This window comes from Elgaria multicarinata, chromosome 1 (assembly GCF_023053635.1).
Source record: "Elgaria multicarinata webbii isolate HBS135686 ecotype San Diego chromosome 1, rElgMul1.1.pri, whole genome shotgun sequence".
NCBI lineage: Eukaryota > Metazoa > Chordata > Lepidosauria > Squamata > Anguidae > Elgaria > Elgaria multicarinata.
The window spans coordinates 89,715,627-89,787,715 of NC_086171.1; the positions used below are offsets into that span (position 1 = coordinate 89,715,627).

The following is a 72,089-nucleotide window of genomic DNA, read 5'->3' on the forward strand; positions in this document are numbered from 1 at the left end:
ACTCCCTCAAACAATCCACAACACTGGATTCACACAATATGGCAAACCACAGCCAGCAGAAGAGCCCGCAGGTGCCATACAAAAATGATGGGATGCCCATTCTTTCACCTTTAAATATCAGCTATTAATGTTGCATACATCTCTGCTCCTGAATTTTTCATCCTTTCAGATGCCCTTTCAGAAACAGAAAGACAGACAAATTGTTTCCCTTACAATTATATTTCCAGGAACGTGACATTTTATCTGAAACTTGATATAGTTCTTACTATTTCACATCCCTACTCTCCTTTAAGTTCCAGTCAGTATATAATCATGAAGGAGTCAAGGAGTTGATCTGGAAAGCAAAGGAAAATGCATTCATCTTCATTGTGTTTTTACACTGCTTAATGCTTTCATTTCTCTTACAAGCACCAGAAGCAATGATTTAGTTTTAATAAGTAAATGTATTAGAAATGGAAAAGGCTTCAAAAATATTGTGCAGTTTAGATCTTTGGAATATGCATAAAAAAAGGTATAAACATTTCTGGAACTCCTATTTACAAATAGTAAAATGACTGTAGAAAATGGCAAGACAATGAAAGAAGATGTTTATATGATGATGATGATGATGATGATAATAATAATATATTTCTTACCCGCCTCTCCAATTAGATCGAGGTGGAGAACAACAGCAAGCATAAAATACATAAAATACTGATTAAAAACATAGTATACATACACTATTAAAAAAAACATACTAAAAGCATACTAAAAGTATCCTAAAATTCTACTGGATAAGCCTGCCAGAAGAGATCAGTCTTGATAGCTTTTTTGAATGCTAAAAGACTGTCAAGCTGACGAGTCTCCTCCGGCAGGCTATTTCACAGCCTGGGAGCAGCAGAAGAGAAGGTCCTCTGGGTAACAGTTGTCAGCTTAGTCTTTGCTGACTGAAGTAGATTCTTACCAGAGGACCTGAGTATGCAGGGTGGATTGTACGGGAGAAGAAGATCCCGCAGGTAACCTGGACCCAAACCATGGAGGGCTTTAAAGGTGATAACCAACACTTTGTACTTCACCCGGAAACTAATTGGCAGCCAGTGAAGAGATTTTAAGACTGGTGTAATGTAATCACCCCTAGTGTACTAGTGACCAACCTGGCTGCCGTATTTTGAACTAGTTGAAGTTTCTGGACTAGGCACAAAGGTAGCCCTATGTAGAGCACATTGAAGAAGTCGAGCCTCGAAGTTACCAGCGCATGCACGACCATGTTTAGGTCTTCTAACTCTAGGAAGGGGCGCAGCTGGCGTATCAGCCGAAGCTGATAGTAGGCACTTCTGGCCATCGCGTCTATCTGGGCTGTCATTTGGAGCGACGGATCCAGAAGCACCCCCAAGCTGCGAACACAGTATTTCAGGGGGAGTGTAACCCCATCCAGAACTGGTTGACACACCTCCAAACCCAGGCTGCGGCCTTTGACAGTGAGCACCTCCGTCTTGTCTGGATTCAGCTTCAGTTTGTTTTTCCTCATCCAGCCCCTTACCGCTTCCAAGCATTCATTCAGAGGAGACACGCTATCCTTAGTTGACGCTGTCAACTTTTCATTCTATTAGAATCTGAAAGAGGAAATGCCAATGAATTGCTCCAGTCATGTTAGCATTACATGGATCTGGGAGAGAACTCCATTGCAGGTGTCAGTAGAAGTGTTTGGATGAACCTGCACTTCAGTTAGTATGAAAAATCCCCTTTTGATTAGTTGATTTAGTAATAATTTAATATCTCTTGTTTTACACAAGGTGATACTACACAAAATGCACATTGCAATTAGCCCATAATGAAGCGGATGAACCCTTTGGAAACAGTTCAAAGAGCCCAGGGCGGAGAGCTGAAGAGGGATACCTTTTAATGGTAGTAAAGCAAGAAACTACTCCAGCAGAACCTAGAAATGACCCCTCCTTATGAGAAATTTATGGGCTATATAATATCCTGCCAACATGAACTGACAAGCGGCCTTCCAGTCATCCAAACCCATAGAGCTGTGATGCTTATCGTGCTGCTTTTCCTAAAATTCAGTCAACAGCCTTGGTGAATAATGTGCAGTGATGTCACTGGAGCATGTAGAAACACTTTGCATTTTGCCCAGTGTCATCCCTCTTGACCTTCCTTTAGACTGCAGGGAAGCATAATGAATCACCAGCAAGCACGCTTCACTCTGTTACGTCAAATTGTTTTGCTGCCGGGGTGGTTTATTTGGACTGCATGCTGCTCCTAAACATGCTTCCTTGGAAGAAAGTCCCACTGAGTTTAAAAAGGCTAACAGTGGAATCCTTTACATGTCTACTCAAGAGTAAGCCCCAGTGCATTCAGGAGAGCTTACTTCTAGGGTATCATTAGTGTACTGATGGCACCTCACTTGCTTTCACACAGCACTTTCATATAAATGCTACAGTGTATAGGAGACAAAAACAGAGCCCTGGAGAACATCACAGGACAAGTGTCTTGGGGCAGAACAATAGTCTCCCAGCACCAGCAGCAGCAGCTATTTTGACCCAATATCCAGCTAGGATAAGAACCACTTAATCACAGTGCTCCTAATCCCCATTTCAGCCAGATGTTCCAGAAGGATACTTTTGTCAATGGATTGAAAGACACTAGGAGGTTCAGGAGAATTAACAGGGTTGCATTCCCTATGTCCTTCTCTATGACTAAACTGTGAGAGTGTGTGTTTTCTTAACAAAAATAAACACCCCATGCATTTTAAAGTATGCATTCCACCCCACCCCACCCCAAAAAAAGCATTTTCCAAATGCAATCACAAGATTGGAAATGTGCACGTTTATTTTTCCTGAAAAAAGCTCTCCTATTCACATTCATATCCAATGTTGCGAACTGGGCAAACTAATCACAGCAAAAATTTTGTATATCCCTAATCCAAAATTCCTCATCCAAAAGGGAATATTGGCAACTGGCTGGTTGTTGGAGCAGTCGTCTGGGTCCAGGATGGCTTCTGTAGGAGCAGTCTCACGACTGCCTCCTTCAAGGTGGCTGGGACGACTATGGGTTTACTTGGGCCTCATCTACACCAAGCAGGATATTGCAGTATGAAAGTGGTATATAAAAGGCAGGAGCCACACTACTGCTTCATAGCGGTACTGAAGTGCACTGGCAACTGTTGGGGCCCATTGACACAGACCAGATACCACTTTCACAGTGTTATATCCTGCTTGGTGTAGATGGGGCCTTGGTTTGAGCTATTTGTTTCTACTTAAGTTCTTTGAGAACCTTTAGCTGCTTGTTTAGCCCTTAGAGCAGATAAAAATACTTCTAAACAAAGTGTACTCCTAAGATTGTTTGATGGGTTGCAATACTAACAATAATTATAGTACAGGAAGTTATGAATCTGTTGTTTTATTGATATAAATATAAAATCTTTCTTACAGCACAAGTATTTAAAAGCAATTAAGGTTATATTTTTAAAGCACTGTGGCTGTTATAAAAGAGAGTATTGCTGAATACATTTTGCTTGGCAAGACTTCTTTATAGAGTTGTTTGAGAGTATTATAAGCAAAGAGCTTCAATATGAAAAAAGATATTCAACCCCTGAATCAGACCACATTTATATAGTTTTAAAATATTACTTCACTGCCAATATGTTAATACTAAATGCTGTTTTATAAATGTATGCCCATAATCTTAACGTCTGAAATAAACTTTTATGTCCAAAGCACACAAACAAACTTAAACATACACTTTTAAAGTTAGATACAATTCATTTTGATAATATTTTTGGCAAAATTATTTTTCATTCAAAGTTTCTTATTAAACCAACGTACACCGATTTTTTTTAGACAATGATAGATTTAATGTTGATACTTTACAAAATATGTTTTGCTCATTAATTGATAAGCAAAAAATTTAAGTTCACTCTGACCTTGAATAAAACCGTTTGTTGTATTTTTATTTCTTACATAATCCTTTTTATCTTTGGTGATGACTTATCATTCAGCATCCGTTTTTTTTTGGGGGGGGGGTATTACCCAGACTGCTTTGCCAATTACATTTTGATAACAATTACTTAAAGCTCATTGTGAACTCACTTCATATCTTTTCTTTTGGTACCAGTTACCTTGTTATTTATATAATTCTGTGGATTCCTAATTACTTCTATGCAACATGCTTAATTGCCTGGATCTTGCAGATTCAGATAGCGTTTGCTTTTTTGCGAGGAAAAGAAAGTCACTTTCTTCAGTTATCATTTTGAGCATATTAAAAACTGTGTCACCTGCCTTTCCTGGCAAGTTCATAACAGGACCATGCCTTTTCTCGTCATCTTCTGAACGTATGGCACCCTGAGATCCTAGTGATATAGGGCGGGATACAAATGTTTTAAATAAACAAATAATAAATACTTGGGATGCCTGTGCCATCACGGCACCCTTGATGTCAATCCTTTTCAAGGCCAAGTGCAAAAGCTGTTGGTTGTGGCAATAAGCCACAAAATCCCAGCTGATCAGAGGGAAGACTACTGAGGAACAACCATTCTTGTCCTTTGACTGGTAAGTGCCATGCAGCCTAAATGCACATACCGCAAACCTGTGGAGCTGGGCCACAATTCCAGAGGCTGCTCATTCTTTTCAGATGTCCTTTTACACCCTTGGTTTTCTTCAGGGCCACGTCAGATGTTTTGTTCTGGTATGCATTTGTACGCATGAGAGCCGTATCCATACGTAACGTGCAAGCAAATGTCATCTACAGTAGCTTCCATGATCTGCAATGTTCCAGAAAGTACATCTGGGTTTATGGCATTTGCTACAGTTGATATCTAAGTATGACAGACTCACAGGATATAATGCAGACACAGTAATGATGAAACCAATATAATATGGTTTCTTCTTCTTTAAGAAGCTGCCTGGTATTGATTCAAATCATTGATCCAGCTAGCCCTGTTCTGTAAGCGGTGAATGTAAAACATTCTGTCCAATAGAGATTTTTACCAGATCTGCTCGAATACATCACATAGGGCTCGTCTATACGACTTCTTTACCCCAACCTAAATGCGCATATTCGCGTTTTAGGTTACATGATGCAACCGTCCATTTGTCTCAGCGCTGGGTTTTAGCTGCAATAATGCGCATATTGGCATTTGTGATTTACCGCGACTTTTAGATCGAATCCAAATTTGCACCACGTTATGGCTGTGTATCTTTGGGGGAGTTATGTCGGATTTTGACATGTGGGCGGAGCTTCGAGGGTAGGATAACGTGATTGGCCCATTTCCCGATTTTGCACCAATCTGCTGCCTCCTTCGTTTGCGCCGATTTTAGTTTGAAGTCTCTCTGCGGAGCTCTGCAGAGAAAGCTTCTTAAAACAAATTCATTCCTATATATATATATATAATTTCTGTTCCGCCAATATGCGAAGCTCTCTGGGTGGTACACACAAAAAAAGAGAGGGAAACGGGCAGCCAGACAAGGAGACGTGTTCTGCTGTCTCCTTCCTTTCCCTCTGTAGCCTCGTGTGTCCACACACTCCTCCCAGTTCATGGAGGCTGTTTCTTTGAATTTCCTTATGAGGAGCAATGGGAACAAAGCAGGAAACAGGCAGCCAGCCTCCTTCCTTTCCCTCTGTAGCCTCGTCCCCCCACCCAGCTCCCTCTCGGCTTGTGTGTTATATTAGTCTGCGGAGCTCCACAGATAAGATTTATAGCTTCGTCGGCTTCTACTCTTTATTATCGCATATGGGATAATGCAATAATGCCCTTGTGTGCATTAATAACTCACTATAAAAAATAATTCTGGAAATAAATCGCTGTTGCTGCTGCAGTGTGACAATCTTTACCTACATTCGAATCAACGAAAAATCAGGTTTTTATTTAATGAGGAGCTATCGCACTCTCGTATAGATGAGGGCATGGAGGACAATTGTGTTTGCTTACCATCGTGTCTCCGCCCGCGCATTTGTCCCTCATTACTTCCTCTTTTCAAAGAGGAAGTAAATAACATGCACGTGGCCCATTCAGTGGCCCATTTTATTCACGCTGCTTCTCCTGCACACAGCAGGAGATAGCAGCAACTTCTTTCTTTAAAAATAAGTTGGACTTACTGGGGTGTTTTTTGCTAGCGTGAAGAAGGCTAGAAGGGGTGGGAGACACGTGAGAGGCAGACGACATCATGAGAGAGACCTGCAAAAACCTGTGAGTGCCCAGTAATGAGCATGCAATAAAATGCTCATCAGATGGCGCTCTACAGCTAAAGTTATGGTCCATTTTAAAAATTATCTAAAGCAGCATTAGGTCAGATCTACACCTTGTGCCATATCAATACAATTCCATCATGGTGATGCAATCATAGAATCATAGAATAGCAGAGTTGGAAGGGGCCTACAAGGCCATCGAGTCCAACCCCCTGCTCAATGCAGGAATCCACCCTAAAGCATCCCTGACAGATGGCTGTCCTGCTGCCTCTTGAAGGCCTCTAGTGTGGGAGAGCCCACAACCTCCTTAGGTCACTGATTCCATTGTCGTACTGCTCTAACAGTCAGGAAGTTTTTCCTGATGTCCATCTGGAATCTGGCTTGAGCCCGTTATTCCGTGTCCTGCACTCTGGGAGGATCGAGAAGAGATCCCACTTTTGCATTTATGCCTTGTAGAAAGCACACAATGACATCTGTGGCTGTTATTTTGGATAATATGGAATAAAAAGCAGGAAAGAATGCTAGAAAAGTGGCATAAGGAATATGTAACGTGCCCCAACAGTTATCAGTGCACTTCACTACCAATAAAAAGCACTAGTGTGGATCTAGCCTTGGTGGACAGACTTCAGACTTGTGGTTCTACTTTGTTTTTTTGCTAGAGTCTTAAGATCCACCTAGTGCAAAAGGCATACACTTGGAATTAAAGAATCCTGAGCCCAAGAATTTGAGTACCAGAATTGGTTGCAATCCTTCTGCACAAAGATCCATTCCCAGTTATCCCAAATTCTTCATTTCAGCAGTATAATTGGCAGGGAGAGTTACCCTATTTCTTCGATTCTAAGACACACTTCCCCCCCCCCATATAAAAATCTCTGAAAATGGGGTGCATCTTAGAATCGCAGGTGTCTTAGGGTTTTTTTTTCCTGTTGGTGGTACTGAAATTAGTGTGCATCTTACAATCGATGGCGTCGAAGAAATACGGTATTTTGTTGCTGCTATTGTTAAACAAATGGGAGAAATCCTTCCTAATCTACTGCAAATCACCAGCAGAACCAGATCTACCTTCTGCCCACCCCTATTCTAAAGGGCAGGCCTTACTGCCTACCTCTCAATGTGGGTGCTTCCCAGTACATGATTCCAAGGGATAGCTTGGAAGGCTTTGTGCACCATTCCATCTTTCCCTCATTAACGGATGCTTTTCTGGTAAGAAAAACAAAACAGAAACAGCACTGAAAAACACAGGAAAGTTTCAAATGGAAGACCACGATGCTTGATGTGGAACCCCCTGCCCCCATAACATTCTGTGGATGGGGCAGTGCAGTTGGCAGTAAAAGACTCAACTGGAAGCACCCACCCACCCAGGTAAGAGGGGCTTCTGTTGGGGATGAACCAAAGATTTCTCTCTCTCACGCTTGTAAGCCGATGGATCTCTCTGATTTTCCTGGCAATGCCCCCACATGTGACTTAAATATTTTTCTCATGTGTCATGCTTTTTGGCCTCTTGCCCCCACCCCGGCCAAAATAATTGACATATTATATATAGTGTTTGCATTTCATTGAAGTTCTTTTTGTGTATATATTGCAAGCCTCAAGGAGGGAAGTATACACAACAAATAATAAAACAATGATGTTATCCACACTGGAACTTGCGGAATTTATTCTATAGTCTTTTATTTCTGTCCAGGGGATGTGGGGAGAGGCAGGGACTTTCTGTCTGCCTTCTGAATTTCTGCCTCCTGCCTCCTAGGTAATGCAGGTGTTGGCTGCGATTCCTGCCAAGGTGAATAACCTCAGAGTCCATGAAATCCTAGTTTGGGCCCACCTGTAGCTTTGGAATGCACTTCCTTCAGTTTTGAGTAGAGATGCCACATTGATAGGAACAGCAGAAATGTCCTTTTGACCACAATATAGTATCTGAGATTCGACACTGCCAATCTGGCAGTAATTACTGCATACCTTTCGGAGTATGCTAGATGTGACAGAAGGGTCTTGGCAAGTCACCTGTGAGTTGGAACCTCCTACTCATGATCAATGTTGGATGCTCAGCAATTGGCCCTTTCTGTTGGAATGAACATTCATGCCAGTAATAGCCTCGTTGGTAACTTAGCTCAGATAAAAAAAAAGAGGCCTTTTGCATAGTCCACAGTCAGCCAGGGAGATCTTTGTTGATGGAAGAGCTGGAGCCAAACATTATGACCTAATTCCTTCAAACGGCTGGTTGGTTTTACGACTGATAACAATGTTTAAAATTACTCTTGCTAGAGTAAGGGTAATGAAACTCAAGGCTTTGGGCTACCAGCCAACCACTACTAAAGGTAGCAGTGAGCGTCTAGTGAAGAGATCTGGGTTTCACTCTTGGATCATCACCAAGATCAAGACTGTCATGGAAAGACTGTCGAATTAGATGGTTTCTTTAGTGGATCCTACAGTCATGTCATCTGCTTAGATAACCTGTAGGGTCTGAACTCTAGAGCACTTCTTTTAGGTACCAGAAACAATGCTCTGAGCTACAAAGGTTGTCTCTGCTAGCTCCCCGGGAGATCCAATGGATAGCTCAGATACCTGTTCTTTGGGAAATGAAAGAGTTGGCTCTCCTGCATTCACATTCCAAGAACAAACAGCTGAGCATGGAACATTCCAGGAGGGCCTTATTTCCAGTACATCAACTGCAGTGCATCCAGACCTAGCACAGTGACAGAAGCAACGTCCCAAGTATGTGTACAGAAGCTATGCTTTGGTAAAGAGGCCTGGCTCTTCTTAACACTCTTTAGGCACACACACACACACACACACACACACAGAGAGAGAGAGAGAGAGAGAGAGAGGTTATGAAAAGATGCAGCAGATTTTGCTAATCTGAAATACATTGACGCTGGGGGGCATTAATTTGTTAGCCACTGTCAGTTAATTTTAAATTATGCTCACCACAGCTCTATAGCCTGTGGAGAACATGGCCTGAGAAATGCTAGAAATGTGCCATGTTCTTCACATTTTTGTACATTTTCTCTTGCAGTTGAGTTCAGATGTATTCTGGCATTATATAGAGTTCTTTCTACTTATTTTCATAGTGCACTATCAACCTATACACATTTTATATCAGTTTAAATTATCATGGTTTCATAGCTTCCCCCAAAGCATCCTGGCAACTGGGGACTGCTGTGAGTGCAGAGATTTTTTGTTAGAGACCTCTAAACCCTACCTCCCTTTCAGTACTACAGGTCCCAGAGTTCCATGGGGAAAGTGAATGTCTATTAAACCAGTTTACAGTTATGGTGTAGATAGCCCCATAATTCTAGGATCCTTCCTTCCTCTATTTCACTGTGATATAACACCACCAATATAAATTTCTCTGAATATCAGTAAGAGATGCCCTACCTCCAAAAGAGGGAAACTCCCTAGCAATAAACCCACCTTTTCTGTACATTTCTGGAGGTTTTGTCCAATGACCAGGAATGAACAATACACTACTTATCTCTGCAAACCTTTGGGGAATAGGCTTAAAGCTTGCTCTGGTTTAGCAAGAGGTTTTAATAGAAATAACTGCATAATCAATAAACAAACACATTAATCAGAGGTTAAATATACAAAAGCAGCTACACCTTACAGACAAAACAGATGTGATATGGGAGGCCCATGACTGGATCTGCCAACTTTCCTTTTTTACTTTTTTTTTCTTTTGGTGGGGAGGGGCTCTTTTTATTGCAGCAATAGTACTAAGGAAAGTTTTTTCCTTAGTACTATTCTTCTGTGCCCTGCACTGGATGTAAATAGCCTCCTCAAAGCCCTCCAGGAAAAAAAGGCAGGAATGGTATATATATAATATGCCTGGGTGTTGTTGTTTTTTTCTGTGGTGGAGCTCATAACTTTAGATTCAGGAAAAGGTACAGGGGTACGTGTTTTTAAAATTCTCACTTCCGATGCTGGTTCTCCATTTGAAATCGGACTTTTCCTCCCTTGCAGCTCCATTAAAGTAAAAAATAAATAAATCTTTTTTTAAATTGGGCAATCTAATCACAGTTCTTCTGCATCACATCTGTTTTGCGCCTTAGAAACTTGAAGTTTGAATCCACACGCGTTTACGCAGAAGTCAGTACCACTGTGCTCTGCTGAGCTTATTCGCAATCCATTTTCATCTAGGGTAACCACTGTCTGACCTGTGCACATTTGGGGGAGTAATTCCCACTGAGAGAGCTGGTGTACCAGAGTGGCTAAGAGACTGCTCTGAATTAGAACCAAGCAGGCTGATTCAATGCTTGTGGGATCTCGTTATTTTATTTTTAACCAGAACTCGGAGGTCCAGAATCAGAGAAGTGCAAAATGGTGGCTGAGGAGGGCAGAGACAAATGAAAAATTGTGACTCAAGGGGTGGAGACACCTGCACCCCACCTCAGATCCCTTATGACCAACAACTATTTATTTGTGGATCCTCAGAGATTGAAGGTCTGATATACTATCTACGGGTGTGTCCTTTATATGCATTACCATGTTCAAAATCTCATGGAACATTGTATCTGGTTTGCAATCCAAAGCTGCCTTTAGAAATTCATGCTACCTGTTCTCTAACCAAAACAGTCAAGAGACCCAACAGGTTATGCTTTTTGCCTCAGCTGCTTAAAGAAAAAAAACTTGCTAAAGCCATAATGGCCATATGACTCTTTGGCATAAATATGGGCATGTTCAGACAACATGCTAAGCCATGATTAGGCCGCTAACCCTTTTGCAGCAAATGGTTAGTGAGCGTGTTTAAACCATGGTTATGTAGCCACCGTGGTTGGGAATGGTTCATATGACATGCCGAACCATAATATTTAGATCAAAATGCTTAATCACTGTGACTTAGAGTGTCATCTGAACAAGATCTTTGACTCATAGAATCATAGAATCATAGAATAGCAGAGTTGGAAGGGACCTACGAGGCCATCTAGTCCAACCCCCTGCTCAATGCAGGAATCCACCCTAAAGCATCCCCGACAGAGGGTTGTCCAGCTGCCTCTTGAAGGCCTCTAGTGTGGGAGAGCCCACAACCTCCCTAGGTAACTGATTCCATTGTCGTACTGCTCTAACAGTCAGGAAGTTTTTCCTGATGTCCAGCTGGAATGTGGCTTCCTTTAAGTTGAGCCCGTTATTCCGTGTCCTGCACTCTGGGAGGATCGAGAAGAGATCCTGGCCCTCCTCTGTGTGGCAACCTTTTAAGTATTTGAAGAGTGCTATCAGGTCTCCCCTCAATCTTCTCTTCTCCAGGCGAAACATGCCCAGTTCTTTCAGTCTCTCTTCATAGGGCTTTGTTTCCAGACCCCTAATCATCCTGGTCGCCCTCCTCTGAACACGCTGCAGCTTGTCTGCGTCCTTCTTGAATTGTGGAGCCCAGAACTGGACGCAATACTCTAGATGAGGCCTAACCAGGGCTGAATAGAGAGGAACCAGTACCTCACGTGACTTGCTCTAGTTCAGACTCACTAATCTCCCTTTTTCATTGTTTAATTATTCTGTAGTTTTATTTCTGTTATTCATTTTCTGATGTAGTATAGGTCTTATTAACGCCTTTGGCTTGCAAAGAAATGACTGACTGTATCCCATTTCTTCACAGACACCCCACCCCCAACCTGCATCTACAAGTGCATATTTATGTCTTAATTACTACAGATCGGGATTTCAACACCCAACTCTAAAATTGGACAGCACAGCTGTATTAACACCTGCTAAATAGCAAACAATGGACACTAACACTTTACAGAAGAATACTGAGGGTGAGAGAAAAGCGATTAGTGAAATGTCAGCCATGGCAGAAAATTATTTTTACTTCCAATTTTTAAAGTACTGCGAGACGAAAACCCATAATCTGCTGCCAATTCCCCAGAGATCTACCAGGAGAGCTCAATCGACGGTCTGCTCACTTCTGAATTAGAAAGCTGGACTCTCCTGCTGACATGTACACACTGGGAGTTTTAGGCTCTCAGTCTCAGTTCTCCCATCTGCAATATGGGGATAATACTGATGTGCTGTAAAATGTTATAAGAATTACAAAGTAAGAGCGTCATCCCACATACCTGTTTCCCTTGAATTATCCCCTACAGCGCTAAGCTGGCGTCGTTGTTGTTGTTGCTAAATCACACCCCGGGCAGCAGCGCTCCTAAGATCCTTTGCAAAGGGTTTAAGGGGGGAAATGTTTAAAAAATCATTAAAAAATCAGTGGATGACCCAATCCGATTCAAATTTGGTATGCATAAAGCTCTCCTTAATATCTATTACTGTGTCAATTTTGATGTCTTTATCTTTAAAGCTAACGCAGATGTAAGCATTTGTTTAATTTTCTTTAAACATATCAAATCCTGCTCCTGCACCCCCAGTGGCCGCTCAGAAAACAACAAATGTTTCGCTTGAAAACTACTAGCAAAATACCTCGATTCTTTTCCCTTTGAAGCACAATTAAAGCAGGATGCCTGGGAGTACTTCACAATCAAAGCAGATTATAAACTGGAAAACTTCAAAGTACTTCAAAATCAAAGCAGATTATAAGCTGGGAAATTTTGGAGTCCTTTGCACACAATTCGCAGTGATTGCACAGTATAATGCTGGTGTGATAAAGCTCTAACATAAACGTAGTGCTTTGAACATTCCACACTGCTATATAAATGCTAAGACTAATAATTTACCGCATACTTACAAGAAGAAATGCATATGTCTAGGCTGTCAACAATTTAATACTATATGGATTTTCACAGTCCTGACCCCCTACAATTCACTTTTTCAGTTGGGGCCATCAACTTGGAAAGTATGTTTGCTAGAACTGTTGCTGTTGTTAATCTGTCTTTTTCATATAGATAATGTCTTTGTGATGACTTTCCAATGACTGCAGTTAATTTTCTACTGGTGATTGGCTCCATTTTAGTAAGTTTGGTTTGCATTCAGTTTATTGAGATATGTAAAATTTAAATAGTACATTAATCTCATGAGTGTTCATCTGCTAAATCAGGACCCTTGGGTCTCTGGCCCAGATTGTCTCATCTGGCCCAGGGGGTCTTGGGGGAGGCTCCTCCCCCTGCCCAAAGCTCCACCTCCTCGGAAGGGAGAGTCGCGGCTCAGCTGCTTTGATTCAACCTGCATTTTAGGCAGTTGTCTGAGACCCAACTACAGCAGCACCAGCTGAGCAAGCTTCATATGCCCTTCACTTTCCTCGTACCAGAAAGGTGAAGGATGAACAAAGCCAGCTACTTCCAGGAGCCATCTGAGTCCAACCACAGGGCTTCGTAGGCTCCTGGAGGTGCCAGACAATTGCACTTTGCTTGTCCTTCACCTTCCCCATGTTGAGAAGGCAGCAGCTACGTGAAGTCACCTCCCAGGCTGAAGGGCCGTCTGGGGCAGCTCCAGCTGGAACTTCAGCCAGGGACACAATGATGTCAAGGGGTGAGGCCTGTGGCAGCAAGAGGTCTGGGTTCAATCCAATAGACAACAAAGGAGTTAAGGAAGAAGATTAAAAAATAACGATTTTATACAATAACGGGCTCAAGTTAAATGAAGCCAGATTCCAGCTGGACATCAGGAAAAACTTCCTGACTGTTAGGGCAGTACGGCAATGGAATCAGTTACCTAGGGAGGTTGTAGGCTCTCCCACACTAGAGGCCTTCAAGAGGCAGCTGGACAACCATCTGTCAGGGATGTTTTAGGGTGGATTCCTGCACTAAGCAGGGGGTTGGACTCGATGGCCTTGTAGGCCCTTCCAACTCTGCTATTCTATGATTCTATGAAAGATTGAATAACAATGTTTAAAAATATTATATACAAAGCATTCTATCACATGTGAAAAAATACAATCCATCCATCAGACAATTCAACACAGAATGCTCAGTAAAGTTGTATCCAACACAATTCTGTGTTGAATTGTCTGATGGATGGATTGTATTTTTTCACATGTGATAGAATGCTTTGTATATAATATTTTTAAACATTGTTATTCAATCTTTCAATCTATAAAATCATTATTTTTAATCTTCTTCCTTAACACCTTTGTTGTCTATTGCATTCGGTTAGGTTAAGGGTAACACTTTTTTGTTACAATTGTACACCGGGTTCAATCCAGCCTTCAGAGCAACTATGGTTCCCCAACGTGTGTTAAAGAGACAAATAGAAACTTGAATTTGTTGACAGGCATCTCATCTTAACATAAGCCCAGCAGTCCCATCAGGCCTGTAGCCAGGAGGGGGGCAGAGGAGGCTGCTCCTGCTAAATGATCTCTGTCCCCAAACAAATATATTTTTTTAAGTTTAAATTTTTGTCTTTAAAAGGCCTGCAAATCCTTTGAACTGCCTGCCCTATGTTTTTGGTCTCCCCCACCAAACTCAAGCTGGCTACAGGCCTGAGTCCAACACAAGCCCCACTTGCACTGGGCCCCACAGTGACACTTATTTCTGTGTAGGAATTGGATGCACAGGTGGTTTGTGATGTTCGATTCTGCAAATGAAATGAAAGAATGATTTTTAAATAGCCTTTGCTGCTTTTTGTATGGCATTTCCAAAAGCCAGCTGAAAGAAGGCCCCTTTGATGGTCACTTGTGAAATCGCGTCTCCATCTGTAAACTTCCAGAAGTTCCAAATTATCTAATAAATGCCCTGCATTTTTGGCCATGAGAAGGAGAGATGATAAGTGCAGTGAGGGATTCTGGAGAAGAGGGTCTGCCGGGGAGCCCCCACATGTGCCAATCCATGAAGGGTATTCCCAAGTGGTGAAATAAAACCCATGCTGCACAGGCTCAGAGGCATGCTTGCATCAATCCCATATCTCAGGGATGAATGTAGACACTGAAAACAGGTGCTGGGGCAGAACCATGTCTCTGGTCATTCGGGAAAACTCTCTTGAAGCCAAATGCTTGCAACAACAACCCCCCCCCACTTAACAGAAGAACAGCTCTACAGGCCCCCCCCTTCCCAGCCCAATGTCCAGGGCAGCTTGCAGGCAGGTCCAGTGCTACCATAGAGGCCACTCAGGCGGCTGCCTAGAGCACCAAGCTAAGAGGGGTGCCGGGCACAGCGCAGCACTCACACGCATTGGCTGTGAGCTGGCCCGAGGATTCAGCTGGGCCTGGGTGGGCGAGATGGCGCCCCGTGCCCACCCAGCCGAAGCGAAGCCAGGGGCGCTGGGGTGGGGGTGGGGGCGGGGGCGGCTCCACATTCAGACTTCTGCAACGCGCCTGGAAGAGAGAGAGAGAGAATGTATGGGGTCTTTGAGTGAATGCATATGTTCCCGCTTGTGTTTGGAGTGAGTGATGCTGAGTGTGTGTGTGCACACGTGTGTGAGTTGGGGGGGATGACTTGGAGGTGATATTCCTATTAAATAATGCATTTTAAACCCATAGATGTTCCTTTCCAATTTGTTTGCTATAATTGGCATGGCATATTTCTTGCACTTTAAAATAAATTTAGCAATTTCAAGTTTGGGGCTTCTTATGTTTTCCAGGAAACATAAAAATCAAAGTTGGCAATTTTTGGGTGTGTGTGTGTGTGTGTGTGTGTGTGTGTGTGTGAGAAAGTAGCTCACCTTGCCTAGGGCGCAAAAGAGTCCGGCCCCGGCCCTGCCCTCTTCCCAGCCCAATGTCCTGGGCAGCTTGCAGGCGGGGCACTATGGGGAACCCCAACCCCGCCCTCCAGCCTAGTGGTCCAGGAAAGGGGCGCGCCCGTGCCGCTGGAGAGGGAGGCCCGCGTTGCGCGGCGGCCCCGGCAAGCCTCCCGGCCGGCCGCCCCGGGCCCCTGCTAGAGCCCTGCCGGGCGCGACGCGTGCGGTGGCGCGCCCCAGCCAACTCTGGGAAGGGCTTCCCCGCCCCCGGAGACCCGGTTGCGTCACGGTGGAAATTCGCGGACTTCGCCTGTCGAAGGGCGCGGGGCCGCTGACGCCGCGGCCCGGCCTCCGCCCCCACCGGGGAAGGGATAAAGCTCGAGGGCGCGCCGGCCGGGGAGGAGGAAGACCTGAGCTCGCTGCAGGCAGCCACCGGCCCCGGAAGAAAGCCGCCGCCGCCGCACCCTCGCGCTGCCTGCCTGCCTGCCTGCCTGCCTGCCAGCCGCCTTCTCTGGCGCCCCGCTCCGTGCGCTCCGTCGAGTCCTGCAGCGCGGCGTTCCACCGATCGAGGATGGCCAGCGGGAGCGCCCAGCAGACTGAGCGCGTCTTTCTGCTCCTGAGTAAGTAAGCGCGCCCCCGCCGCCGCCGCCGCCGCCGCCGCCCCACTCGCTTGCGGGTTTGCTTCTGCTCCGGGGCTGCGCTGTCCAGCAGAGCGGGCAAGCCAGGAGGCCTTTCCCAGGCAGCCGAGAGATGCTGGCCGTCGGGGTAACCTGGCTGTGCCGCTGGCTGGCCTTCCTTCAGTGTCAGTGGGGCTGTGAATCCGCTCTGGTTTTCAATCAAACCCTGTCAGAACACTAAAGGAGCTAGTCAAAATGCTGAAGCCAACACTCCCCCCCCCCACACACACAATGGGTTTAGCACCTTGGATCGCTGCTTTAGAATCCCAGCTGGTTCTGACTGATGCAGAACCAGCAGACGCAGAGCCCCACTGACATCAGAGCCACCAGCCTCTGCTGCCTGCCCTTGAGAGGGAGATTTGGCCTGAACCAGGACCCAGGCGGGAAGCTGCAAGTCCCGGCTTGCTTGCCGGCTTGCTTTCCACCCTGCAGTCACCTGTCACTGGTTTCCCAGGGTGGCAGGCAACAACTGCCTCTTTTCTGGCCCAGATCTGCTCTGCCTTTGACCGCTGGAAACCAGCCGGTGTCAACCGGGCAGAGCCAAGGCGCTTTCCACCCTCTGCTCCATAATGTGCCTGGATTTCCCCTGGTCTTGAATTGTAATGGACTTCAGTCTCAGTTCTGGGCTCAGGTGTCCATTTGACAAGCTGGGTTGGTAAAGACAGCGGGCAGCTCCTAAGCGTGCTCACTCGGCCACTGAGTCCAACAAAACCCATACCAATTAAGCATGCATAGTTGGAATATGCCCAGTGGATCTGCTCCCGAAGTAAGAAAGAGGGTGGCAAGACCATCATAGGATGTAGCTGACAGTTGTCCTGAGGATGATGGGACAGAAAATTTCATCAGGACACGGGACAGAAAAATCAGGAGTGGCAGACACTCCAACACTGACCCAGAGAACTGGGTTTTGCAGCTGCTGGCCAATGGCCACATCTATGTGCAGAGAAAGGACAGCCCCACATGGCATACATTGTAAGGGTCTAGTCTGGAGGTGGCCAGGGAGGGTGTAACTGTGGCAAAATCTGCTATAACTAGATAGGGTTGCAGGCAGCATAGCAAGCCCAAGTCACCCTCCCCAGCATTCCTGACCATTGGCTATGCTGGCTGGGGCTAATGGGAGTTGAAGTCCGAAACATCCGGAGAGCACCAGGTTGGGGAAGTCTGGCCTAACTGATACAAAACACTCTTATCCAGTGCTGCTGCCTGCGTTTCCACTGATAGTGCCGACATTAACGTCCGCTGACATTTGAGCATTTGCTCCGGCTTGTTTTTGTTTTAAAAATCACATTTGCTGAGGTTACGCAGAACCACGGAATTGCTCCCACTGGAATTCACCAGCTCAAAGTTTCAGGATCTTTGGTTGCTTTTATTTATTTATTTATTTATTTATTATTATTAATTACATTTCTATACTGCCCAATAGCCAGAGCTCTCTGGGAGAATCACAAAATTTAAAAACATTCAAAGTATAAAACAACAGTGTAAAACCATAATATAAAATACAATATAAAAGCTCAACCAGATAAAAACAGCAGCAATGCAAAATTACAAATTTAAAACACCAAGTTAAAATTTATTTATAGACTGTTAAAATGCTGGGAGAATAAAAAGGTCTTCACCTGGCATCTAAAAGCTTATAATGTAGATGCCAAGCGAACCTCCTTAGGGAGCTCATTCCACAGCCGGGGTGCCACAGCAGAGAAGTATAACTTTGTAATAGTTATTGTACAGTTAAGGACTGACCCCTGAGTGTGAAGTTTGTGTGAGCAGAAAGACGCCGGGTAGCGTATGTTTCCTATGAATCAAATGGTGAAACGTTTTTGCCTTGCATATGTGATTCTCTAGCTAATGAATTCACAATCTCTTCTCTGGAAGAAGAACAAATTTGGCCTCAGCTGAAGTTTCAGGCAATTAATTCCAAAATCTGTCTCTACTTGCAGTGACAGCTATGAAGCCTGCCGATTTGGTTAAGCATGACTGCACGTGAGCAATGCACTTGTACAGTTCCCATTCATTTCAACAGGGCTTGCACGGGAGAAGCTCCTGCTGTTTTGGGCCCGTAATTATTACTCCAGACGAGCCATAAGCCTGTCATTTGGAATTACAGCATGTATCTGGAAGGGGTGCTTGTTCATTGCCAGGGCCCCTTGGAGTTCCTGAAAATGTCTCTGTACTCTGTATAGATCGAGAGACTGAAAGAACTGGGCATGTTTCGCCTGGAGAAGAGAAGATTGAGGGGAGACATGAGAGCACTCTTCAAATACTTCAAAGGTTGTCACACAGAGGAGGGCCAGGATCTCTTCTCGATCCTCCCAAAGTGCAGGACACGGAAGCCAGATTCCAGCTGGACATCAGGAAAAACTTCCTGACTGTTAGAGCAGTACGACAATGGAATCAGTTACCTAGGGAGGTGGTGGGCTCTCCTACACTAGAAGCATTCAAGAGGCAACTGGACAACCATCTGTCAGGGATGCTTTAGGGTGGATTCCTGCATTGAGCAGGGGGTTGGACTCGATGGCCTTGTAGGCCCCTTCCAACTCTGCTATTCTATGGTTCTATGATTCTATGATAATACACCTATCCAGGTAGGATTCCTGTCAGTGAGGCCCAGGGCACCTCATGGCCTGCTTGCCATGTAGAGCAGACTTTCGCTCACCACAGTGCCCCTAATTGTAATGAGGGGTGTGTATGTGTGTCTTTTCCCCATAGAAGTAACCATTCTCTAATATGCGAGAAAGTAAAAGGGTGCTCTGCAGGCCACCACTGAGAGGTGCTTTAAACCTGCTCCCATCTATTTAAGAATCAATCAGCCTCCCTCTTCTTCCATGGTCATGCTAAAATGGTGGAAACTGGCTTCTATATAAATATGTTCCCAATGTTTACCTGCAGCAGCAACTTAGCTGACAGATTTTATTGTTGTGTGCGATGTTGTTTTTATGGAAGTTCAAGCCCAGCTTCAAAATAATATAAATGGTCCTACCGGAAGTTGCCTGGACATGTCAGAAATAGGTTCGTTAATTGAGTTGTTAAATGGCCCAGGAGTTGCCTTGTCACTCACCCTCTGCCTAGTGATTCTGAGCTTTTCTCAAGGAAACTCAGCAACTCGGCTGCACCTCCTAATTACAGGGCAGGTGTTTCTTCACCTGCCAAGCCTATTTCAACAGGAGCTGCTCAGTTTCTGTTTTTTTTTACGCCAAGCCAGGTAATTCCCCCCCCACACCTTCTATTCCAGCCATTATACAACATTCTAACACATGAAATGTAGGCAGGAGGGGAGGGGACCCTTGATGATACCGTTTGGGTGCAATGCTCATGTTGCACAGTGTGCAGTTACTGGGAATATTTTTGGCACATCTTATGGCCATGTGTAACTTTAAAGGAATTTGGGTCATCCTGCTTGGCATATGTTGGGAGAACGTTGCTTTCATTGTTTACTCATGCAACAAGCTCTCTTGGGCAAGAGAGTTCCTGGTCTATTGAGTTCTATTGGCTGGCTGCAATTCCCACTATAATACGTCTCTCTGAATGCCACACGCCACAAAACTAAGAAGTGGAAGAAAGTGGGTTCATCATCCCTCCTTCTCATTGTTATCCCAGCCACATGCACTAGTTTGACAATGAGAATGCAGAAAGGTGGGCCAGCTCTTTTTCACTCCTGAGTTTTGCAAAGTGTGGCATTTCCCTCACCACACCACCCCTGTCATCCTTGGCAGTTACTCTAGAGCAATCATATCAACTACTCAACTGTATATGGAGATGATCTATCTCAAATATAGGCCCCATACATGTCCAAACATTGGTAAGGAACGAACACCAGTGGTGCATCTTATTCATAGATCCTTCTATAGTACAGTATAGTACTATACTATACTATACTAGATTCTGTACAGAATCTAGTATAGATTCTGTACCATAGAAGGATGAACAATGAATAGAACGATGAATGTGGGGTCAACAGGTGAGGGCTGTAAAAGTAGCACAGAGGGACATCCCCATCTGACCAACAGAGGGGATTATAATTTACGTATAAGTGGGGCTAGCAGCAAAATGTTGCACTGTGGAGTGCACTGTTCAGCCAGCCAGCCCCTCTTCCACGCTACTCTATTCTGTCACACACCCACACCCACTAGTTTTTCACACATACCCCAAGAGAGATTCAGCATTCTGTGCAGAGTCGGTCCTCATTAATTGTTTTTGGTTCTTTTCATTTTTTGCCCCCTTTGGTGTTTCCCCCCTAAAGATTGCTTGTACATCTGCGAACTTTGGGGTTCTATGGAGCATGCAAATACCTCCCTCATGCTTTTCAAGGCCCCCATTTTGCATGCAATCCTGTCAGCACCCAGAAGCTGAGTTTCCTATTGGGAGGAGTAATATATTCAGTTATTCTCTTTAGTATGTGGCCAGGCTTGGTTATGGACAGAATACACTCTGTGCTTCTATGTTGTTCTGGGTTGGCATATTGAAACCTTGGTTGAGCTAGTGTCTTATCCACAAACATGCCAACTTCTCAAGGAATCAAGAGGTTGGCAATGAAAAGTCATCGCCTGGGACTGAAACCTCGCATAGGCCCATAGAAGGAGGAGCTGTATCTTGCAGGATATGCATTGGAAATGTGACTGAGAGGACATATTAAAACCCAGGGGACCAAGGAATAGAAAATCCAGACAGGGAGGGACCACGTGAGCAGTGGAGTGAGATGCAGGAACCTGAGGGAAGAGCAGATGGAAGAGACAGAGGCCTGAGGAAAGAGAGTGTGGACAAAGGCAAACAATGAGTATGGGGTCACCAGGTGAGGGCTGTAAGAGTAGCACAGAAGGGAGGCAGCTGTGTCCTGGCAATCCTAAGGGAGCCGTTAGATCTAAGAAGCCATGGGACAGGGTTGAATTGCATGTGGGTGAACTAAGCAGCCAATTCTTTGCCTGCAGGCATCTCTCATTTTTGTGGAACCCCTGCCCAGGGGCAGTCTTGACTTTCGCTGTCATAGAATTTTGACTGAAGTGGAAGGTCTGCAACTGGAATAACGGGCTCAAGTTAAAGGAAGCCAGATTCCAGCTGGACATCAGGAAAAACTTCTTGACTGTTAGAGCAGTACGACAATGGAATCAGTTACCTAGGGAGGTTGTGGGCTCTCCCACACTAGAGGCCTTCAAGAGGCAGCTGGACAACCCTCTGTCAGGGATGCTTTAGGGTGGATTCCTGCATTGAGCAGGGGGTTGGACTCGATGGCCTTGTAGGCCCTTCCAACTCTGCTATTCTATGATTCTATGATTCTATGAACTCCAGATTCCACCATGCACCCCTTTTCGGCAGAGAATTTTTCCTTGACAAAGACACAAATGTGCAACAGTGCTTGCATTCTGGTACAGGTAGCCTACAGAGCAATGCTAACTTTCCTGTAAAGCAGGAATATATCTTGCACTAACATTCCTCTGGCACAGCAATAACAATAACCATAACATTCCAATAAGAGCATAATAAGTATCCACCATCTCCCTTATAAAGGATAAGATAACAGTATTTGTTTAATGACCCGAGTAGCCGTATTAATGCAAATATAGCCCCACCTTCTTCTGTCTTGGCTAATCCATTTGATGCACTTGAGAGCAACGCAAGACATGGGCAGGTTAAACTTCCAAATGCATAATGATTAAAGGGAGGAATGTCCTTTGTACTCCACAACACAGTATCCATAGCCAGGTTCTCCTTTGCCCTCTCATTGTCGTCACTGGGCCATAAGTGAGAAGCAGTGCGGGTTAGGAAAGTAGATTTGATTTAGAGCCAGGAAACGGACAGAGGAGAATGTGGGAAAGGGTTTGCACTGAATTCAGTCTGCACTGTATTTGCAAATGCAAATTGACAACTGCACTGACAACTGTTGGGGCCCGTGAGACATACCATATACCACTTTTAAACCACTTTCATAGTGCTATATCCTATTTGGTGTAGATCTGGCCTGTGTTTTTCTTTACTGCTCGCCCAGGAACAAAGGAAGTTGCCTTATACTAAGTCAAGCCATTGGTTCATCTAGCCCAGCATTGCCAACGTTGACTGGCAGGATCCTCTACAGGCATTTCAGACAGGAGTGCTTCCTAGCCCTTCCTGGAGATGCTGGGGATTGAATATGGGACCTTCTCCCTGCAAAGCCGATGCTCTAGCACTGAGCTAACATAGAATCATAGAATAGCAGAGTTGGAAGGGGCCTACAAGGCCATCAACTCCAACCCCCTGCTCAAGGCAGGAATCCACCCTAAAGCGTCCCTGACAGATGGTGGTCCAGCTGCCTCTTGAAGGCCTCTAGGGTGGGTGAGCCCACACATGCCCCTCTGCATATCCACCTGCAGCTCCAGCATCCCTCAAGGTTCCAGCATGGCCCCTTTTGTGATGTTTACATCAGGATAAAAATCAGGGCGCTCCATCCTTCCACAGGCTGGTTCAGCGGCTGATGTCTGAGGCGTCAAGCGATGTCTCGCATGTGTGGTCAGCCCACGACAGGTCAAACCCCACAGATAGAACTGCCATAGATACGTACAGATTGTTTCAAAGACAAAATGCTTTTCAGTCGATTCAGCTCACATACGTTCATCCGCTAGCCATAATGTACAGAGAGCGCAAGTGATGTGCAAACCAGGTCCATATTGAAAGGACTTTTCCATACAGCATTCACTTGCAAGGGTACCCAGTTTGTTGCTTGTAGTAATTAACTTCCACAAAAGCTGTTATTGGTATTGTGTGGTGTCTATTTTATGCAGTTGCTGGGTGGCGGCTTGTATTGTGTTAGCAAAAGCATCCAGCTGCCGTCATTCTTTCCAGCAGTGATCTGGGTTCACCGAAAACGTGGAAGATCCCTTTTAAGTTAATAACAAGAGTTGCTGCTGCTTTTGTTTGAGTTTTCAATCTCCATGTGATCTTTCTGTTAAATTTCTAAGACTTTTGATGACCATGGCAGTATAGGACCACAGTTCAAATAATATTTAATACATATCATGTACAATCTTTTAAGAATACAAGTAAGCTTTTTATTTCAAAATACATCATTGACAGACATATAAGGTTTTCTTTCACATGAATATAGTAGACTTATCACATTACATGAACCAATATGACATACTTTTTTTCCCCCACTGTGGCTTTTAATGGAATTGATGTGTAAATTCCTAGACTGGATTCAAGATGGCTCTACAGACGTGTAAAGCATTCCATTGGAGTTGATTTGTTGTAGATCTATTCTCAAAACTTTACTTTGCTCCTTCCACTGAGGATCCTATCTCTAGAGGAGTCTAGATTCACTTTAAAATAGGGTTTTCCGATCTATGTTTTGATTTGTGGATTTATTCTGGGATAATAAAGAAAGCTCAGACAGTGGCGACAAGAGAGAGGACCTTCTCAGTGGTGCGCCCCCTGCCCTGACTTGGAATGAGCTCCTCACTGAGGCCCACCTGCCGCCGACACTGTCATCTTTTCGGCGCCAGGTAAAGATCACCCTCTGTTCCCAGACATTTAATGGCATATGATGAGGTATATATGTCTGCTGTTTTAAATCAGGTCTACGAGGGAAAACATTGTTCGTTTAAATTGTTTTTAGCTGTTTACATTGCTTTAATTTTTCTATGTTAAAACTTTTATATTATTTTTATTATGTTGTATTTTGTATTTTCACGAGTTGTTGTAAATCGCACAGAGAGCTTCAGCTCTGGAGCAGTATAGAAATAATAATAATAATAATAATAATAATAATAATAATAACAACAACAACAACAACAACAACAACAACAAGGCAGTCACTACATTCCAGTACCATAATTCCCATTAAACTTATGGTCATATTGAAATGAATGATGTGTGGTTCTCAGAGATCAGTGGTATTTCAGACTTTACGTGGCAAGGGTGTCTGCTGCTTAAAGGACCTATGTATCCGCAGCAAACAAGTATGAAGTGAAAATACACGGTTGTAAACCTGTGGAAAGGTGATTGGCAGTAGCTGTCTTGGCCATGCCCACTCTGCGACATTTCTGCTTTCCACTTTCATTTCACACACACACACACACACACACACACACACACACAAACTGCAAATAACAAAAGAGTGAGTCAGCTCTCAGTCAGGGCTGGGTGTAGGGTTGGCATTTTGCACGCAGGCAGGAGTGCTATTGGCACAAGTGGAACATCCTGTTGTGCGAACTTTTCCGTTCTGAAACCAGGATGGCATGAGTGCTGTCAGAGTAAAATGATCACATTTTTCATTGCCGGAAAGTATTCAAGAAGCTCCCCCAGCCCAGTGTCTCTGTATTAACTTGGCACATTCTTTCTCTGCAGGCTTGCACCTATTTCAAGCTGTTCTTGGTACAACAGTGACCCCATTATGTGGACCAAATGAAACTGAGAGCTGTACCACTGCTCTGGGTGAGTCTAATTCTCCAGCACTTGCTAAAATATGGAAAACGTTATCAGAATGCCCACAAGTGTCTGTCTCTGCCTGTTTGGCTAAAATGGACTATTATTGGGGTCAGTAAGTATGTGTTCCTTCCTACACTTTACTGTTTTGATGACCTCTTCTCCAGTTTCCCTCCTGTCCCAATTTAGACTGTACGTTCCTTGGGGCAGGGGCTTCTTCTTTTTGGATAAAGTTACTCTGAAATGTGCTGTGCACATTGATGGCCCTATATACTGCATGAGGACATCCCTGGAAGTTCTCCTGAGCTTTAGTGTTCTTGGGCAGTTCCCATTCCTTTCTTCCAACAGGATTTGTTCAGGAAACATTTCAGTTGGATTGTGCCCTAAATAACAGGTGTTCACTATTGTTTAGCCCAGGGGTACAGAATTGTTTTATGGTGGTGGGGGGGCTGAACTGCCCCCCCACTGGGCCCTCTGCATGCTGGATGAAGGACCACCCCCACTGACATCACTGCACTGTCCCCACCTTGCACCGCTCATTTTGCCATCCTCCCTGCTGGGAGAGGCATGGAATTCCGTGCCTCCCTCAACCTAGGGAAAGGGACTTGGCTGGTGCTGGGAAAAGCAGATGTCCATGGGGGAAACCGACACCACACAAATGACTTAGCCAGTTGCAGCTCCGCTGTGGCCTAGATCTAAGCACAGCAGGGATTCCTCCAGGGGATTCCTCCAGCAGGGATCTAAGGAGGCTTCACATCTTCACAGGCAAGATGCAGAACTTCTGTAGACTGGATTAGGCCCTTGAGTCAGAAGGTCCGCATCCCTGGAGGAACCATACCCAAACTGTGAACATCTAGTAGGAACCAAGGCTTGAAATGTGAGAGGCTTTTTTGTTTGTTTGTTAAGTGTTCACATATTCATATTTAATATGCATTTGAAACAAATCCTCTTAGTAAATTAATATGGTTTCCCCCTTTATCTGGTCTTCAGTATCAATAATAATAATAATAATAATAATAATAATAATAATAATGATGATTTTTCAAGATACTATCCTAGAGACTGAGCATCCTAAAACAGTTAACTTTTAAGATTATTCTGTGTTACATTTTGTTTAATATCCCAACCTTCCACCAAGAAGTTCAGGGTAGCACAAATTCTCCCCTTGCCCTGCCCTTGTGTCCAGTAGGTTAGACTGAGATAAACAGAGTAACTGGCCCAAGGTCTACCAGGGAGCCTTTGTGGCTGAGCCTGTGCCTCCCTGGTCCTAATACAACTCTGTCCACTACACCATTCCTGCTTTCTTCCAATTCATGTAGGTAAGAGAAAAGCTCATCCTTAGCTTCAAAACCAAACTGATCCTAAGCAGAGATAAGCAAGTAGTCAATGAGAACATGGGGGAAGCTGCCTGCTCCAGCCATTGGTCCACCTAGGTCCATAAGAGTGCCTGCTCCTCAACCCCCGGCAGTGGCTCTCTTCCAGCGTCCCTCCCCAGCCCTATCTCCCCAGCCCTATCTATTCGGCCCTGGTTAGGCCTCATCTAGAGTATTGCGTCCAGTTCTGGGCTCCACAATTCAAGAAGGACGCAGATAAGCTGGAGCGTGTTCAGAAGAGGGCAACGAGGATGATCAGAGGTCTAGAAACAAAGCCCTATGAAGAGAGACTGAAAGAACTGGGCATGTTTAGCCTGGAGAAGAGAAGATTGAGGGGAGACATGATAGCACTCTTCAAATACTTAAAAGGTTGTCACACAGAGGAGGGCCAGGATCTCTTCTCGATTCTCCCAGAGTGCAGGACACGGAATAACGGGCTCAAGTTAAAGGAAGCCAGATTCCGGCTGGACATCAGGAAAAACTTCCTGACTGTTAGAGCAGTGCGACAGTGGAATCAGTTACCTGGGGAGGTTGTGGGCTCTCCCACACTGGAGGCATTCAAGAGGCAGCTGGACAACCATCTGTCAGGGATGCTTTAGGGTGGATTCCTGCATTGAGCAGGGGGTTGGACTCGATGGCCTTGTAGGCCCCTTCCAACTCTGCTATTCTATGATTCTATGATTCTATGCCAGGGTTTGAACCTCAGGCCTTCAGCATGCAAGGATGTGCTGGACCACTGAGCTATGGTCCTTCCCCAAAGACACTAACACAATTTGACCCTTTCTTTCTTTCTTTTTATTGAAGTTCGAACAGAAAATACCCCTCGTGCGGCTCACGTTTTGTTCAAAAGCTGCAAGGCTGACATGCGAAACTACTGCATGAATGGGGAGTGTCGGTACATCTTGGATTTGAACAAACACTCCTGCAAGTAAGAGAACAGCTGTGGAATGATAAAACAATCCATTTCTTTTTATGGCTATCCAAGTGGGGTGGCCGTCTTTTTTATTGTCACTTCTCCTGCGCCTTAAATGGCAGTCTTGCATGCAGGAATTACAGAGGTGATATTCTTTTCATCTCCATTCCAAGGGAGAGTTCACCTGGGCAGGGGCAAAGTTGGGCCGATGCATTCAAGTTCTGTGCTCATTTTGATCTTTCGCTTCACTGAACGGATACAGACAGACAGTTTACTACGTGGGGAATGTGAGGGAGTTTTCCTCTTTCTTAAATCAGGGTTAGGCAATGTGAGGCCCTCCGAATGTTTCGGCCGGCAACTCCAATCAGCCCTAGGCAGCATAGCCAGTGACGGGGTTGATGGGAGCTGTAGGCCAAAACATCTGGAGGGTGTGGTATTCAACTCTGGCTGCCTTCGAACTCTTCTTCAGTTGCTACTATTGCTCCATCCCTGATTACTCACTGGATCTGTTGCACGCCCCGGGAGGGAGTGTGGGCATGCCCGCGACATCAGGGCGGCGGTGGGGGCAGCGGAGAGCAGATTGTGCAGCCTTGCCAGGGATGCAGCTCGCTCGCTGCCCGGGCCCTGTGCGGTGGGGGAGCCTGGCGAGAGGCACCGGCCCAGCTGCAAACTGTCAGTCCTCGCCTCACAGCAGACGGATGCATTTTCCTGGACGCAGGTCTTGGATTTGTGAGGAAAACATAGCTATTTGTTTTAATTGGACTCCTCTGGAGTAAGGGGGTCCCCAGGGAAAGCTGTTGCAGGGCGCTCTCTATAGTCCTTTCCTTGAGTTTTGGAGATCCGATTCAGCCGATAGTGATATGACTGATAACTCGACTGGTGACTCTCGCTGTCCCACCCCTGCCCCCTTCAGGTTTCTCAGCAGGAAGTGGGTGGGGGGAGAGGAAAGGGAGGATGAGAACGGGGGGGGGCGTACAAGCCTGCCTAGGCCCTGCACGGCGGGAGAGCCTGGCTTCGAGCTGTCAGTCCTTGCCTTGTGGGGGTGGGCTGCTCCTCGTCATGAGGCTCGCGTCTCCGCCGGCTCTGAAAGCCCTTCACCCCCAGTGGCCACTTGGAGTCCCGGAAGAACCGGACTTTAAGTGGTTCTTCTGGGGGAGCTTTTTCAGCCAGAAAAAAGTGCAATCAGGGCAGGACATGGGCGACGTCATTCGACTATACAGTGGCCGTCATGGGAGTCTTTTGCACAGATTGCGCCGTGAAAGCAAGCTATTTAGTAGGTGGGATGAAGCTATATGTCTAACATGTACTCTTTCCCTGTTTCCCCCTTCCAGGTGTCATATGGGCTATTTTGGTTCCCGGTGTGAGCTATCCAATTTAGAAGTTATACAATTGCCCCTGAGCAAGGAATACCTGGCACTGACTATTCTCATGGTTCTGATTTTCTTCATGGCAATTTCAGTTGCAATCTATTTCTACTACAGATGGTAAGCACCACTGCCACCACCCTCTCTGTTTTCATGTTACTCCTCCAGAGTGGTAGTGCAACAGTAGCTCATATAACAGAGCAAGGCTATATTACATTCATAGATTCATTATTAGAGCACTTCACATTATATTTTTAATTGTTCAACACAACAATCATAAAGCTGAATGCAGCAAACCTCTGTATCATATGGGCATACTCCTGAGGGATCTGAGATCGACAGTAGCTCCTTGTGGTGTCTAAGGAAGAAGGAAAGGAACCTCTCGTGCCAGCACTGAGTCATTACTGACTCTTGGAGGGATGCCAGCTTTCGCTGACATTTTCTTGGCAGGCCATATAGCGGGGTGGTTTGCCGTTGCCTTCCCCGGCCATTATTCCCTTTCCCACAGCTAACTGGGTACTCATTTTACCAACCTCGGGAGGATGGAAGGCTGAGTCGACCCGAGCCGGCTGCCTGAAACCAGCTTCCGCTGGGATTGAACTCAGGCCGTGGGGAGAGTTTCAGCTGCAGAAATTGCTGCTTTACCGCTCTGCGCCACACGAGGCTCTTGTCTAAACTCTACTTCAAACCTGGGTTTGTTGCTCTGTAATGCATGCAATGACCCCTCATGGAAACATAACCTATAAGCCTGTGAAGAGTTCTACACTTTTGAAACATGACCAGCTCCAAGGGTGAGATCCAGACTTATGCCTAATTTACACCTACAGCCCTTTCGCAAAGGAGGAGGGATGGTTGCGATGGGTCCCAGATTGCGCAATCAGCACTCACAGGGCACACACACCAATGATGTTTCCTGCAATTAAAGGAGAGCCATTGTGGGAAAACGTGTGCCTCGTTACGGTGGTTCCAAATGTGTATCAGCAGAAGTGGGTGGGACTAGGCAGATGGCTATGAGGCATGGAATTTGTTTTAATAACTCCCAAGAGATGCACACCAGTGCAGACATGCAGCAACGCAAGGGGGGATAGGTACTGTGTCAAGAACGCGCTCCTGCGTAGAGATGTTTGTTAAAAAAAAACACTTAGCAATGAAACACGTCGATGCCCATGCACACGCCCCTGACAGCGGGTTGGCTGTTCGCTGAGCCAGGAGCTCGCACCAAATAGCAACAGTTTCGCGAAGGGGGTGGCACACCAGCTGCAGACTTCGGGATTGTAGCAATAAAGCCAAAAAAACCGTGGCAAAGGCAGTCATCAATATTTCTGAATAACTGAGGGGTCGACCTAAGATAACAGTGGGATGAGCTGTGCAATCTTGTGGCCCCATAGGGATGACTTCGATATTATCGTGGAATAAACTGCTGGTATAGACACAGCCTTAGTCATATTAAACAGTAGACCCATTGAAATCTTAAATTAGACATGACTTACTCCAGTCCCAGTGATTTAAATGGTTCTGCTCTAAGTACGGGTCCAAGCCTAAATGTTCATAAAAACATTGCATCGCTTTGTCCTGAAACACAGCTCCGTCAGCCCTGCCTCTGCTATTGTGTCTTTATCAGCAGCATGACCTGCAGAAAATAATTAGGTGAAATCTTTCCCGGTATGATCATGAAATCATGAAGGCTTCAACTGCTAAATCTGCATGTCAAGTTGATGTTAAAAAGACAGGAGCAAAGTCAGTTTTTAAAAAGTGGTTATCCTAGGTGGAGAGGGTGACTTCATCTCTTTACAGTAGTAATTCTCCCCAAGGATGCTTATGAAATCCTCCCCATTTGCACTTCTTACTAGAAGAATAACACTGTTGGGTGAGTTTGTTTTTTGATATCTGAACTTTTTTCAGATCGTGGTTGCGCAGTTGTGCCCTGTTGTTTCTATGATGCAGCCGACAACTCGCAGCCGCTTTGTGCTATTCCCTGTGAAACTGCACTTTTTCTGTGTGTTGTTTTACCGCAATCCTTTACCTTGCTCTGATGTCAACATGGTCGTTTGTTGTCCATCAGTGGTGGCTTCAGTTTGGATTAACAGATTGGGCATAACTAAGGGTGGATCCCAGTGCAGGGTAGGCATGGGGCCCCGACCAGCCTAGTTATGGTCACCATGGCAATATTTAAGTCTGAAAAATGAAAGTAAGGGCAGTTATGATGAATAATGCATAAATTCAATGAACTATAGCAGTGCTGATGCACTGCTACAGGCTTTGAAAGTTGTGCAGAGTTGCCAGGAAAAGAAATATTTTCATGGTTTTCGGTCCCTCAATATTATCTGCGCGTTATCACCATCTGATGACGGTGCTGCAATTTTTCCTGGCTGAATAACCCGTGTTCACTCCTGCCACATAACCCGATCAATGCCGCTTCGCAGCAGTGATGCCAACAGGGTTTTTTTGGGGGAGGGGGGATCAGTAGGCAAAGCAGCACTGGTATAGATGGCCCCCAGTAAACAAACCCAAAACTACCAACTGCCGCAAACATTGCATGCCCCAATATTATCCAACTTAAACTAGCAGAATGGGACACAGGGCAGAGCCAAAACCACAGAGCAATAACCAAACCGGGGACCCCTCTCACCTGCCTTCCTCCATGGTGCTCTTGTACCAACTTAATGCTTTGAAGGGATACAGTTCAGTGGATAATGTGATGGGTCCCATTGCCTGTAATGTATCTTACATCTTTCTAAAGAAGCTCCTTCTCTCTGCAACCTTCACAGGTATGAGAACAAGAGGCGAAAGCTTGCTGCAAGGCGTAACTATGAAGAGGTTGCTACAGATACTGAAAAAGACCCTGCGCTGCTTCATGTGTGAATTAAGAGACTTCGAGAAACCATTTATTTAATATTAAAACTTATTTTAATAATAATATTTATGTTCAAAGCAAAAGAATTTCAAGACAATGTTGATAAGATTACATGTACAGGTCAAAAAGGCTATTTTTTTATAAATAATATTTGTATTTTATTTTTTATTCTATTTTATTTCTGTGTTAACATTTTGATAAGGTAATGTAGTGATAACTTGCATTCATATGTATGAATGTAATTTTCTCACCTCTTGTACTTGACGCACTGTGAAATACATGCTTTTGTATTTTGTTCACTTGAAGAAATTCTCAGTTCTTGGGGGGGGTTAAATCTTCCTAACCGCTCTAATTCTGTTGCTTTTCCTTAAAACTGGGTGCAGTGAGTAGCGTATCATTAACCTGTGCACTTCAACTAGAACGCTGGATAGATGTAAGGGGACCAAGGTAAGACAACAGAAGGCCAGAGAGGAGAAGATTGTAGTAGTCAAGGTGACAGGGCATAACCAAGGCATTCATGACCAGGGCATGAATAAGAGCTTTTGCTGAACAAGCAGAGAGTCGGATCCTTATTTTTGCATGTCACACAGGAGACAGTGACACGACTTGGACTCAATATGACATATAAAGTGGAGAAGGAGAGCGAGCGAGCGAGCGAGGAGTCAAAGATAAAGCCAAGTTGAACAAGATGGATGGTGGCATTGGCCATTATTAAGTAGATTGTACAAGGAGAGGCTGATGCTAGGGAAAGTGGAAGGCAAAAAGAAGAGGGGCCGACCAAGGGCAAGATGGATGGATGATATCCTGGAGGTGACAGACTCGACCTCGGAGAAGCTAGGGGTGGCGACGGCCAACAGAAAGCTCTGGCGTGGGCTGGTCCATGAAGTCCCGAAGAGTCGGAAGTGACTGAACAAATAAACAACAACACAAGGAGAGAATGGCTTTGGCTTTGGAGAAAGGGTGAAAGGTTTAGGCATATTGTGTTTGAGGCAACGATGAATCACCTAAGTGAAACTATCAGAGAGGCAACTGGAGATGTGGAAGAGGATGGGGAGAAAGTTTGGAAGTAGTGAGGTAGAGCTGGGTGTCATCGATGTACTGAAATCCATAGGATTTGATGAGGTCACCCAGAAACACTGTGTAGAGCACAGAGTCAAGAACAGAGCCCTGAGAGAAACCCATGGAGAGACAGAGGAAGAACTTCCCCTTATAGAAACATTGAAAGAGCAATTAGGCAGAACCATCTGAGGGCAGGATTTCAGAACTCTTGAACGTAATGGGTGTCAAATGGGAGAAAGTGTCCCTTAAGTTACTTAGATACTTTTATATGGTCCATTATATTCATATATGTGATGCAAATTGCAAACTTATTACCTGGGAGAGGGGCCATAAAACTCAGTGGCACTCACTTGGGGTACTTATGTTTAGGATTGTGCTGGCAGTTATTTGTATGGTAGGAGAATTCTTGATTAAATATTATGTAGAACTCCAACCTATATCAATGGAAGATGGTTCAGAGAATCATAGAATCATAGAATAGCAGAGTTGGAAGGGGCCTACAAGGCCATCGAGTCAACCCCCTGCTCAATGCAGGAATCCACCCTAAAGCATCCCCGACAGATGCTTGTCCAGCTGCCTCTTGAAGGCCTCTAGTGTGGGAGAGCCCACAACCTCCCTAGGTAACTGATTCCATTGTCGTACTGCTCTAACAGTACAAAGTTTCTCCTGATGTCCCGCTGGAATCTGGCTTCCTTTAACTTGAGTCCGTTATTCCGTGTCCTGCACTCTGGGAGGATCGAGAAGAGATCCTGGCCCTCCTCTGTGTGACAACCTTTTAAGTAGTTGAAGAGTGCTATCATGCCTCCCCTCAATCTTCTCTTCTCCAGGCGAAACAATTCTTTCAGTCTCTCTTCATAGGGCTTTGTTTCCAGACCCCTGATCATCCTGGTTGCCCTCGTCTGAACATGCTCTTCAATAGAAGAACATTACACCTTAGTTGAAATCCTTTAGTCTCCATAACCAAACACCAGATGGGATGCACCTTGATCCAAGCATTTGTGAATTAAGGATTTCTTTGGAAAGGGTGCCATTTCTATGACACCCTGACCTTTTTCTCTGGCAGAGAATATCCTGCAACTTTTAAAGTATTATTCTCTCTCTTAATGTGATGCCTAACTGCAATCCCACAATGACTGCTTTAGAGTGTATTTCTCAGAGTCACTTAATTTGGAGGGGTGGGGTACTTCTGAATACATGCTTCTTCTGAGGTGCCCAATGCAACACCACCTGTTCCACAATGCATGTGGACTGAATGTGGACAATGCATGTAGACTGAAGTACTAATACCAGGGTCCAATTAGAAGAGGAAAAGAACAGAGAACCTTTGCCCCATTCCTAAATCACACACAGGGAAACCTTACTGAGACAAAACAGTAGCTTTTACAGAACTCCTTTCTTCCCAGATCAGTGAAGGATGAGGGGAAGCTTTGGGCTCAAAGGATGTGATCTGCAACCCCAAACTTCAGCTCTTGGGGGCAGCAGGGAGAAAGATTTCACCTGGCTCAAGAGTTTGTCTTCCTTGGAATGTCAGCCCCTTGGGTTTCTTGTACCTGGGTGGTCTTGTGCCTTCCTTGGAGCAACACTGCAATGCCAAAGGCAGGTTCTACCTCCTGGTGCCGTATACATTAATTGTACTGTTGAAAAACCAACAGTGTCGGGCTTGCTACAACTTGCTCATATGTGACTGGAGACAATGCACAAATAATATGCTATATTCCCCTGCCCCCTAAACTAAGAGGACAGTAGTCCATACAGGACCACACCATAGTGTTGAGTCCTGCTATTTACTTTATTTCTATCCCACCCTTCCTGTTAGGAGCTCAGATTGCCATAAATGAGTTTTCCCATTTTAGCTACACAACAGCCCTGTGCGGTAGGTAGGTTAGACTTTCCGCTATGCTGCTGTACCTGCACCAAATCTTTACCATCTTGCAGTCATTCTTCAGCATAACTGAGGACCATTATCAGATTGCAAAGACTTGAAAGAGAAACCTGTACACAATCTCTCCACTAGAGGCTGCTGCAACATCAAAAGAAGAACAGACAAAATAAAGGGGGATTATTGCTAGAATGAGCGAGTATGAATAGTTGGGAAACGAATTTATTTATTTATTTATTTATTTATTTATTACATTTCTATACCGCCCAATAGCCGAAGCTCACTAATTCAAGCAGTCACTATTGCAGATTAAGATATAGGGAGGTTGTGGGCTCTCCCACACTAGAGGCCTTCAAGAAGCAGCTGGACAGCCACCTGTCAGGGATGCTTTAGGGTGGATTCCTGCATTGAGCAGGGGGTTGGACTCGATGGCCTTGTAGCCCCCTTCCAACTCTGCTATTATATGATTCTATGATATCATCAGGTTTGCAATTTACCCAGTCCTCAGCAGTGAGGTCCATCAGACGAGCATTTTATTGCACACTTGTTGCTGGGCACTCACGGATTTTCGCGGGTCCCTCTCACGACATTGTCTGCCTCCTGTGCACCTCCCGCCCCTTCTGGCCTTCCTAGTGTCACCAAAAAACAAAAACAAAAACATCCAGAAAGTCAGATATATTTTCTCCACGGAAAATAAAAGCACCCTCCTGTCCTGTGTATTGCTGTCCTCCCATTATGATGCTTTTGTTTGGGGTGGTCCTGCTGATGAAAGAGGAGGGCGGGGCGGTTTTCCTCCAGCTTGCTGAGTCTGTCGGTTGATCGAACGTACTTGTGCTGAGCTGGTGGAACAGATGTTTGCTGCTCCAACCCCACCTTCACCCGCAGAAACGGCACCCAGCCGATTAAACGTTGAATCAGTAAAGCCCTAGACAACAAAACCAGAGTGAGGGGGGAAAGGCAACTACAGCCAGCACCCGACAAGAACCAATGAACTGGAGGGGGGAAGAGAGGAGGGGGGGTAGGGCGGGCGCAATAGCAGAAGGGCAAGCAACAGCAGCAACCGTGTAAGGGATCAGCACTTGCTGCACTAATGAAACAGAGGTCAAAATTGCGGGTGCATACCAGGAAAAAAAAGTAGATGTGGTGGAGACCAATATTCCCCTTCCCCCATTGGCATTTTGAGAGTCAGCATATTTGGTATAAATGCAAACAAATCTTTGCTTTGTTTGCACTTATACAACTTGCACATTTCTGCTCTTGAAGAGAAGTGATCTGAAAACAGATGCACCTTTAAGTGTATTCTAGGATTGCCAACTGACTTGGCAAAAATTGGCCCAGTCTGCCTGCTCTTATGAAATTAATAGGTGAAGCTTTTCTAAACTAAACATTATCACTTGATAACTGTCGCAAATCAAACTGCTGACAAGAGGCTTCTCAAAATGAGTCTTTTATTGTATGTTCATGATTGGTCACTCATGGAGGTTTGCAGGTCCATTATACACCATTGTCAATGACCAGGATGTCTCCCACACTATCCCTTGGAAATCTCGCTATAAAAAGAACCACAGATAATATGGTAATATCCAGAAAAAGTGGGATCCCCCAGTGTTATGCACAATAATGCCATCACTACAATCCCAGTCTCAATGGAAGTGAACAGAGCATGCAGAGCGGGGGAGTATTCAGTCCAAACCATGTGGCTGTCCAAGTAATTGAGCTGACCGCAATCCCAGAAAGAAAGCGGAAGCAGAAAGTCCTGACAAGACAGCAGGATTTTAAAAAGAAATATAGAGAAGCAAAGTGAGAGGTCCAGGTTCCGAAGCAAATTTTGGCAAACCCAATTCTTGATTTTAAAACTTGATGTTGTGCGGACTTTATACTGTTAGTTTTACCCTACCCTGTGCCTGTCTGCATTCTCTTCCCCTCCTTATTGTTTTACTATATGTTTTACTATTGTTTCCAGAACATTTGAGAACTACAAGTTCAACCACAGCTTTTAAAGCTCAACTAAAAACTTTTCTTTTTCCTAAAGCTTTTAAAACTTGATGTTGTGCAGACTTCTACTGTTACTTTCTACTGTTAGTTTTTCCCTACCCTGTGCCTGCTTACCCTACCCTGTACCTGTTTGCATTCTCTTCCCCTCCTTATTGTTTTACTATGATTTTATTAGATTGTAAGCCTATGCGGCAGGGTCTTGCTATTTACTGTTTTACTCTGTACAGCACCATGTACATTGATGGTGCTATATAAATAAATTAATAATAATAATAATAATAATAATAATAATAATAATAATTAAGGAAATGATCCTATGCCTGAGAGTACTTTGCAGTAGTGACAGGCAAATCTGTCAGTTTCACATCCTTCAACATTAGAATTTTTAAAGTCTAAGTTCTTTCCGTCCTGTTTATGAAGAAATTTGAGAATTTTGGTAACTTCTTATAAAAACAAACGGAATGATATTCTTACCCATCTACACTACTAATAGGTATAGCTACTCCCAGCATGGACAGCACTACGTTGTACCTGCCTAGAATCATAGAATCATAGAATAGCAGAGTTGGAAGGGGCCTACAAGACCATCGAGTCCAACCCCCTGCTCAATGCAGGAATCCACACTAAAGCATCCCTGACAGAGGGTTGTCCAGCTGCCTCTTGAATGACTCTGGTGTGGGAGAGCCCACAACCTCCCTAGGTCACTGATTCCGTTGTCGTACTGCTCTAACAGTCAGAAAGTTTTTTCTGATGTCCAGCTGGAATGTGGCTTCCTTTAAGTTGAGCCCGTTATTCCGTGTTCTGCACTCTGGGAGGATCGAGAAGTGATCCTGACCCTCCTCTGTGTGACAACCTTTTAAGTATTTGAAGAGTGCTATCATGTCTCCCCTCAATCTTCTCTTCTCCAGGCTAAACATGCCCAGTTCTTTCAGTCTCTCTTCATAGGGCTTTGTTTCCAGACCCCTGATCATCCTGGTTGCCCTCCTCTGAACACGCTCCAGCTTGTCTGCGTCCTCCTTGAATTGTGGAGCCCAGAACTGAGCGCAATACTCTAGATGAGGCCTAACCAGAGCTGAATAGAGAGGAACCAGGACCTCACGTGATTTGGAAGCTATACTTCTATTAATGCAGCCCAAAATAGCATTTGCCTTTCTTGCAGCCACATCGCACTGTTGGCTCATATTCAGCTTGTGATCTACAACAATTCCAAGATCCTTCTCATTTGTAGTATTGCTGAGCCAAGTATCCCCCATCTTGTAACTGTGCATTTGGTTTCTCTTTCCTAGATGTAGAACTTGGCATTTATCCCTATTAAATTTCATCCTGTTGTTTTCAGCCCAGCACTCCAGCCTATCAAGATCACTTTGAAGTTTGTTTCTGTCTTCCAGGGTATTAGCTATCGCACCCAATTTTGTGTCATCTGCAAATTTGATCAGAGTTCCCTGCACCTCCTCGTCCAAATCATTTTTAAAAATGTTGAAGAGCACTGGGCCCAAGACTGAGCCCTGCGGTACCCCACTCGTTGCCTCTCCCCAGTTTGAGAAGGTTCCATTGATAAGTACTCTTTGAGTCCGATTCTGTAGCCTAGCATACAGCTGAAAAAGATATGGAGCCTGACAAAAACACAGACAGGAAGTCCAACAGCGTCCCATTTGACTTCAAAAGAGGAAACCTCTCTAAAATGAGGGAGCTGGTAAAAAGTAAGTTGAAAGAGGCATCATGAAGATTAACTCTCTTTAGAATGCTTGGAGGTTACTCACAACCACAATAATAAAAGCCCGGCGTGAATGTAGACCACAGGTTAGGAAAGGTAGCACCAAGTCCAACAGGTCATCAGCGTGGTTAATGAGTACTTTCAAGGAAGCTATTAGAGAGAATCATAGAATCATAGTATCATAGAATAGCAGAGTTGGAAGGGGCCTACAAGGCCATCGAGTCCAACCCCCTGCTCAATGCAGGAATCCACCCTAAAGCATCCCTGACAGATGGTTGTCCAGCTGCCTCTTGAATGCCTTGAATAACTTGAGCCCGTTATTTCGTGTCCTGCACTCTGGGAGGATCGAGAAGAGATTCTGGCCCTCCTCTCTTATGTTCTTATAATTTGTAAGGGATCTTGGGTACATAGCAGAGAGGGGCTAAATATTTTAAGTAAAACAAATAAGGTCAGCCTGGCTTCATTCTGGGCAGCAACTCACCCGGGTGCAGAACCTCCCATTGTGGAACATTTCCTACTGCTGTGGCAAAATTGTTTCAAGGCTGCTGACATCATGAGAGCAAAAGCAATATCAAGTGTTTCCAGCACACAATAGGATTTCCAAGGAGGCATAACAAACATGCCACCAACCAAAAAAACAAACCATTAAAAAATAAATAAAACCTATTAACGGGTTTCTTCACTTATTCATTATTTAAGAGAAGGAGAACCTCCTCTAAGACGTGTGTAATCATTGTGTCTACAGACTTGCCTGGGCTTTGTTCTACAGAGGTTTACACATTTCAAGAGCAGGTACAAAAACCTCTTTTGGCAAAGAGCAGGGAGGAAAGGAATTTTTATTTGTTCAAGGCTTCCTTTTGTGATATATTGTTTCTGCGCACATAAAATCCAGTTGGTATGTGTGTGTTTTCAAAGAGAAAAGTGTGCATCACATTTAAACATCAACTTAAAAACACCCATGGGGTTGGATCCAGATTTAGACACATGCAGAAGTGCTGGTGGAAGGGAACTTGCACACCCCTTCCTCCCCAGGGCAGCCCCTCCAGCCTCCTGAAAATGTGACATGGAGAGTTAGGAGTGAGCTGGAGTAATCCCCCAAAACTGGGTCAAGGCACCTTCTGCGAGTGGAGCCGTTCCGTCCACGGGAGAAGAGATTCTGCATTCTACCCATTCTGGATGCTTCAAGGTGGCATAGGCTAGTCATCAATGGAGTCATAATTGTCTGGTGACTATTGGTTTACAATTGTTTAGCATTCAAGGTAACAACATTCCTCCATCATGCAAGGAGGTGGTGGTAAGATGTCTCTGCAGCACGAAGACTGATTTGGCTCTCACAGGAAGCAGTGCGAACCAGAAGTAATTTCACTGAAGTCAAAGGACAAACAGTACTTATGCAACCGGCCTGTGTAAAAGCAAATTCAGAATCTGTTTCTTAACACATATTGTTCTTCTGATTTGTTCCTCTATGGGCCTATCAGATAATTTTAAACTGTCCAGTTCCTTTGCTTCTAATGGCATTAAGGCAACCTTGCAAATAAAGCCTGAAAAATCATTACCTTACCATTATTTTAGTTTTCCACCAGTTGAAATATTTTTCCGTAACCATTTGCAGCAAAAAGAACAAAGGATCAACTTTTATAAAGGCATTCTCCTTGTTTGCCTAGAGGTAGTTCTTATTGACCGTAGTGAACAGGGGGAGAATGGCCAAGTTTGCATTAAGCTATATTCACTTAGGGCAGTATCTGGATTTCCCGTTGTTACACTTCTGACTCAGCAGGATGTGGGAGGAGCAGGAGCAGCGAGACAGCACATGCCTCCTGAAGGAAAAAATGTAGTGAAGGAGGACCCCAAAGCAACTTCTTTCTGGCTTGTGAACACATAGCAACATTATAGTTCTACAGTAGCCAATTTGGGTGGCCACCTGGGCCATAGCTAGACCTAAGGTTTATCCCAGGATCATCCAGTGTTCGTCCCTGCCTGAGCGCTGGATGCCCTGTGTGGCACTTAGATGAACAGGTTTGACCCCTGGACAATCCTGGGATAAACCTTAGGTCTAGCTATGGCCCTGGAGACTCCAAGGTGGCAGAATATTCACCCATGTGCAACTCTCCTAAGAAACGGCTGTCCTGCAGGCACAAGTTTACATTTAACATGAGGGTAAGCAAATGTCTTTGAATCCGGGGGATTTGCATGCTACAGAATTCCATGTCTTTTTGCTCTCTCTTCCTTGTACCATAGAATCATAGAATAGCAGAGTTGGAAGGGGCCTACAAGGCCATCGAGTCCACCCCCCTGCTCAATGCAGGAATCCACCCGAAAGCATCCCTGACAGAGGGTTGTCCAGCTGCCTCTTGAATGACTTCATCATGACATTTCACTTACCCACCAGTAGCCAAGGATAACACACACAGTAGCAGCAGCAGCAGAAACAGCTTGGTGAGCTGCCACCATCTAGTTCCGTGGTGGCCCTTCCCTCCCATATCTGACACCAGAAGGACATCTGTGGGACATCTTGCCCTGAGAGGATGGGAAGAAGAACAGACAAGGCTTCAAGAGGAGGAGGAGGAGGAGGAGGAGGAGGAGGAGGAGGAAGAAGAAGAAGAAGAAGAAGAAGAAGAAGAAGAAGAAGAAGAAGAAGAAGAAGAAGAAGAAGAAGAAGAAGAAGCCGCCAAAGACCAGACCAGCCAAGAGGGACAACAAATGCAAGGCAAATCTGTGTTCAATTGATAAATTCCCATCCATCCAGGCAACTGAAACAAGGATCACAATCAAGCTTCCCACCTCCCTCCCAATCCCTTTCCTTGTGGCTTTTTAGACTTAAGCCTGAGAGCAGGGACTGCCTGATTGTTGTTTCTTGTAAACCACTTTGGGAGACTTTTGACTGAAAAGTAGTATAGAAATGCTTTGAATGAATGAATGAATGAATGAATGAATGAGAGAGTGCAGATGGGGAGACATCCAGTTACATCATATGTAGTAGTAGAAATGACCAGTGTCTGAAGCAGCAGTCAAATAGTGCCCCACCTACTGAGGCCAGCACCTCACAGCCTTACTGTACCATTCAGACACCAATTCCTCCTTCATCTATCCCCCTCATGGTGCCACTTGAAGTTGGTCACTTCACCTTGCTGCGTGGCCAGGACCAGCCCTGGACATTATGAGCTTCTCCACACAAAGGCTTTTCATCCCGCAATTTTTACCCGGGCTTCTGCTTCCGGATTCTTTGCGGGATTAAGGTCAGCCCTTTACATGCACTTCCCTTCCCACGCTCCCCCTCCTTTATCTGCAAATTCTATGTTTCATTAAACAGCGCCATCTGGGGACTGTAGTTATAGCGGCATTTCCTCTTTACACGAGACAAATGCAAACAGATTGAAATTGGATCTTTTTATTACCACATTATTTCCGTTTCAGTCAACTGCATTTAGAAGGGCTGATGAAGCAGCATGAGATCCAAGAGGTGCACTTTTGGTGGTCACTGTCGTGTCAGACACCGCTGTCCCAGAATCCTCTGCAAAGAAACTTGGATCATGCAGTGCACCTGCTTGGGCAACAGGCAGCAAATGTCTTGGAGCTTGGCCAAGACCTCAGCATCTTAAAGTGGCTCTTGTCAGTCTAGTTGGAGCCCCCAGGCACTCATTCTGAATCCTTTATGCCACACAATGGGAGAGCATGTGTGGTGAATGATTGTGCTGACAATAATATGGCAAAGCTGACCAGAGTTTGCCTAACATGGATCTCTTTGGCCATGTCAGAAGGCTCTAATTTAGCAGACCAGATACAACTTTTCATCCCTATTCCTGACCGCGTTGGTCCAGATGTGAGGGCTGGGCCAGCATGGACTAGGCAGAGCTTGTGAACGAGTACATGGTGCCCTCAAGGAGAAAGGTATTCACCATCTCTGGCATTCCTAGTTATTCACTACCATGTCAAACCCCTGCTGCCAGTAGTGTCAGGAAATCCTGTTCGTAGTTTCATTTATGCTTTTCTTTCACACAAGACGCACAGACTTCAGCTTACATGCGAGCCTTAAGGTGTATTCGCCTTAGTATAAATCCCACGAAACCTGCCCTGTGCAGTAGGCCAGTACTCCATAGCCAACAATTCATAACCCAGCCCTATAATCTCTCTAAAAATGGATGCAGTATCAGAAATTGGTTCTATTCTACTTTACACATTATACTTTGATTTCAGAATGTGCTGAACTGTCTTCCCACTCTCTACTCCCTTTTTGGAATTCAGGGTAGATAAAAATCATTTTTTTAAAAAAAAATCAAAAAATCGATTTTTTAAAATTTAAATTGGATTTTTTTGATTTAAATCAGATTTTTTTATATATAAAATGCTTTTTGAGGAAAAATCTATCTAAAGATAGTTTTCTATTTAAGATACATTATAGTCCAAAGGTTATTCATCATGAAATAAGGATTAGTTTTTAATTATGTAGCATGAGGCTGTTTAATTTTTTTGGTAAATGAATTCCATTAATCCATTCACAATGTCATGCTCTTCCAGAGGTTTCTGTAAGATTATTTTTCTCCTCCCAATAAAGTATAGCAGAAAAGTTGTCCTAATATGAATGATTAACCTATTAAACTGGAGATAGTTCACCTCGCAATAATTTCATAATTATCATAGAATCATAGAATAGCAGAGTTGGAAGGGGCCTACAAGGCCATCGAGTCCAACCCCCTGCTCATGCAGGAATCCACCCTAAAGCATACTTGACAGATGGTTGTCCAGCTGCCTCTTGAATGCCTCCAGTGTGGGAGAGCCCACAACCTCCCTAGGTAACTGGTTCCATTGTCGTACTGCTCTAACAGTCAGGAAGTTTTTCCTGATGTCCAGCCGGAATCTGGCTTCCTTTAACTTGAGCCCGTTATTCCTTGTCCTGCACTCTGGGATGATCGAGAAGAGATCCTGGCCCTCCTCTGTGTGACAACCTTTTAAGTATTTGAAGAGTGCTGTGATGTCTCCCCTCAATCTTCTCTTCTCCAGGCGAAACATGCCCAGTTCTTTCAGTCTCTCTTCATAGGGCTTTGTTTCCAGACCCCTGATCGTCCTGGTTGCCCTCCTCTGAACACCCTCCAGCTTGTCTGCGTCCTTCTTGAAGTGTGGTGCCCAGAACTGGACGCAATACTCTAGATGAGGCCTAACCAGGGCCGAATAGAGAGGAACCAGTACCTCATGTGATTTGGAAGCTATACTTCTATTAATGCAGCCCAAAACAGCATTTGCCTTTCTTGCAGCCATATCACACTGTTGGCTCATATTCAGCTTGTGATCTACAACAATTCCAAGATCCTTCTCGTTTGTAGTATTGCTGATAGAAACACATCTATGTTGTGTTTCTAATAGTATAACCAAATCAATATATATATATATATATATATATATATATATATATATATGTAAAACTAATCTGAAAAGTTGCTATTCTAAAAATGAAACCTTCATCTGGTTGTAAATAGTAAGATTATACCAGCAAGAATGAGTCTTTAGTAACTCTGAGTTGTGTAAACTATAGCGAGGAAGAGCGCACTTTTGGGGGTGAGGTTAAGTCACATGATTAAATCGAGTCTTTCTGAATAGTGATTTAAATCAAATCCACCCTGTTTTAAGGTACACAAAATCTGTACTGAGAAATTTATTAGCTCAGCATTTAAAAATTGTGGCCACAATCCAGCAGAAAGGTTTCTTGTACGAGCCTCACTGAAGTGAGTGTGGCTACCATAGCCAGGCTTATGAGGGAGCATTTCCCACTTTACCGTGCCCCTTGTGAACATACAGATCAGGGACGGGGAACCTCTGGCCCAGGAGGCTCCCCAATTCAAACCACTTCTGCTCTCCGCAAGCTATGCAATTGCCCCCACCCTCTCCTAGGCACGATTTTATCCCACAGAAGGTAAAAAAAAAACCCATCCAGAATGCCGGCGTAGAGACGCCCCACCCCTGTTTTAAGCAATCAGAATGGTGAAGAGGAAAGACAGGGCAAAGACTCCTTTCTTCTGTAGTGGGATTTTGCAACGAAGTTAGTTAATTCTCTGATGAATGAGTCTCTACAAGCTAAAGGGACTCATGCTTTGGTTTTATATATATTCAACTACTGTTCCCTTTGTACAGAAACATTATTTTAACCAAAAATTCTAATTCTAATAAATAATTTTTTCACTCCTCTGACTGCCACAGTCCTGCTCACAGTAATATATACTTAAGTGCCATTCAACTGAATGGGTCTGAAGAAGAGCATGTAACTATATGCTGCTAGATTGATGATTTTCTTTTTGCTGTAAAAAATTTTAAAAAACCCAAACAGAAATACCAAGAAAGCCTTGAATGAAAATGACAGGAAGGAGTGGGAGACGGCTGGCACAAAAGTGTGTGACTAATGCCTTAGGAATGGCATGTTCATGCAGGTGTTTGCAAAGTTAACCCTTTCAAAGCATATTTGATAATACTTTTAAAAAATATTGGCAATTCATTGCTATGATGTGTACTATTCTGTACTGAGGATGCCGTAGCAAGAGAAAACAAAAATCTGAAAAATTGTAGCAAAAAAGCCAGAAAGTCAAGGCCTCGGTCTCACAGAAAAAGTTGCATGCCAGGGGAAAGGATAGGCTGGTATTCTTGTTACCTGATATCTAGTTTTCTATGTGGAAGGCTTTGTTTGTGTTTACATGAGGGAGTATTCAATTATGTGAGGCCCAACAAACAATATGAAGTGTGCTATAAGCAAACACATGTTTGTCAAGTCAGAACTCGACCTTAGAATTTCATTTGTTTAAAATATACCACCCTGCATTATAAAATCACAAGTCGGTGTATAAAACACATGAAAATAACAATTAGAACAAAGGACAGGAGATTCATTTTTAGCATATAGCTTCATCAATGATGAATAAAGGGCCATTCACTTTCTTTAGGCTGCAGTCCTAAATTTTAAGTGAACAGGCTATAGGTATAGAGGGCACAGTTCATTGTTAATAGATCCTGGCCGTTCTGTTGGCCATTTGCAATGGCCAAGAAAGACTGAGGGGGGTCTCCACATTAAGAAAAAAAACTGCACCCAAACCAAGCTTTTTTCCCCTCGGGTCTTTCCATGTTCACTATGGGCTCCTTTAGTCGGCAACCAACGACTACCATGTGATTTGTAATTGAAAACTACCTTCTGGGCAATGTTCTAGAACAGGGGTTCTTAACCTGGGGTCCATGGACCTCCAAGGGGTCCATGGATGGACTTCAGGGGGTCCGTGAAAGTCAAATAAATTTATTCATACTTTGTGTATGTCATACATTGTATGAGGCAATCAATTTTCAATAAAATTGCATGCAAAGTCATTGCATGCAAAGTTGTGTTTATGTGCCTATGTGCATTTTTATAGGGAGGGGGTCCATAGCTTTCACCAGATTTTCAAAGGGGTCCGTGACTCAAAAAAGGTTAAGAACCTCAGTGCTAGAAGGTTAAATGAAACAGTGCCATCTAGTGGCAGAATTAATCCCCCAATTATTTTAAATACGGCATTATCTCCTTTGTTTTTTTAAAAAGTGAGATTACTAGGGGAAAGCATGGGAGGTGTCCTGGAGGTTGATGGCCTCATGTAAAAGACCCGCAATCTCTGTGAGTGGCCAGTCATGACCATGCAATAAAACAGTCACGTAGTGAAGCCCTAGCTTAGGCTGCAATCCTATACAAACTCAGTGGAGTATAAACTACCATTCATCTCAGTGGGACTTACATCTGAATAGACAATGCATGCAAAGCATTGCATTGTAACTCAAGTTTAAACAATCTGACCTGAATTGGGTGCTCTGATATTATATATTGATCAACAGGGCAGGAATCTGAAAAGTTGCCCAGGTTCATACAAGGGGCTCAGCTTGCTCATGTCCTATGCAACTTTTTTTTTTCATTCGAACTGATCCCTCTCCCCCCCTCCTAGAGTGTTTTTGAAAATCCTCTCAGTTTTCAATCAACTTTGAGCTCATCCATGGCTCTTTAGATTCTAGCTTTGGGCTTCATATGCCACTAAGGGATAGGAGATCAGTGACAGGATCTCCCAATGTTTCCTTTTCCCTCTCTTAAAGGCAGCTGGTGGAGCAGGTGAATAATTGGATAGGGGCATGGCACTGGTGAGGTGTTTCATTTTAACTTTTTTCCTCCTATGCCATCTTCCCAGCCTAAATCTCCATATAGACACTTAAAGGTACTACTTGTCCTGCTGGGAGAAACAAAATAGATACTGCACCAATGTAGAGCCTTCTTAAGAGTTTCCTCTTCGCTCAAACACAATTCTGTTTAGATTTCAATGTGAAACTTTTAAAAACCAAATACCCATACTATTTTTGGGGATTTCTCTCTAGCCTTAGCTAGACCTAAGGTTTATCCCAGGATCGTCCCGGGCTCATCCCTGTTTATGTAAATGACACACAGGATATCCCGGAAGCAGGCAGGGATGACCCAGGGATGACCCCGAGATAAACCTTAGGTCTGGGGGGGGGGATCTACACTACTGCTTTTAAAGCGCTTTAAAGCATTTTGAAAACATTTTGAAAACTGTATCTGCAGTGTGTCCTGGGCCCCAACAGTTGTCAAAACTGTTATAAAGCGCTTTAAAGTAGTAGTGTAGATCCCCCGTGTCTAAGGCCTCGGTGTATCCTTTCCCCATTTATCATACGACGATCCCAACGGAGTGAAACCTAAGAGACTTTGTTCCCCAGGTAGGGTTGGGTTGTCATATTAGGTTTCTGGTGCAATTTCTGCGTAATACCTTATCTAGCCGGCATCTGCTAGGAAATAGAGGAAAGGGCATGGAGCCTATTATCATAGAATCATAGAATCATAGAATAGCAGAGTTTCACACCCCAAGCCCAGAATTCTAAACAGTAGTAAGACCAAAGCGGAAGACCCTGAATTTAGTATTGAGGCTTAAATGGATTAAAGCGCAAACAAGCTTTGAAATAGATGTGAAATTTATTAACATTGTCGTTCCCTGCCTTGATCCAAACAGAGAGGCAGGTAAGAGATTTATTATTATTAATTATTATTAATTATTATTATTATTATTATTATTAACAATAAGGAAGGAGAAAGGAGTAAAAAGGGTATACGAATATCAGAGGAAATCAAGAAACCCAAAACAACCAGGAAAAGGAAAGGAAAGGAACCTCTCGTGCAAGCACTTGAGTCATTGCTGACTCCTCGAGGAATGCCTGCTTTCGCTGACGTTTTCTTGGCAGACTTTGTAGCGGGGTGGTTCGCCATTGCCTTCCCCAGTCGCAGTTACCTTTCCCCCAGCTAGCTGGGTACTCATTTTACCGACCTCGGAAGGATGGAAGGCTGAGTCGACCTGAGCCGGCTGCCTGAGAACCAGCTTCCACTGGGATCGAATTCAGGCCGTGGGGAGAGTTTTGGCTGCAGTAACTTCTGCTTACCACTCTGCGCCACACGAGGCTCTTAAAACAACCAGAGGAAACATTTAAACAAAAAAACCTTTTCAAGCAATGCTGCAGGCAAAAACGATAAAGTACTACCTATCCTATACTTTACCAAAGTAAGGGCCTTCTTATGGGACAGGATCCAAAAGTTCCCAGGCCCAGAAGCCAGCTGACAGACAAAGACTGAAGATCAACACAAAAACCGGATGGAAGACCATTTTCACAGATGAAGACTAATGTGAAGACCCAAGTACAGACTTGGGTGATGATCAAGTGGCAACAGTAGCCCCCTAGCTTTTATCCCTCCTGCCCCACACCAGCCCTTGAGATGCGTGAGGTAAGCTTCCGCCCCTCCTCCCGCAATGGAGCTTCTTCACCCCATCTATTAATAATCAGCAGCGTGGTGCAGAAGTGATTATTTTGTCTATCCCAGTGCCTCAGCCACTAATGTCTATATTAATAATATGAAGTCCTGATCGTCAACATTGGCCTAGTTCAGAACTGGTCCCTGCAGAATAACACTCTTTAACGGAGAACGAGATTGAGCCCTAGGAACATGCACCAAGCCCCACATGAGTTATGTGTTGCATGAGGCAGGGTATCATAATACGGGCATGCCCCCAGGGCTGTTCAACTGCTTAATGAGGATGGCAAATTGATAACAGATGACAAAGAAGAGGCTGAAGTGCTCAATTCCTACTTTGCCTCAGTCTTCTTCCAAAAGCGGGTCTATGACCTTCCTGGAAAAAGTGAAGCAGAAGTTGAGGGTGCAGGATTACAGTTTGAGATTGATAAACAAATGGTCAAAGAACACTTAATTTCCTTGAATGAGTTTAAATCGCCAGGGCCCGATGAACTGCATCCTAGAGTAATGAAGGAGCTAGCACAAGAACTCTCAGAACCTTTGTCTATTATCTTTGCAAAATCATGGAAGACGGGTGAGGTGCCGGACGACTGGAGGAGGGCTAACGTTGTCCCTATCTTCAAAAAGGGCAAAAAGGAGGAACCTGGGAACTACAGACCAGTCAGTCTGACATCCATCCCTGGGAAAATTCTGGAGCAGATTATAAAGAAGTCAATCTGTAAACACCTTGAAATCAATGCGGTGATCACTAGAAGCCAACATGGATTTGTCAAGAACAAGTCCTGTCAGACAAATTTGATCTCATTTTTTGATAAGGTAACCTCCCTTGTGGACCGTGGGAACGCTGTGGACGTCATATATCTTGACTTCAGCAAAGCTTTTGACAAAGTACCACATGACATTCTGATTAACAAACTAGCTAAAAGTGGGCTAGATGGAACAACTATTAGGTGGATTCACAGTTGGCTACAGAATCGGACTCAAAGAGTACTGATCAGTGGAACCTTCTCAAACTGGGGAGAGGCAACGAGTGGGGTGCCGCAGGGCTCAGTCCTGGGCCCAGTGCTCTTCAACATTTTTATTAATGATTTGGACGAGGAGGTGCAGGGAACGCTGATCAAATTTGCAGATGACACAAAATTGGGTGGGATAGCTAATACCCTGGAAGACAGAAACAAACTTCAAAGTGATCTTGATAGGCTGGAGTGCTGGGCTGAAAACAACAGGATAAATAGGGATAGGGATAAATGCCAAGTTCTACATTTAGGAAATAGAAACCAAAGGCACAGTTACAAGATGGGGGATACTTGGCTCAGCAATACTACAAACGAGAAGGATCTTGGAATTGTTGTAGATTGCAAGCTGAATATGAGCCAACAGTGCGATATGGCTGCAAGAAAGGCAAATGCTATTTTGGGCTGCATTAATAGAAGAATAGCTTCCAAATCACGTGAGGTCCTGGTTCCTCTCTATTCGGCCCTGGTTAGGCCTCATCTAGAGTATTGTGTCCAGTTCTGGGCTCCACAATTCAAGAAGGACGCAGACAAGCTGGAGCGTGTTCAGAGGAGGGCAACCAGGATGATCAGGGGTCTGGAAACAAAGCCCTATGAAGAGAGACTGAAAGAACTGGGCATGTTTAGCCAGGAGAAGAGAAGGCTGAGGGGAGACATGATAGCACTCTTCAAATACTTAAAAGGTTGTCACACAGAGGAAGTCCAGGATCTATTCTCGATCCTCCCAGAGTGCAGGACACGGAATAACGGGCTCAAGTTAAAGGAAGCCAGATTCCAACTGGACATCAGGAAAAACTTCCTGACTGTTAGAGCAGTACGACAATGGAACCAGTGACCTAGGGAGGTTGTGGTCTCTCCCACACTAGAGGCATTCAAGAGGCAGCTGGACAAGCATCTGTCAGGGATGCTTTAGGGTGGATTCCTGCATTGAGCAGGGGGTTGGACTCGATGGCCTTGTAGGCCCCTTCCAACTCTGCTATTCTATGATTCTATGATTCTATGATTCCTCCTCACCACATGAAGGAACGTATTGTCATATTGGAGGATGCCAGCAGCTTGAATGTGGCGAAAGGCCATGGCTTAGAGATAGAAGCCTTGCATGTAAAGGATCCTGGTTCAGCAGCTGACATCTCCAGAAGGATCATAGATAGTGGGATTGGGATGGAAAGCTCTCACTTCGCCTAAAACCTTGGAAAGCCGCTTCCCTTAAGAGCAGACCTGTAGCAGCCAAAGTTTCAGACACTTGAAGCCCCAGACCACAACCTTCAAATGTTCAAAAGCCACAAGATATGCACAACCCTAACCCATGCATTAAATATTTTTATATTAATAATACAAGACAAAGTTACCATAAACTGGCTTCAGTTCTTGTGTCAACTGAAACAATATAAAGGAACTACTGGGTTCAGGCTTAATGGGTGGTACTTCGGAGAGGACCCAGGAAGTCGTTAAAGGCAACACCCTCTGCTTCTGGCCTGGGAAGAGAGAGGCCACAGGCAGAGAGCGCTGTAGAAATGCCTCTTGCTCAAATAAAACTTAAATGTTTGCTTATAAAGCAAGGGCTCTCCGTTTTATCTATGTGTTTATGAAAATGGGTCAGTGCCTGAGTCAGACCTTCCATCGGTGAGTTGCTACTCTGCGTGTACCTGTTAGCATTATTCCAGCCCTTGCTAGCCTTGCCCTTCTGTGGGTTCGCTGCCGGCTGGGGCCTTGAGCTGGCTCTTCTGCGGCTGATGTCCCTAGTGCATGACAGGGCACATGTTGCCTTCCTACCCCCACCCTCAAACTTGCTTTTTCAGGCAGCATCCTGCTGAAAAAAATAAATAGAAATAAACCGTGTTTCATGTACTCGGTTTTTCGAAGCTCGAAAAATTGAGAAGTCTACACCCGTTCCTGTCTACTAACAAAGCCCTATGAAGAGAGACTGAAAGAACTGGGCATGTTTAGCCTGGAGAAGAGAAGAAGGAGGGGAGACATGATAGCACTCTTCAAATACTTAAAAGGTTGTCACACAGAGGAGGGCCAGGATCTCTTCTCGATCCTCCCAGAGTGCAGGACACGGAATAATGGACTCAAGTTAAAGGAAGCCAGATTCCAGCTGGACATCAGGAAAAACTTCCTGACTGTTAGAGTAGTATGACAATGGAATCAGTGACCTAGGGAGGCTGTGGGCTCTCCCACACTAGAGGCCTTCAAGAGGCAGCTGGACAACCATCTGTCAGGGATGCTTTAGGGTGGATTCCTGCATTGAGCAGGGGGTTGGACTCGATGGCCTTGTAGGCCTCTTCCAACTCTGCTATTATATGATTCTATGAGGCTTTGTGGTGGCAGCAGCCACCAGGCAAGCAAGCAGTCAGGCAGGCAGGCACTAGGTTAGGGTTGATTGAAAACTGGCAGGCACTAGGTTTTTCCTTGTTTCTTCCAGGCCTTGTGCTGGCTTTCATCTTGACAACATCGGGAATGCTGTGTGAGCAGGGTAAAGCCACGGCAGCAGCGCATTGATGCTCCTTCCAACCATCTACATTGGAAGGAGCGCAATTGCAGGCTTTCCAGGCACCAGCATTGCTGCGCCCGCCCGAGCACTCACGCAGTAGGCCCAGGGCTCCTGGAAGCATCCACACCCCCTCTTCTAAGGTTAGTGGGGTTTTTTTAAAAAAAAAATTGGACTGACTTCTGTTTTGTTTTAAAAGGATTGCATTTACAGCTAAATGGGGGGAACAAGGGGGAGGAACGGGGTGCGTTAAAATAAGGCAGGGTAACTACCCAACTTTTTTTAGTGTGGAGCTTTGGGGGTTTGTCCATGGATCGCTTTGGAGTGGCAGCTGCGTCATGTCGATCACCTGCCGTCACTCCGAAGCTACCTTGGGGGGAAAGCGCCTGTGTAGACGAGCCCCTGGGCGAGTCTTCTGGAGCTTATTTATTTATTTATTTATTTAAGGATTTTTATGCCGCCATTCAGCCAAAAAAGGCTCTCATGGCGGCTTACAAAAGTATTTCTTGACAGTCCCTGCCCACAGGCTTACAATCTAAAAGACATGACACAAAAGGAAAGGGGATTGGGAGGGAGGAGGAGGAGGAGGGGGGGGGGGGAAAGGAAAGCAAACTCAGGCACTACAATCTAGTTGGAAAGTTCAGCAGTTACAGGTGACAGCAGGAGGGAGGGGGCTCTGAGCTGGAGCTGGACCCAGGCACGGTGGAGAGGTGCCTGGCTGCTGCTTCCTCCCTCATGGTGGCCTCTGCAGTGACAGTTGGTAGCAGGAGGGAGGGGGCTCTCAGCTGGAGCTGGACCCAGGCACGGTGGAGAGGTGCCTGGCTGCTGCTTCCTCCCTCACTGGTGGCCTCTGCAGAGACAGTTGGTGGCAGGAGGGAGGGGGCTCTCAGCTGGAGCTGGACCCAGGCACAGTGGAGAGGTGCCTGGCTGCTGCTTCCTCCCTCACTGGTGGCCTCTGCAGAGACAGTTGGTAGCAGGAGGGAGGGGGCTCTCAGCTGGAGCTGGACCCAGGCACGGTGGAGAGGTGCCTGGCTGCTGCTTCCTCCCTCACTGGTGGCCTCTGCAGAGACAGTTGGTGGCAGGAGGGAGGGGGCTCTCAGCTGGAGCTGGACCCAGGCACGGTGGAGAGGTGCCTGGCTGCTGCTTCCTCCCTCACTGGTGGCCTCTGCAGAGACAGTTGGTGGCAGGAGGGAGGGGGCTCTCAGCTGGAGCTGGACCCAGGCACAGTGGAGAGGTGCCTGGCTGCTGCTTCCTCCCTCACTGGTGGCCTCTGCAGAGACAGTTGGTAGCAGGAGGGAGGGGGCTCTCAGCTGGAGCTGGACCCAGGCACGGTGGAGAGGTGCCTGGCTGCTGCTTCCTCCCTCACTGGTGGCCTCTCCAGAGATAGTTGGTAGCAGGAGGGAGGGGGCTCTCAGCTGGAGCTGGACCCAGGCACGGTGGAGAGGTGCCTGGCTGCTGCTTCCTCCCTCACTGGTGGCCTCTGCAGAGACAACTATAACGAAGTCAGCGATGGCAATGATGAATCCAAGTGGGAGTCTAGAAACGCCACCCCCTGCCTTGTTGCCATGGAGATTGGGGAGACACGCAAGTTGTAGCTGAGCAGATCTGATCCTTGGGTGTCGGCTCTCCTCCCCTTCTGCCTCAGCTGAGGGGCCATGCAGGGCTACGGCCAGGGCCGGTGCCAGGCTATTTTGCGCCCTAGGCAAGGTGAGCTGCTTTCACCCCCACCCCCACCCCCCATTTCATGTCCAGCCATGGGAGGCATCCTCCAGGCCCCTCCCCCCGATCCATTTGGGGATCACCTTGAGGGGATGGAAGGGGAAGGTAGTGGGGTTTGCTGCCACAATCCCACTCTCCTCCTACACACCTTATACACGAGAGCATGTGAGAAGTTCTTATGATGCAGGAAGTGTTCCAGGTTTTGGAGGTGACCAATCCCCTTCTCAGCATCTGAAGGCGCTGTTGGGAAGAAAGAGATGGTCATGGCGCTACAGGTTATTTGAGAAACTGCTGTGGGGAACCACCATAAAATGGCTCCCATGGAGGATGTGGATGGTCAAATAATGGCTGCCATGCCGTGGGGTCCTGGCTAGTGAGAAGTGATTTAAAAAGGGCAGGGAAATAGTGAGGCTAGAGGTTGGGGGTGGGAAAATAGCAAGGCAAAGAAGGAGAGGGGAGAAAATGAACAAGGCTGGAGGCTGGGACAGGAGAAACAGTGAGGTAAAGAGGTGGGACAGAAAGAGCTCTATCACACCAGCATTATACTGCGTAATCACTGTGAATTGCATGCAAAGGACTCTGATGTTTTCTACCTCATAACCTGCTGTTACAGCGAAGTACTCCGATGTGTCCTGCTTTGATTGCGCTTTCCCCCAAAAAATAGCGACGTATTTTGGACCGTGGAAAGTGTGATTCTTTCATTGTTTTCCGAGCAGCCACTGGGGGTGCGGAATGAGGAGGAGGAGCAGACTCGGCTGGCTGCCTCCCTCGGCAACCCCCAAGCAAGCGCCACAGAGCCTGGAGCAGGCCCAGCCCTCCTGGGGCGTGCGCTGGAGCAGGGTGGAGGTGGATGTATAATGTTTTATTTATTTATTTATTTATTTATTTAAGGATTTTTATGCCGCCATTCAGCCAAAAAAGGCTCTCATGGCGGCTTACAAAGGTATTTCTTGACATGTTGGTGTGGTGGAGCTAATGACTATGACAGCTTTCATATGCTATGGAATAATTCGAGGGAAATGGGTAGGCATGATGAAGCTCAATGTTAGAGGCTGAGAGAGAGGGGAAACAGCAAGCAAAGAGCAAGCTTAAAGGCTAGGAGGAGAAATAATGAGCTAAAGAAGTGTGGGGTGGAAAAATGACAAGGCTAGAGGCTGGGAGGGAGGTGGAAATACAAGGTTGCAGGGTAGGGGGGAGTGGGGAGAGAAAGAACAAGGCTAAAAATGGAGACAGAAAAGAAGGCATGGGACAGGGAAAGGACCGAAATGGCGAGGAAAGGGGGCAGACAGTGAAAACTTTCATGGGATGTCCTCCTGGATTGCTGGAGCACCCACAGGCACTGCATTAGGGACCCCTGCTGTATTTGGAGGCTTGCCAATGAGTGATGAGGCCTTATAATAGGCCTCAGCAAATCCAGTTCCAAATGTCAGGAGGCTGGGAAATCCTGTGCCTCATGAGATTTCCCAAATCCCAAAGTCCTCTTGTAATGACTTGAAGTTCCCAGTCACTGTAGAATCACAGAATCATAGAATAGCAGAGTCGGAAGGGGCCTACAAGGCCATCGAGTCCAAACCCCTGCTCAATGCAGGAATCCACCCTAAAGCATCCCTGACAGAGGGTTGTCCAGTTGCCTCTTGATGGCCTCTAGTGTGGGAGAGCCCACCACCTCCCTAGGTCACTGATTCCATTGTCGTACTGCTCTAACAGTCAAGAAGTTTTTCCTGATGTCCGGCTGGAATCTGGCTTCCTTTAACTTGAGCCCGTTATTCTGTGTCCTGCACTCTGGGAGGATCGAGAAGAGATCCTGGCCCTCCTCTGTGTGACAACGTTTTAAGTATTTGAAGAGTGCTATCATGTCTCCCCTCAATCTTCTCTGTGAGATCTCCTTTGGTCCTGCAACACCCAGAAAGCTTCCTGAGCACTGCACACACAGCGCCGGTGCCAGACTATTTTGCGCCCTAGGCAGGCGCGCCGTTCCGAAGCTGCTGCCCCGCCCCCCCCCCCCAACCCCAGCGTCCTGGCTTTTAAGCCAGGAGTGTCTTCCAGCTGGGCGCTGGCTTTGAAGCCAGGATGCTAGGGTTGGGGGCGGCCGGGGCGGCAGCTTTGGAACAGCGCTCCCGGAAGCCGTTCTAGGAGAGCAGCTTCTGGGTGCGCCGCTCGGCACCCTCCTTTGCTTGGCGCTCTAGGCCACCGCCTGAGCTGCCTCTATGGCAGCGCCGGCCCTGTGCACACCCCAGTCGTTTTCAAAGGGAGTGGTGAGTAGGGAAGGTGGTGCCACTCATCTCTCTTGGCTCTGCCATCTTCCCCCTTCTTGCAAGGACTGCTGCGGAAGGATGCAGCTGAAAATTAGGAGCACAAGCTATTTTACCTAAGAAGCGATGGTAGAAATGGAAAACGATGGGGGGGGGGGAATGAAAAATGAAGTGAAAGTCTAAAACAGCATGCAGACAAGCTCAAATTGTGAGTCATGGTAGTTTGCAGGTTTCCTCTGTGTGTCATGCACTTTTAACTGGAATGGTGAGGAAGGATAACTCATGTTTGAATACCCAGGTCAGTCGTGTGCCACGCCCTGAGGAACTCCAGCTCTCATTTGTGCAGCTAAGGTAATTTATCTGTAAGCACTTGTTTCACTTCCTTTTGGTTCATAAATTTCACGCATTCCAAGAGTAAATGGAATGATTAACGAGATCTTAATTTTCTATATGTAATACTAAATAGTTTTGACAGCAAGGATATTTTAGCCTGAAAACTCCCGCATCATAGGAAAGCAGGTCAAATAGTCAACCTTGTAGAAAGTTCAGACACGAAGCTACAGATTTCTTTCAGTACTCCAAAACTAGGGTGTGGAATTATCTGAAACAGCTATGTTTCATACTACCGTATTTCTTCAATTCTAAGATGCACTTCCCCCCCCCCCATATAAACATCTCTAAAAACGGGGTGCATCTTAGAATCTCGGGTGCGTTTATTATTTCTTAGAATCAAAGCTTTTTTTTTCTGTTGGTGGTACTGAAATTAGTGTGCGTCTTACAATCGATGGCGTCTTAGAATCGAAGAAATACGGTACTTTCCTGTCACTAAAATATGATCAGATGTAATCACTTCAGTTTAATTGTTTATAACCTTAGGTCATCACAAAAAGAAAATATCCAGAACATTACAAAAATAAAAATGGACAAATGAAAGGATTATGTATGGTTTCCTTGGAGGAAAAAAGGCGGGATATAAATGCAATAATAATAACAACAACAACAACAACAACAATAATACATAGATCACAAAAATGACTAACAATTTGGGAATAATAAGCTAAAATTAATGATAAAAAAACCAGATATTAATTTCATTCTCCCAGCAAACCAACTTGTTCCAATCTTTATTTAATTATTTTTATTTATTTAAAACATTTATATCCCGCCCTGTATCATTACAATCTCAGAGCGGCATACAGATAAAAGCATACAGTATAACTGAAACTTGGCTAGAATTATTTATCTGCAATATTTTTATTTATTTATTTATTACATTTTTATACCGCCCAATAGCTGAAGCTCTTTGAAGCAAATCCCAAAAGTTTACAAAGGAATAAAAACAAACAAACAGAAGCCACATACATATGCTAGAGCATTATTTAGCAAAATTATATTACCTGGAACAACTGGGCTTGAATTCATCAAGGAATTCATCTTGATATCGGAATATGATGTCTTTACCATATAAATTTGGTTATTCAGAGACTTATTTCTTCCAGAAAGGTCCTGTTCTAGCTAAAAAGTTTAAATTACACAGTGAAAATTTATCTGTTTGCTTTGGTTTTCCCATAGCCATGAGCTATTTTTGTACCAACCTCATTATATTATTGTGTGTGCACAGCGCATATGTATGTGGCTTCTGTTTGTTTGTTTTTATTCCTTTGTAAACTGTTTTGGGATTTGCTTCAAAGAGCTTCAGCTATTGGGCGGTATAAAAATGTAATAAATCTATATAAATAAAAATGAAAAAGACCGTTTGTTACTGTCGTTATATCTCCGAAAGTTCTTCACCAATTGCTTTGAAATTTTGACACAGCGTTGCGTTCGAATACGCGAGCGTTGTTATGTAACTATGTTCTCTATGGGGTCAAAGGTTTGTCTTAAAATCGAAGAAATAGGCCTCCTCAAAACCAGTCCTGCTGTTCATTCTGACATCGCCAACCAGTAGGCCAATCCACTGCCTCTGCCTCCTCTCCTATTTGCATGTTCTCTCGCAATTGGCTGAGTGAATATAGATGTCACACCTGTGACAGTTACACGTTCAGAAGAAAGGTAACTGCCATGAGTTTCCAGTAACCTCCTCACCGTAAAAACATGCTTTTATATCTCCGAAAGTTCTTCACCGATTGCTTTGAAATTTTGACACTGCGTTGCGTTCGAATACGCGAGCGTTGTTATGTAACTATGTTCTCTATGGGGTCAAAGGTTTGTCTTAAAATCGAAGAAATAGGCCTCCTCAAAACCAGTCCTGCTGATCATTGTGACATCACCAACCAGTAGGCCAATCCACTGCCTCTGCCTCCTCTCCTATTTGCATGTTCTCTCCTATTTGCTCTTATAGGTCATTGTGACATCGCCAACCAGTAGGCCAATCCACTGCCTCTGCCTTCTCTCCTATTTGCATGTTCTCTCCTATTTGCTCTTATAAGTCATTGTGATATCGCCAACCAGTAGGCCAATCCACTGCCTCTGCCTCCTCTCCTATTTGCATATTCTCTCACAATTAGCTGAGTGAATATAGATGTCACACCTGTGACAGTTGCACGTTCTGAAGAAAGGTAACTGCCAGGAGTTTCCACTAACCTCCTCACCGTAAAAACATCCTTTTTTAAAATCCAAACAGTAGGCCAATCCACTGCCTCTGCCTCCTCTCCTATTTGCATGTTCTCTCCTATTTGCTCTTATAGGTCATAGAAGCAACAATCTTGACAGGACCTTTCAAAGGTGAAGATGTCCTCATTCCTCGCATTCCTATGATTCCAACAGATATGCCATTTCAATTTAAGAGATTGCAATTCCCAATTCGATTGGCGTTTGCAATCACCATCAACAAAGCTCAGGGCCAATCTTTAGAATTGTGCGGTTTAGATCTAGACACAGATTGCTTCTCACATGGACAATTATATGTTGTGTGTTCTAGAGTGGGCAAACCAGACAGTCTCTATATCTACACAGACAATGGAACAACTAAAAATATTGTATATCCACAAGCATTGTGAAATTAAACATAGTAGAAACATCCGCTTTGTCTTTTATTTTATTTTCAATTTAACCAGACTGAACCACAGCAACGCGTGGCAGGGTACAGCTGCCTCTGCCTCCTCTCCTATTTGCATGTTCTCTCCTATTTGCTCTTATAGGTCATTGTGGCATCGCCAACCAGTAGGCCAATCCACTGCCTCTGCCTTCTCTCCTATTTGCATGTTCTCTCCTATTTGCTCTTATAGGTCATTGTGACATCGCCAACCAGTAGGCCAATCCACTGCCTCTGCCTCCTCTCCTATTTGCATGTTCTCTCACAATTGGCTGAGTGAATATAGATGTTACACCTGTGACAGTTGCGCGTTCTGAAGAAAGGTAACTGACAGGAGTTTCCACTAACCTCCTCACTGTAAAAACATCCTTTTTAAAAAACCAAACAGTAGGCCAATCCACTGCCTCTGCCTCCTCTCCTATTTGCATGTTCTCTCCTATTTGCTCTTATTGGTCATAGAAGCAACAGTCTCTATATCTACACAGACAATGGAACAACTAAAAATATTGTATATCCACAAGCATTGTGAAATTAAACATATTAGAAACATCCGCTTTGTCTTTTCTTTCTTTTCAATTTAACCAGACTGAGCCACAGCAACACGTGGCAGGGTACAGCTAGTAGAAAAATAAAAATATTGCAAATAAATAAATAATTCTAGCCGAGTTTCAGTTATACTGTATGCTTTTATCTGTATGCTGCTCTGAGATTGTAATGATATTATTTAAAAATATATATATTTTTAAATAAATAAAAATAATTAAATAAAGATTGGAACAAGTTGGTTTGCTGGGAGATGGAAATTAATATCTGGGATTTTTATCATTAATTTTAGCTTATTATTCCCAAATTGTTAGTCATTTTTGTGATCTATGTATTATTGTTGTTGTTGTTGTTATTGCATTTATATCCCGCCTTTTTTCCTCCAAGGAAACCATACATAATCCTTTAATTTGTCCATTTTTATTTTTGTAATGTTCTGGATATTTTCTTTCTGTGATGACCTAAGGTTAATAAACAATTAAACAATTTTCATCTCCTTGCTATATTTTGGAGTTCTTAAAAACAACAACACTCCTTTCAGCATGAGATTTGCGTGAGAAGCTATTCCTTGATTTTAGACCTTTGGGTTGTATTAGAAAATGGCCTCACAACACATATAGGAAGAGCAGCTTGCTAAGAGTTGTCTTCTCAGAACCTGGGAAAGGTGAGGGGGGAGCGAAGCAGAGAAGCTGCCAGCTCCCTCAACCCCTCTCTCTTCTGGGAGGGGGCAAGCAGGGCCTTGCAGGAAGCCTTCCTCAGTAGGGCACACGGGTAGCCATGTGCCCTACTTTATAGAGAACAGTCTGCCTCGTGTAAATCCAGTATAAAGAACCATATGGTGAGATATACCTGTATTCCTATTTAAGTTACAGTCCTTCTGTCCAAATATGCACCTCTACGTATTAATCAGCATGTGCACATTTTATGAAAGCTGATGTCCTCTTTTGCCTTTTTTTTCTTTTTTGGAATTTGTAATGAGGAGGCCTGGTGGACTGGACCCGGCCCATGATCCAGAGGTTATTAATCTGTGAACTAACATATTCACATTCAGAATGCTCAGGTTGTTACCCCATTAGCCGTTTAATCTGGAATTGCCATTCTTCATTCACTAAGTATTACAGAGAGCTTTTTTAAATGAGCAATTTATAGCATGCTCATGACTGGCCACTTATGGAAGTTCACAGGTCGTTTTGACAACAACGTGAGCCTCCTGCGTGTCTCCTGCTCCTTTCCCCAGTTAGTCCATTCAAAAATAAACCTCTGGAAACTCAATTCTTCTGAAATGTTGGGATTTGTCAGGATTTGCTGCCATATGCAGATGAAGTTGCATTATAAAACACCCACTAGAGTGCGCTGTCCCATTGAACTATATGGGCTGGGAGGTTTAAAATTACAGGCCATGTAGTGGCTGCTCTCTTCCTGTGTAATTCAGCTCAATTCAAATGTGGAAGAGAAGTAGGAAGCAGAGCAACGGTAAGGAAATGTGATTTCCCCCATCTGTAAGTCCTCAGAGAATCCAGATGACATCATTGTCAGTCTATTGTGGTCCAGTGTTTTGTGAGCTTTTCACCCAGTTTTTAAACATCTGATCTGGTGGCAATTTTTCTGATTTTCAATGTATCGGAAGTACCTCCCTTTCATGTACAGGCAAGCAGAGTCTGAGGTTAGGGTGATTATATGTTTTGTTGATGACCCATCTGATTACACAATGAATGGGTTCCTTCCCCCTCTACTTTTAAATTGCTAGCCTCAACTCCTGTGATAAAATTAAGAGCGAGACAGACATTCACCTTTCTCCACAACACATCATCTCCAGCCCATCAAACTCTAAGAGCAAGGAATGAGGACTAGAGTAAGGAGTGTAGGGGTCTGCATTCACATTTGCTTAGAAATGGAAAAGCTAGTATTCATCTTCCATCTGTTCGCTTCTCTATAATCTCTTTTTACTTTAAAATCAAGGCTTACCAATGCATGGTCAGTTACTTTAATTACCCCTTTCATATTACACACCTTTATTGCTAGATCCTTTGAGACAAAAATATGATCTATCCTGGAAAACGTTTTATGTACTGGAGAATAATACGTGAAGCCAGGATCCCCCCTGCTAATTAAACGCCACCCATCCACAAAATCCTTCTCTTTTATCATTTTATTTAAAAATGTAATGTTATTTCTTATCTCAAACCTGGTAGGGTTGGACCTGTCTACCCTATTATCCATCACCATATTAAAGTCTCCTGCTAAAATAACATAACCTCTTTTAAATTCATCTATTTCCTTAAACAATTCTTAAAAAAATTCCTTTTGTCTCTCATTTGGTGCATATACATTTATTAAAGTGTAATAATCACCTTCCAATTGCCCTTGTAACATAATAAATCTCCCTTTGTCATCCTTTTTACTCTTTTCAATATTAAATCCAGTTTTCTTCAAAATTATTATAGCAACTCCATTTTTTTTGAAGTCCCCAGAGACTTTTCATAATACCCTGACCATATTTTAAATTTTAAAATATGATAAGATTGTAGAAAAAATGCAGAAAGAAATGTCGGAAATATGGGAAATTAATGAAAATGGTGGGAGCTCACCATCAGTTGTGCGGGACACAATGAAGGCTGTGACTAGAGGAATCTGTATTAGAGAAATGTGTAATTTAAGGAGGCAACAAGAGGAAATACAGAAAAATCTAGAAGAAGGGATTAAGAAGTTGGAAAAAGAGTATTTGCAAAGCAGAAATAAACAAATATTATTAGAATTACAAGCAAAAAAGAAAGAATTAGAAAATAAGAATTTAGAAGAAGTGCAGAAGAATTTGATTTATATGAAAAGAGAGTATTTTGAGAACAGTAATAAAAACTCAAAGGGACTTGCAAGACTCACACAAAAGGAGAAACTAAAGAATTCAATAGGACAAATTAGGGAAAGCATGTAGTATTATGAAAGAGAAAATAAAGATATTTCAGGAATTTTATCAAGAATTATATAAAGAGAAAGAGTTATTAAAGATGAAGATGGAGAGAGATATAGATAAATATATAAAGAAGGGTCTAATAGAGGAGGATAAAGATTTAATGGAAAAGGATATATCTCAAAAAGAAATTGAGTAAGCTATTGAGAAATTGAAAGGGGGTAAATCCCCCGGACTAGATGGGTTGGGATCTGAATACTATAAAATATTTTTAAAAATGTTAGTACCAAAGTTAATGAAATTATATAATGGAATTATAAAAGGAGAGAAGATACCACCATCGTGGGAACAATCATTAATTGTATTAATTCCAAAGCCGGACAAGGACTTAACAGTCCCAGACTCTTATAGACCTATTTCATTAATAAATCAGGATGCAAAAATCTTTTCAGCTATATTGGCAAGGAGAATGAATACTTTTATAGGTAAATATATTGGGGAAGATCAATGTGGTTTTGTGAGAGGTAGACAAATGCCTAATTTGGTTGGAAGAGTTTTAAACATAGTACAAGAGGTAAAAAAAAAGGGGGGGAACAAAAGCGGGGATAATAGCGTTGGATATATTTAAGGCGTTCGATTGTGTGAGCTGGCAAGCACTAAAGAGGATAATAGAAAAACTGGGGTTTGGAAATAGATTTAAAGGCATAATTGAGCAATTATACTCAAAAAACACAGCTTCAATGGTGATAAATGATGGAGTTACAGAAAAAATACAATTGGCCCGAGGGACCAGACAAGGATGCCCACTCTCACTGGTCCTATTTGTATTGGTTATAGAACTATTGACAAATGTGCTAAGAGAATATCACATTATAGAGGGAGTAGGTTGTAATAATAATAAAATAATAAAAATAAACATGTCTGCAGATGACACTTTGCTAACAATTAAGAATCCATTAGAAAAAGTGGAAAGAATCAAGTATCATTTAAAGGATTTTGAAGAAGTTACGGGATTGAGAATAAATTGGGCAAAATCAGAGATGATGTTATTTAATTATACTAAAAAGGAAGGGAAGGATTGGGAAAGTAAGGAGAAGAATATGAAAATTAAAGAGATGATTAAATATTTGGGAATTAAAATCACAAAAGATTTAGAAGATTTAGAAAAGGAGGATTTAAATACTTAAAAAAAAGAAGTTATAGATAAACTAGAAAAATATAGAGGATTAAATTTATCGTGGTTTGGAAGAATAGCTTTAGTAAAAATGAAGATATTACCAAAGGTAAATTTTGTTTTTAGAATGTTACCAATAAGAATATCTGAAAAAGAGATAAAAAGTTGGCAAAACATTTTAAATAATTATTGTAATGGGAATAAGAAAGCGAGAATAAATAAAAAAGGTGGTACTTATCACAAAAAGGAGGAGGATTAGGACTCCCAAATATAAAGTTATATTATGTAGCTAATAGATTAAGATATATATAGCAGAAAGTATGTTAGGAGCAGGAGGTTTAAGCTGGTTTAGAGGATAGGAAAGGAAAGGATAAAGAGTGGAAGTTGGGAAATATATTTTTTAGAGAATATAGTAAAAAATGGGGGGAAGAAATAGAGAACCCCCTTCTAAAAAATCGCTGGGAAATATGGCGGGTTTATAAAAAGGAGTTACTTCCAGGTATTTCTCCTATAACACCAGTGATAATGTTAGGGAAATTTCCAAGGAATTTAAAAGATAAATTAGGGAAAATATTAATAGAGAAGGATATAATGAAACTTAAAAATTGGTTAAGGAGGATGAACACTCGAGAAGAAATAGAAGAGGCATTAAAGGAGAAGAATTTAACATGGCTAAATTATGTTCAACTAGAGCAGTGGACGAAGAAATGGTTAAAGGATAATGGAGAATGTAGAGAATTAACGAGATTTGAGGAGATGATTTTAAAAAGAGGAATGGAGAAAGGAGAAAATAAAATGATAAAAGGTTTAACGAGTGAAATATATAGAATATTGGTCGGGAAGGGGGAGTTAGAAAATATGGGTAAGATGGTGTGGGAGACGGATTTGAGGATACAAATAGGGCAACAGAGTTGGGAGGGAATATGGAGACAAAGAGTGTTGAGAAGTATGTCAGTGAGGATAAAAGATAATTATTATAAGATTGTATGGAGATTTTATCTAACCCCGGTGAGATTAAATAAAATAAACAAGCTGAATTCAGCAAATTGCTGGAGAGGATGTAAAGAAAAAGGAACGTATTTACATATGTGGTGGAAATGTGAATTTGTTCAAAAATTGTGGAAAATGGTGTTTAAAGAGATAAATGATATTGTTGGAATGGAGATTGAAGAGACACCTACAGTGGCATTGCTATCATTATATGGAGATTTAAAATGTAATAAAGAAACAAAAGAATTGATAACAAATTTGCTAACAGCAGCAAGGCTGATCATATCTAGGAACTGGAAGGTGCAAGGAGATTATCATGTCGAGGACTGGAATAAAGAGATTTGGGATATTGCTATAAATGATAAACTGACATGTAATATAAAAATAAGGAAAGGGATAACAAAAACAAATGACTTTGAGGGAATTTGGAATCAGTTCCTAGAATATGTATTATCTAGGGGGAGTGGAAGACCACCTCCAGAACAATCAATGAGATTTTGGAAACAGGAATAGATCCCGGGGTGGGGGGGGTGCACTATATGTTATGTATGTTATAAAAGATTAATTAGAAATGTTATAAGGATAAATAAGATGGTATTATGTTTTTTTTAATTGTTTTGTTGTTGTTTTGTGTTGTGAATATTGTAGTATTGTATTAATGTATTGTTAATCAATAAAAAAAATTAAAAAAAAAGAAATGGAAAAGCTGCTTCCCATTTTGAGGGAAATACCTTGGCTATTTTTGGAGCCAATCAGACAAAAATGTGGAGAGGCAGACATCTTTATTTCTGATGAGTGAAATTGTACTTGAGCAATAGATTAAAAACATAAGAGATGCTGAATCAGATCAAAGGCCTATCTAGTCCAATATTCTGTGCACACAGTGGCTAGCTAGATGCCTCTGGGAAACTCAGAAGTAATATATATATATATATATATATATATATATATATATATATATATATTACATTTCTATACCGCCCAATAGCCGGAGCTCTCTGGGCGGTTCACAAAAATTAAAAACATTCGAAGTATAAAACAACAGTATAACATGAATGCAATAGCACTCTCCTGCGCATTTTCCCCAGCATCTAGTATACAGAGGCATACTGCCTCCAATACTAGTGATAATATATAGTCATAATGACTAGCAGCCATTCATAGCCTTATCGTCCATGAATTTGTCGAATACCCTTTTAAAGTGATCCAAGTTGGTGGCCATCTTGCCCATCACACTGGCCAGCTCTATTGCTGCTTCTAGGAAGTGTTTTAGGGGTATCTGCTGCATTATTGGATTACAAAATTATTTCACCACAAAATGCTCTCCAGTGTATCCTGTATTTTAGGGGACAATGGTTGATAGGCTCTTGACACAAGGTTCATGGGAATTTTGACTACAGCTAGCCTTAGGATCTCTTTAGCCTACAGTGTAGTTTCCTGTGATTTTGTCCTTTTGACTGCCTCCATTACTAGGGGCACATATGTTTGCTCTCTCACACCTGCTGGTGTAACAGAACACAAAATGGACTTAACAAACTCATTTGAATCTCTATGCTGTACCTACATTGTATATGCAAGAATACTTGTGAGTAAGGGTGCAATCCTATGGTCATTAGACACTGTCTAGCTGCCTTGGGCTCTTTGCAAGAAGAAAAAAGTGGGATATAAATGTAATAAATAAATAAATAAATAAATAAATAAATAAGCTGTGCTTGCTAATGGCATATTACTTGCACCCTGACCCCACCTCTACTACCAAATCATAAAAGACTCCACCTGGATTGAGTTTATGGCCATGGTATCTTCAGGGTGAACAATAGCCTTAGAAGTGATGTTCACCACAAAATTGGGAAACCAAATAACATGAATTTTACAATTATTTGGTTCATTTATAACAGATTTGAGAGTCAAGAAAGCAAACAATATTTAAACATAGAATACTTCGTAATAATTTTTGTCATGTCAAGTTCAATGTATTATCAGTAAATCACTTACCTTAAATATTAAGTCCCTCTCTGCTTTGTTAAATATTGATTTATGCCAAATTAAAAACCTATGTAGAATATGTAACAAAGTAATGAAATAACAGGAACAGTGCCAGCTTTTCATGCGTTTTCAGAGAATAGCTGTCGTATTCTATTGAAGCAAAAACTACGAAGAATTTTGTGGCACCTTAAAGACTAACAAATTTATTCTATAGCACAAATAAGCTTAAGCCAGGATCAATTTGTTGGTCTTTATTGTTTTAACTTTATGTAAGCACTCCAATATTCTCCTAGCCCTAATACATAGCAGTGCCCCTGAATTTTACACGTCCCCGTTGAAATTATCCTTTCCAGATTTGTTTCTGTCCTGTGGCCCTCCCTGGATTGGACACTCTGGCTTTCAGGATCTTGCCTCTGCAGGCTTCCTGACCCCACTCTGCAAGATCTCTCTCATGTAGGCACTACCAGGGCTCTTCTTTCATACACTTTCTCAGCTTGGTCTCTGTTCAGGAATCTAACAGACCCCTTTCATCCATTTTCTCTGATGAATTTGATTTATATTGGAAATCTTCTATTCAGATACCTAGAGAGGTTGTGGGCTCTCCCACACTAGAGGCCTTCAAGAGACAGCTGGACAACCATCTGTCAGGGATGCTTTAGGGTGGATTCCTGCATTGAGCAGGGGCTTGGACTCGATGGCCTTGTAGGCCCCTTCCAACTCTGCTATTCAATGATTCTATGATTACCTGTCTGTCTGTCCCTCCCTGCTCTCTCCCCAGCCCAAATGCATCTCTGGCCAGCTGAGCTGACCACTGACAGTTGTTCCTCCAGCTGTTGCTTAGCAGCTGGGTGAGAGCGGTGCTGGGGCCTGCAGAAAGGAGTGAGTACAGCTTGCTTCAAGGTGTTAGGAAACCCACTCACAGGTCCTGGAACCAAATTGTCCACTAAGAAACTTAAGTCAGGCAAAAGGTTTAGGTTGGATGACTTCATGGGCAAATTTTATTTTAAAAATTCAAGCACTCTCTTATCTCTAGAATTTTCACTGTTTAATAAAATTATGGAAGAGAGTAAAACTGTAGTGATCTCCACAGCTGGCAAAGATCCCACATTCCAAAGCCCAATCTTTCCAATCAACAAAGATTTAAAGATTCATATTGTTAACACAGGGATTAAATGCCATTAGTGGCAACTTTATCCAGCCAGAGCAGACTGGTTACATCAGCCCACCATTTGATCTCTCAAGCCTTACACGGCTTGGGATCACAATACCTGACGGAACGCCTCTCCCGACATGAATATACCCGGTCACTACGTTCAACATCTAAGGTCCTCCTCCGGGTGCCTACTCCGAGAGAGGCTCGGAGTGTGGCAACGAGGGACAGGGCCTTTTCGGTGGTGGCCCCCAGACTATGGAATGATCTCCCTGATGAGGCTCGCCTGGCACCAACGCTGCTATCTTTCCGGCACCAGGTTAAGACTTTCCTCTTTGCCCAGGCATATGGCGGCACATCTTAATCACCCACATATTTAGTTTTTTAATGGTTTTTAATGCTTTATGTGTGCATGTTCTGTGTTTTAGAATTTTAAATTTTGTATACTCGTTTTTATCTTAATTTTAGAATTTCTGTAAACCGCCCAGAGAGCCCTGGCTATGGGAGAGGTATATAAGTGCAATAAATAAATAAATAAATAAATATAAGGCCGACATAATGTGTTGCTCAGAAAACATTTTGACTATGTGGAATGGTGGTATTACTAAACATGGGCTTTGGGCCATTTTCCCCCAGGAGCAAGTTGTTGTATGCTGTATAGTGATGGTTAATAATCAGCAATCTCCATTGTTCTATTTCTGAAGGGGAATGAGGCAGGGGTGCCCCGTCATCCCTTCTGTTTACTTTAGTGATCATGTCTTTGACAATAGCTCTTAGAAATCATTCCAACATCAAAGCACTGTACGTTGGAGATTCCAAACATAAAGTAAACATGAAGACGAAAGATGTGATGCTTTATGTTACTGGCCCAAGCATAGCCCTTTTAGAGCTAATATGTGATAGAATGATTTGGAGCCACCTTGAGGTATAACTTGAACTTGAAGTCTAAAATCATGCACATTACAATTGCTACTCAAAAGCCAATTACAGACAATGTATGGTTCCCTGGTCTAACTGACCCTACAGCAGAGGTGGACACAGTGCCGGTGCCAGACTATTTTGTGCCCTAGGCAAGGTGAGCTACATTCACACACACACCCCAAAAATGCCAACTTTGATTTTTAAGAACAGTTGTTTCCTGGAAAAAATAAGAAGCACAAAACTTGAAACTGCTAAATTTATTTTAAAGTGCAAGAAATACGTCATGCCAATTATAACAAACAAATTGGAAAGGAACGTCTATGGGTCTAAAATGCATTATTTAATAGGAATATCACCTCCAAATCATCCCCCCCCAACTCACACACACACACACACACGCACACACACACTCAGCATCACTCACTCCAAACAAACACACACGTGAACATATGCATTCACTCAAAGACCCCATGCACCTCATTCACCCATACATTCTCTCTCTCTCTCTCTTCCGGGCGCGTTCCGGAAGTCCGAACGTGGAGCCGCCCCACCCCAGCATTCCTGGTTTTGCTTCGGCTGGGTGGGCGCGGGGCGCCATCTCACCCAACCAGGCCCAGCTGAATCCTTGGGCCGGGCCGGCTCACAACCAAAGCGTGTGAGTGCTGCGTTGTGCCCGGCGCCCCTCTTAGCTTGGCGCTCTAGGCGGCCGCCTGAGTGGCATCTATGGTAGCACCGGCCCTGGGTGGACAACTTATGGACGTCCAAAAGTTTTGGCCAACAATTCCCATTAGTCTTAGCCAATGATGAGGGGTGATAGAAGTTGTAGGCCCAAACATCTGGAGGGCCACAAGTTGCCCACACCTGCCCTAGAACCACTTAAGATTTATATTTCTTCTGATTTACTAACAGTGTGGTTCTGTAAATTGCACTTACTCAGAAGTATGCCCCACTGAGTTCAATGGGACTTATTCCCCAGTAAGTTTGTATTGGACTGCAGCCTGAATAAGTAAAATGTATTCAAATTTAAAATGACATGGAAGACTGAATATCAAAAATGTACCTTGGTTTGCTTGTATTCTAGTGATACAGATGAACATCCTACGGAGAACACGATTTCTGTTCCGAGACTTATCATCCTAGCTGTCTGACCAGGATCTAGCCAAGTGACAAGGGCTAGTGTAGAATTTTATTTGGGTATGAAGATGCTCTAGATTTAAAAGTAGCATGCTACAAAGTCCTATAAATAAAAGCATCTTACGAGTTCCTAATTCGGAAGGTTGTTATGCTGCTTCCCAAATTCAAAATATACATGATCACAAAACAGATATAGCTTCATTCTAGGGCTGGCTGAAATCTCCACCCCTACCCCATTTCACAGTCCCATTTGCAGGACATGAAAGGGGGGGAGCCATTTTGCAAATGGCTACCAGGTGGAGGCCACATCAAAGTGCTCTGCTGGTAGCAGTGAGTTTTACTTCTCAAAATTCAGCTGTTTCAACTCCCATCCCACAATCTCAACCTTTTGGCTCAGTTCTTTTTGGAGACAAATTGAACAAGTAGCAACTGGTTCTCTTCTGCAGGATGCATTGGCCTGAATATATTGGCCTAATATAGGCTAAGGGCAGACCTGAGGTTGTCCTAGAACAGCCAGTTGTATGCTCCATCCAGCAAATATGGGACAAATAGAAATTCAAATTAATGCCTAGGTTTTCACCGCTGGCTCCTCTTGAATTTGATCTGGAGCTCAATTGTATAACTGGAGTAAATTTTACCTACATTGGGGCCTTAGCTAGGCCTAAGGTTTATCCCGGGGATTGTCTCAGGGTCATCCCTGCCTGCTCCTGGGATCCCCTGTGTGTCATTTACATGAACAGGGATGACCCCGGGACAATCCTGGGATAAACCTTAGGTCTAGCTAAGGCCTTGGTTTCAGTTTTGATGTATTCATGTCAACCAGTGTTTTGCCACCAACTTCAGTAACAGAAATCAATCCATGATGCAAAATGTATAACATAAGAACTGACAAAGTGCATCAAACACCAGTGCAAATCTGATCATGGGCAGGAAAATGTGAGGTGAAAAAGTTAATCCCCCTCCTCCAGCACCATGGTGTTGATCCAAACCATGGGCCCCATTGCTATAAATACTTTTTAAAACTAGAGGATCCTATTCACAGCTACCCTGCCTCACATCCAGTCTGGCGCTCAGCTGCTACCCTATACTTTTTCATATAAAATGTCTTGTGAGTGGCTGAGGTGCATAGTAAATGGACTATAGCAGGGGAAAGCAACATGCAGGCCAAATGTGCCCCCATCCTTTTTAGTGCCCCCCTTGCCCTCCCCCAAATGGCCACTGACAGCAAATTGGACTTGGGTTGGACTTGATGGCCTTATAGACCACTTCCAACTCTATGAACCTGAAGGGAGGTCTCAAATGGAGTGCTACAGCATTCTCTCCACCCGTGTGCTATTGAACACTTTTGTATAGGACTTGGATGAGGGTGTAGAGGAGATGGCACAAAGCTTTGAGAGATGGCTAACACCTGGATCAAGATTCAAAATGACCTTGGCCTTAGCTAGACCTAAGGTTTATCCCGGGATTGTCCCAGGGTCGTCCCTGCCTGCTTCCGGGATATCCTGTGTGTCATTTACATGAACCGGGATGACCCCGGGACGATCCCGGGGTAAACCTTAGATCTAGCTAAGGCCCTTGTCAGGTTCAAATACTGGACCAAAACCAACAAAATGAAATTCAACAATAATGAAGTCCTGCATTTAAGTACAACCCCCACTCCAAACCCTACAAATATAGGATGAGAAAGACTTTTGCTTGGCAGCAGTTCATGTGAAAATGATCTAGGTGTTTTAATTGATTACAAGCCAGGAATATGATACAGCTGCTTTAAAAAAGTTGCATTAAGACAAGCGTAGTCTCAAAAATGAATAATTCCATTCTACTTTGTCCTGGCCAGGCACCACCTTTTAAGATGGGCACTGACAAACTGGAGTGGGTCCAGAGGAGGATCAGAGGGTCTGGAAACCAAGGCCTATGAGGACTGAGAGCTCCATCCGACGAGCATTTTGCTCAGGTCCCTCACATGACCTCGTCCGCCCCTTCTGGCCTTCCTTGCAGGACAACCCCCCCCCCCCCCACAACGCTCATTAAGTCTGTTTAGTCTGGAAAAGAGAAGATTAAGGCAAATGCCTTCAAATGCCTGAAAGGCTACCACGGAGGCGCAGCCTTGCTCTCCATCGCTCCAGAGGCCAGGACTAGAACATTGGCTTGGAACTTTGCCTTCCTAGTGGTGCGGGCATTTTGACGGTGGCAGAGCCTGCTTCTGCAGGTGGGGGGGGGCTTCTCTTCCCTGGAGGTGCGGAAGCCCAGGCTGGGCCGCTGACAGCTGCAGACCCCCGGGGGGGGGGGCTGCTGGGCAGATTCCTGGGCTTCGGCTCGACCCTTGCCTGCTCTGGTGCGCTCTACCTCTGCACCCCAGTCGCGGGGGCCAAACGCGGGCGAGCGTCGCGGCCTTCCTGCCTGAGCGCGTGGCGGGCGACCCCCGGGGTCGCTCCTGGGCAGGCCTCGGCGGACCCGCCTGGCTCGCATCGAGCCGGGCCTCCTGGAGGCGCGGCGGCGGCGGCGGCGGCGGGAGCGCAGGGCAAAGCAGCTCCGAGTGCGCCGCCGTGGCTGAATCCTCCCCCGGCCGCCTCGTGCCTCCCCGCCTCCGCGCCCGGCTCGCTCTTTGCGCCACATGCGCCCTGGGTGGCGTCTCCGTCCCGCGGCGGCGCACCTGTTCCCTTCCCCACCCGGCTGACGTCGAGCCGCGTCGGAGCGAGCGAGCGGCCGGCCGGCCTCCCTCCCTCCCTCCCTCCCAGCGGCGGCGGCGACGCCACCGCATATATATCTCTCTCTCTCGGCCGGGATGGAGCGCGCTCGTCGTGCTGGGCTCCGCACTCCCCAGCCGCGGAAGCATCCCCGCTGAGGCGCGCCCTTCTGCCGCTCGCCCGGACGCCCGCCCCCGACGGCGACCCCCGGCCCTCAATGCGTGCCACGCTCGCCCTCGTCCTCCCGCTGCTGCTCGGGAGCTCAGGTGAGAGAGAGAGAGAGAAAGAGAAAGAGAGAGAGAGAGGCCGGCGACGGGGCGGGCAGGGCGCTTTAGGGAGAGGCGCTTCTGGGCTT

General features: G+C 44.2%; 2 protein-coding genes across 2 annotated transcripts in view; both read left to right on the plus strand.

Moving 5' to 3' along the window:
- The first annotated feature begins 16,285 nt into the window (after window positions 1-16,285).
- Window positions 16,286-31,481, plus strand: EREG (epiregulin). The gene is made up of 5 exons (XM_063126541.1): window positions 16,286-16,338; window positions 24,643-24,791; window positions 26,960-27,083; window positions 28,400-28,552; window positions 31,201-31,481. The coding sequence occupies exons 1-5, from the start codon at window positions 16,286-16,288 to the stop codon at window positions 31,292-31,294; spliced, it is 573 nt and encodes a 190-aa protein (XP_062982611.1). The 3' UTR covers window positions 31,295-31,481.
- Window positions 31,482-71,951: 40,470 nt separating this feature from the next.
- AREG (amphiregulin) overlaps window positions 71,952-72,089 on the plus strand; it is a 13,999-nt gene continuing 13,861 nt past the window's right edge. Inside the window, exon 1 of the mRNA XM_063116668.1 lies at window positions 71,952-72,000. Coding sequence (XP_062972738.1) covers window positions 71,952-72,000 — 49 coding nt within the window. The remainder of the gene's footprint in view (window positions 72,001-72,089) is intronic.

Bases quoted from the DNA above. Each gene is read 5' to 3' on its own strand.
- EREG (XM_063126541.1), top strand. From the start codon at position 16,286: ATGGCCAGCGGGAGCGCCCAGCAGACTGAGCGCGTCTTTCTGCTCCTG. The intron at 16,339-24,642 runs GTAAGCGCGCCC...ATTGCCGGAAAG, and splicing joins GTCTTTCTGCTCCTGAGTAA to TATTCAAGAAGCTCCCCCAG. The intron at 27,084-28,399 runs GTAAGAGAACAG...TCCCCCTTCCAG, and splicing joins TTGAACAAACACTCCTGCAA to GTGTCATATGGGCTATTTTG.